The sequence below is a fragment of the Muntiacus reevesi genome, chromosome 18, assembly GCF_963930625.1.
Source record: "Muntiacus reevesi chromosome 18, mMunRee1.1, whole genome shotgun sequence".
Taxonomy (NCBI): Eukaryota; Metazoa; Chordata; class Mammalia; order Artiodactyla; family Cervidae; genus Muntiacus; species Muntiacus reevesi.
In genome coordinates, this window is record NC_089266.1 from 6168394 (window position 1) to 6237332 (window position 68939).

The 68939-nt window shown below is 51.2% G+C and overlaps 5 protein-coding genes across 5 annotated transcripts in view; 1 reads left to right on the top strand and 4 right to left on the bottom strand.

Annotated features, from left to right (window-relative positions):
• Positions 1 to 8859, top strand: part of CD300A (CD300a molecule) — a 21117-nt gene extending 12258 nt beyond the window's left edge. Inside the window, exons 5-7 of the mRNA XM_065909882.1 lie at positions 3020 to 3057; positions 3492 to 3599; positions 6953 to 8859. Coding sequence (XP_065765954.1) covers positions 3020 to 3057; positions 3492 to 3599; positions 6953 to 7072 — 266 coding nt within the window. The 3' untranslated portion in view covers positions 7073 to 8859. The remainder of the gene's footprint in view (positions 1 to 3019; positions 3058 to 3491; positions 3600 to 6952) is intronic.
• A 19259-nt stretch (positions 8860 to 28118) lies between these two features.
• On the bottom strand, positions 28119 to 39887 carry LOC136149973 (CMRF35-like molecule 7). The gene is made up of 5 exons (XM_065910685.1): positions 39738 to 39887; positions 31529 to 31581; positions 31252 to 31426; positions 29624 to 29711; positions 28119 to 28961 (listed from the first exon to the last, which is right to left on the bottom strand). Exons 1-5 carry the CDS (start codon positions 39775 to 39777, stop codon positions 28796 to 28798), a joined length of 522 nt encoding a protein of 173 aa, XP_065766757.1. The 5' UTR covers positions 39778 to 39887; the 3' UTR covers positions 28119 to 28795.
• A 4607-nt stretch (positions 39888 to 44494) lies between these two features.
• LOC136149605 (CMRF35-like molecule 6) lies at positions 44495 to 49117 on the bottom strand. Its single transcript, XM_065910005.1, has 5 exons — positions 48831 to 49117; positions 47790 to 48223; positions 46983 to 47312; positions 45973 to 46096; positions 44495 to 44800 (listed from the first exon to the last, which is right to left on the bottom strand). The coding sequence occupies exons 2-5, from the start codon at positions 47848 to 47850 to the stop codon at positions 44680 to 44682; spliced, it is 636 nt and encodes a 211-aa protein (XP_065766077.1). The 5' UTR covers positions 47851 to 48223; positions 48831 to 49117; the 3' UTR covers positions 44495 to 44679.
• Positions 49118 to 49395: 278 nt separating this feature from the next.
• LOC136149782 (CMRF35-like molecule 6) lies at positions 49396 to 55280 on the bottom strand. The gene is made up of 4 exons (XM_065910343.1): positions 55175 to 55280; positions 54413 to 54742; positions 52569 to 52692; positions 49396 to 51264 (listed from the first exon to the last, which is right to left on the bottom strand). The coding sequence occupies exons 1-4, from the start codon at positions 55233 to 55235 to the stop codon at positions 51117 to 51119; spliced, it is 663 nt and encodes a 220-aa protein (XP_065766415.1). The 5' UTR covers positions 55236 to 55280; the 3' UTR covers positions 49396 to 51116.
• A 7549-nt stretch (positions 55281 to 62829) lies between these two features.
• LOC136149524 (protein CD300H-like) lies at positions 62830 to 67012 on the bottom strand. The gene is made up of 3 exons (XM_065909860.1): positions 66697 to 67012; positions 65057 to 65111; positions 62830 to 62962 (listed from the first exon to the last, which is right to left on the bottom strand). Exons 1-3 carry the CDS (start codon positions 67010 to 67012, stop codon positions 62830 to 62832), a joined length of 504 nt encoding a protein of 167 aa, XP_065765932.1.
• Positions 67013 to 68939: the final 1927 nt, after the last annotated feature.

A 68939-nucleotide genomic window follows, 5' to 3' on the forward strand; every position in this document is an offset into this window, starting at 1 on the left:
AGCGCTAGACTGGGCGTTGGTTCTTCCTGGGAGCAAAAGGGGGGACCCCGCCTGACTCGTTCACCTCCAGCATCCCCGTGGGGCCCAGCCCCTCCCTCCAGCACATCTCCGGCCTTTAGCCGCGAAATCAGCCTCAACATATGTATGCTTGATGGATGGAAAGAAAACCACTTCCTCTTCCCCATCTGCTGTTCCCATATCGCTTCTGGGAACCATCTCCTGAAACTTTAGCCCATACTGCTTACCACATGGGCGTTTTCCCAGCCTGGGTTGCCTCAGATCTGTGGGTCCCAGCAGTCTCCAGGGTGCCCTTTCACCTAAAAAGCGCCCCTCCCCTTTAAAAACGGGGTGTGTGATTGCTGTAGAAAATGGGAAAAAGAAGTAAAACACAGAGAAGGAAAGAAATTCACCCTAATAAATAAAAAGAAGAACTTGCACCGCCCAGAGAAAACCAGCCACAGACGGCTGAGTCACATCCTTATGGTCTCTTGCAAATCTGACTCCTTAAAATGTTTGCTCCATATGTAATTTCACTTTCATTTTTTAACTAAAAATATGTTTTTTGTTGACTTGTTTTTGGTTGTGCTGGGTCTTCGTTGCTGCGTGCGGGCTTTCTCTCGCGGCGGTGCATGGGCTTCTCGCTGTGGCGGTTTCTCTGGTTGGAGAACGCGGGCTCAGTAGCTGTGGCAGGTCAGCTCGGTTGCCCAGCGACGTGTGGGATCTTCCAGGGCCAGGGTCGAACCCGTCTGTGTCCCCTGCATTGGCAGTTGGATTCCTAACCACTGGACCACCAGGGAAGTCCCGTAATTCCACTTTTCAACCTTATGATTTTCCCTGCTAATAATCTTCTCCAAATCCCTTGCGTGCAGAGTTGACTTGTGTGGGTGGGTTATACCTCGTCAAGGGATCTTTGTTTAATGGGAGAAAGTCTTTGTGTTCATGTAGCCTCTGTCTCTCCCCTGCTTGGCATCTCAGCGCCTGTCTCCCGGCTGCCTCTGGGGTTAAGGTTAGGGTTAGTGACCCCTGCTGGCCCTGCTGGCCCCAGCCAGACCCCTGCTCTGTGATCACTCATGGCTCCTCCCCTGAGCCCACTCTCGTCCTTCCCTTATTCATTCACTAGATCACAGTGAAGTTGTCCTGAGCACCTAGTGAGCGCCAGGCCCTGTGCTGGGCTCTTGAGGACCCCGTCGTGGCCAGGGTAGACTGGGTCCGCCTTCAGCGGGCTCCCTGTTCAGCTGTCTGCCACCCAACTCCCTCCATGTCACCTGCCTTCCCGGGGTGGACTCCCATCTCTTCCTCACCAGCCTTTTCCCTCCTTCCCATCAAATCTGTCTGAGTCGAGGAGATGGAGGATGGTAGGGAGCTGGCCCACAGCATCTGAAAATATGTCCATATCTCAAGTGGCACTAGCGGTAAAGAATCCGCCTGCCAATTCAGGAGACATGAGATGCGAGTGGGATCCCTGGGTCGGGAAGATCCCCTGGAGAAGGGAATGGCAACCCACTCCAGTATTCTTGCCTGGAAAATTCCATGGACAGAGGAGCCTGGTGGGCTACAGTCTAAGGGTCACACGGAGTCGGACACGACTGAAGTGACTTAGCACACACGCACGTGTTCATACCTCAGAGCCCCTGGCTGCACAGCCTGTCGAGCCAACCGGTGAGGTTCAGCAGACGCCTCTGTCGTCCATGACCTCGTGTCTCCTGACTCGGGGAATCTCACCGCTGACTTTGGGACTCTGTCCCTGAGGCTGGACAGCGTCTCTCCCTGCAGCATCCAGCGGGCCCTGGAGCTGCCTGGCGGAGATCCTAGATCAAGGGCGCTCTGGTGCGTGGGCATCACCTCCCCCACCCTCAGTTCCCGGGGCCCGGGTGAAAGCACCAGGGAAGCGCAGAGCCGCGCTCGGAGGCGGGACCTGGACGCCGCTTTGCAGGTGCCAGAAACAAGCGTCTGTGCGACCTGAGCTGGGATTCCTCAGGGTGGACAGGGCTTCCTGTCTGGGAGGGGCTGACCCCAGGCCAGGGGGTCACAGCAGATGAACCTGGTGACTTTGCGTGGTTTGATGCTCTAGGTCTCTGCAAGGTCACTTCCTTTTTATGATTTTATTTTTAAAAATTTTAGGGTTTGTTAAAACACAGCTGGACTTCATCCCCAATGTTGATAATTCAGTACGGTTGCAGTGGGGCCTGCAAAACTGCATTTTTTTAATTGGTAAAAAAAGAAATACTTATCAAATTTGTCATTTTTTTTTTTTTTTTTTGCAAAGAACAATTTTATCTAAAAGGATTGAAAAGTGTTAAATACAAGGTCTTTTAATTTACATGACAAGCAATAAATACGCTGTATTGAAACTCATCCTGCACACGGCTACCCTTGTACATGTAATGTACTGAAAATTAGCTGTCACGCATGTAATTGTACTTTCAAATTTGTCATCTTAACCATTTTTTTCTTATCTTTTGTGATCAGTAAAATTTCTTTTTTTTTCCATTAATTTTTATTAGTTGGAAGCTAATTACTTTACAATATTGTAGTGGTTTTTGCCATACATTGACATGAATCAGCCATGGATTTCATCTTAACCATTTCTAAGTTTACAGTTCGGTAGTGTCAAGTGTGTTTATACTGTTGAAAAAGAGATCTCCAGGTCTTGTTCATCACGCAGACATTTCCTGTTAAATGGGTGCCCTTCCTTTCTCATCTCCCTCACCTGGGAGCGTGGAGCCTTAACCACTGGATCACCGGGGAAATCCCTGAGGAGCATTTTTATGAGTGGCTGTTTTGGGAACCACCTTTGTTTGATCCCCTCTACCCTAGCTGGAGCCTTCCTGCTTCTTCATTCATTCATTTCCTCATTCACTAATTCACCCACTCAACACACCCTTGAGTTCCCACCGTGCTGCTGGCCTGAAGCGATAGGTCCCCGGGGCTGAGGTCTCTAGGGAAAGGCTCTCCTCCATGATCTGCATTCTGCCTCGTTCTAGGGCTCAGTCTCCTTCCTCTTCTCTTGCCTCTTTAGCTGGAGAGAAACCAGAGCTGCCCCAGAGCCGCAATCAGGTAAGGAGGGTTCCCGCAGGGGGCGCGTCCGGGTGGCTGCGAGGCACACAGGAGATGCTGGGGACCCGATCTGTCCCGTTAGCCGGTGGAGGTCCGCGTGGATCCCACATGGATAGAGCGAGGTGCTCACCTAGAGCCAGAAGAATAACGCCTGGGAGGCCTGGTCGCTGGGTCATCATGAGCTCTGACCAGTCTGTTCCCTCCCAGGGGAGGAGGAGGGAGGGAGGGTCCTCCAGCCCAGCTGTTGACCTGACCATTCTAACACGCCCCAGAGAGGACCTGAGTGGGGGAGGCGGAAGGCAGGATGGGAAGGCTGGGGCATCCAGAGCACAGAGCGGGAGGGGAGATGCTTGCAGGGGCACGGGCCTCTCTAGGCTGGGCTGCGGAGGGGCCTGTGGACACCCATCCAAACCCTGCACTCCTGTCCACCCCAGGCTGCTGGGCAGGCTGAGCCCTGCTATGCGAATCTGGAGCTGCAGACGAGGCCCCTTTCCGGAAAGCCCATTCAACCTACACGGGTGGAGGTGGAATACAGCACAGTGGTGAGTGCAAGGGCCCAGCTCCCATCCTGGGGGCTGCGGGCCGTGGCAGAGGCATCGCCATGTGGGGTCCGGCAGGCAGGGAGGAGAGAGAGGCTTGATTGGTCACCTTGTGCTTCTGCAGAACGAGGATACACAGAAAACCAGCCAAGTGTTGGGGACACCTCTGGCGGTCCAGTGGCTAAGACTTGGCCTTCCAATGCAGGGGGTGCAGGTTTGATCCCTGGTTGGGGAGCTAGGATCCCACATGCCTCTTGACCAGAAAACCAAAACGTGTAACAGAAGCAATACTGTAATAAATTCAATAAGGATTGTAAAAAAGGTCCACATCAAAAAAAATCTTAAAAAAGAAAAGAAAATGAAGAAAGTGTAGATTTCGCCAGACCTTGGTGTCCTTGTGGCTGAGGGGTCGGGTGGGAGATGAAGGGGCTTTTGGAATGGCCAGTGGATAATCAAGAGTCAATAAAGTACAGCATTTATTAAGCACCTACTATGAGAAACCTGTATGCAGGTCAGGAAGCAACAGTTAGAACTGGACATGGAACAACAGACTGGTTCCAAATAGGAAAAGGCGTACGTCAAGGCTGTATATTGTCACCCTGCTTATTTAACTTATATGCAGAGTACATCATGAGAAACGCTGGGCTGGAAGAAGCACGAGCTGGAATCAAGGTTGCCGGGAGAAATATAAATAACCTCAGATATGCAGATGACACCAACCTTATGGCAGAAAGTGAAGAGGAACTAAAAAGCCTCTTGATGAAAGTGAAAGAGGAAAGTGAAAAAATTGGCTTAAAGCTCAACGTTCAGAAAACTAAGATCATGGCATCTGGTTCCGTCACCTCATGGGAAATAGATGGAGAGACAGTAGAAACAGTATCAGACTTTATTTTCTTGGGCTCCAAAATCACTGCAGATGGTGATTGCAGTCATGAAATTAAAAGATGCTTACTCCTTGGAAGGAAAGTTATGACCAACCTAGATAGCATATTAAAAAGCAGAGACATTACTTTGCCAACAAAAGTCCGTCTAGTCAAGGCTATGGTTTTTCCAGTGGTCATGTATGAATGTGAGAGTTGGACTGTGAAGAAAGCTGAGCGCTGAAAAAGTGATGCTTTTGAACTGTGGTATTGGAGAAGACTCTTGAGAGTCCCTTGGACTGCAAGGAGATCCAACCAGTCCATCCTAAGGCAGATCAGTCCTGGGTGCTCATTGGAAGGACTGATGCTGAAGCTGAAACTCCAATACTTTGGCCACCTCATGCCAAGAGCTGACTCATTGGAAAAGACCCTGATGCTGGGAGGGATTGGGGGCAGGAGGAGAAGGGGACGACAGAGGATGAGATGGCTGGATGGCATCACCGACTCATGGACATGTGTTTGAGTAAACTCTGGGAGTTGGTGATGGACAGGGAGGCCTGGTGTGCTGCAATTCATGGGTTCACAAAGAGTCGGACTCGACTGAGCGACTGAACTGAATTGAATGTACCATATGGACTTCCCTGGTGGCTCAGATGATAAAAGAATCTGCCTATAATGCGGGAGACCTGGGTTTGATCCCTGAGTTGGGAAGATCCCCTGGAGGAGGAAATGGCAACCCACTCCAGTACTCTTGCCTGGAAAATCCCATGGATGGACGGAGGAGCCTGGTGGGCTACAGCCCATGGGGTTGCAAAGAGTCGGACACGACTGAGCGACTTCATTTCACTTTCATGTACTGTATGGGCTTCCCAGGTGGCGCTAGTGGTAAAGAACCCACCTGCCAATGCTGGAGACATAAGAGACACAGGTTCCATCCCTGGGTGGGGAAGATCCCCTGGAGGAGGGCATGGCAACCTACTCCAGTGTCTTGCCTGCAGAATCCCATGGACAGAGGAGCCTGGAGGGCTACAGTCCATGTCACACAGAGTTGGACACAGCTGAAGCAACTTAACAGGCACGCACACCCATGTTCCATACACCCAACTTAGCAGGCACGCACACCCATGTTCCATACACCCAACTTAGAAGGCACGCACACGCATGTACCATACACCCAATGTTAAAGCCAATGGTTTTTCCACTGTTTCAGTATGAACGCTTTGGTATGAACGCTGCTTTTTAGATTTTTACCAATGAGCCCTTGTGTGTCAAGCCGTAGGCACAGCATTGAAAAGTGGAATAATGGAAGAGGTTGCCTCCCATCCCCACCCCATGCAGGGTCATAACTCACCCTTAAGTGGAAGAATTTAGGCAGAAGTTGAGGGACTGGTTGTCAGAGAAGATGAGATGGAGCTTTAAGCATCAGACACATGGCCCTGGGACCAGCAACACCCTAGCTTTTCTAACTTGGTGACTAATGACCTCAGAGCAGATCCCAGGCACTCCCCCAGCTCTGATGCTTGGACTTTGTCCTGTGTCTTTGATAGTGATCAGGGCTCCTGGCCTTCCCCAATCAACAGAAATTGATCAGAGGCCAGACAAGACATTCAGGCAAGGCTCTGCTGGGGCCGCTGCTGCAGCAGGAGGGAGCAGGAGGGAGCGAGAACAAGCAGCAGTTTTCCTTGCTTGCTCCCCAAGGGGTGTGGGGGCCTGTGGTTCCTCAGATGGAGTGAGGGTAGGGGTGTGTCCAGGGGTGGGGCTAGAGAGGTGGCTTAGGTGTTTTGCCCACCTCTTGGGTGGTGTTCTATGCAGGGGGCATGTGCAGTACCCCGCTTTTGCTCCTCAAAAGCAGCAGTTGGGGTTCTTGGTCTCTTTGTATCTCTAGTCCAGAATATGCCCCAACTGTACATGCATGCAGGAGCAGGCAATGGCAATCCACTCCAGTGCTCTTGCCTGGAAAATCCCATGGATGGAGGAACCTGGTGGGCTGCAGTCCATGGGGTCGCTGAGAGTCGGACACGACTGAGTGACTTCACTTTCACTTTTCACTTTCATGCATTGGAGAAGGAAACGGCAACTCACTCCAGTCTTCTTGCCTGGAGAATCCCAGGGACGGGGGAGCCTGGTGGGCTGCCGTCTATGGGGTCGCACAGAGTCGGACACGACTGAAGTGACTTCGCAGCAGCAGCAGCAGTGCACGCACGCAGTTGTGTTTAGTCCCTTAGAGTTTCTTTGGATTTTGTTGCTCAAGGAGATGTTTGTCCAGGTGCAAGCCCTGCAGCAAAGGGTCCAGGGCTGGCATGTCTCATCTCCATCAGGCGGGGGCGGAGCAGGTGGGTGGGCAGGATTTTGGAGACCCGCCTTTGCGAGAGAAAGTGGCCAGGACAGTGGGGAATGGTGGAGCCTCCCTCAGGTCGCCCCTCTGATGTCTCCTCCCGAATCTGGGGTTCCCACTTCCCCGGCCTCCCCCTGAGCCTCTGGACTCTGTCTCCGCAGGGCCCGCCCAGCGACAACCTTCATTACACCTCGGTGGTGTTTGACTCCCAGAGCCAGGCTTCCAAGGCCTGCAGGACTCCCTCCGAGACGCCAGTGTACAGCGTGATTAAGAAGACATAAGTTCGTGTTCCCAGCCTTACCAACTGGAGGACTCTGCGGGTCACAGGAGGCCCAGGGCTCGGCCTTCACCCACGAACCTCCCTCCACCTGCTTCCCTTGATGGTGACTGGCAAGGCAGCTGGGCTCCCCAAGGTTGCCCATCTTGCGCCATCAGCAAGGCTGACTTCACTGAGGATGTCCGGGAATGCGGTTCTGGATGGTCCCAAAGGAAACCTTCCATCCCACTGGCTCTCGACATCTCTTTCCTCTCTTCCCTGCTTCATGCCAGCTCCACGTGGCTCCAGGCAAAGCTGTGATTCCTGTAGCATGGTGCCTACAAATAGCTTTGTAAACCGCAGCCCCACGGAAATGTCTGGGGATGCTGGGAAGTGGGAACTGGTGAAGAGCCAGGAGAACACAAAGGCATTGAAGACTGAGTCCTTCTCTTCTTACAGACAAGGAGACCAAGACCCAGAGAAAGGAGAGGCTTGCCCACAGCTCCAGAACGAGTGGCTCACTTCTCTGGACTCTTGGGATTATTGTTAATCTTAGAGGTATTAATAACATGGAAATTATCTTAAGAGAGAAGAAAGAAATTATTTAAACTTTGCAGCTGTACGTCTGCAAAATTGTATTAAAAGTCCTTTCTTTTGAAGTTGAATAATATTTCATTGATGTATATATCATATCATGCTTATCCATCCATTCACCTGTCAATAGAATGCTTCTATATTTTAGCTCTTGTGAAAAATCCAAGTTATGAACTTGGTGTACAAGTATCTCTTGGAGACTCTGCCTTCAATTCTTTTGGGTGTACACCCAGAAGAGGAATTTCTGAATCACATGATAACCTATTTTTAATTTTTGAGGAACTGCTCTACTGTTACTGGCAGTAGCTGTACCATGCTACATTCCCACCACGGGTCTGCAGTTTCTTCACATCCTTTCCAACACTTTTTCTTTGTTTTTTTTTTCAGTAGTGAACCTAACGCATGTGAGGTGGTATCTCATCGCGATGTTGCATTTCCCCAGTGATTAGTGATGCTGAGCACTTTTCACGTGCTTATTGGCCATTTGTCTATCTTCACTGAAGACATGTCTATTCAGTCCTTTTGCCCATTTTCAAATTGATTTCTTTGTTGTTGTTGAGTTGTCTATGTATTCTGGAAATTCAGTCTTATCAGATATATAATTTGCAAATATTTTCTCTCATTTTGTGGGTCAAATTTTTACTCTGTTGAAGATGTCTTTTGAGGACAAAGATTTCGACATTTCATGAAGTTTAATTTGTCCATTTTGTTGTTGCTGCTGGTTATGCCGTTTAGGTCATTCTCAAGAAATCACTGTCAAATCTGAGGTTCTGAAGATTTTGTGCTATGCTTTATTCTAAGAGTTTAATAGCTTTAGGTCTGACTAGCTAACTTTTAGCTAAGAAAGGCAACCCCAAAGAATGCTCAAACTACCGCACAATTGCACTCATCTCACACACTAGTAAAGTAATGCTCAAAATTCTCCAAGCCAGGCTTCAGCAATACGTGAACCAAAAACTTCCAGATGTTCAAGCTGGCTTTAGAAAAGGCAGAGGAACCAGAGATCAAATTGCCAATATCCGCTGGGTCATTGAAAAAGCAAGAGAGTTCCAGAAGAACATCTATTTCTGCTTTATCGACTATGCCAAAGCCTTCGACTGTGTGGATCACAATAAACTGTGGAAAATTCTGAAAGAGATGGGAATACCAGACCACCTGACCTGCCTCTTGAGAAACCTGTATGCAGGTCAGGAAGCAACAGTTAGAACTGGACATGGGACGACAGACTGGTTCCAAATAGGAAAAGGAGTACGTCAAGGCTGTATATTGTCACCCTGCTTATTTAACTTATATGCAGAGTACATCATGAGAAATGCTGGGCTGGAAGAAGCACAAGCTGGAATCAAGATTGCCAGGAGAAATATCAATAAACTCAGATATGCAGATGACACCACCCTTATGGCAGAAAGCGAAGAACTAAAGAACCTCTTGATGAAAGTGAAAGAGGAGAGTGAAAAAGTTGGCTTAAAGCTTAACATTCAAGAAACTAAGATCATGGCATCTGGTCCCATCACCTCATGGGAAATAGATGGGGAGATAGTAGAAACAGTGTCAGGCTTTATTTTTTTTTCTTGGGCTCCAAAATCACTGCAGATGGTGACTGCAGCCATGAAATTAAAAGACGCTTACTCCTTAGAAGGAAAGTTATGACCAACCTAGACAGCATATCAAAAAACAGAGACATTACTTTGCCAACAAAGGTCCGTCTGGTCAAGGCTATGGTTTTTCCAGCGGTCATGTATGAATGTGAGAGTTGGACTGTGAAGAAAGCTGAGTGCTGAAAAAGTGATGCTTTTGAACTGTGGTATTGGAGAAGACTCTTGAGAGTCCCCCAGACTGCAAGGAGATCCAACTAGTCCATCCTAAAGATCAGTCCTGGGTGTTCATTGGAAGGACTGATGCTGAAGCTGAAACTCCAATACTTTGGCTACCTCATGCAAAGAGTAGACTCATTGGAAAAGACCCTGATGCTGGGAGGGATTGGGGGCAGGAGGAGAAGGGGACGACAGAGGATGAGATGGCTGGATGGCATCACCGACTCGATGGGCATGAGTTTGAGTAAACTCCGGGGGTTGGTGATGGACAGGGAGGCCTGGTGTGCTGCGATTCATGGGGTCGCAAAAGAGTCAGACACGACTGAGCAACTGAACTGGACTGAACTGAAGCTAACTTTTTAGGCTAGCTTTGGGTTTATCCTTCTTTTTCTAACTCCTAAAGTTGTAAAGTTAGATTTTCTTATTTGAGATCTTTGCCCTTATTTTTAATGTAAGCATTTAAATATCCCACTTAACGCTGTTTCCGTTGTGTTCCATAAGTTTTTGTAGATGGTGTTTATGCCTCCATTCATCTTAAGTGTTTTCTAGTTCCCTTTATGATTTCTTCTTTGATCCATTGGTTGTGTATGAGTGTGCTGTTTCATTTCCACAAGTTTGTGAATTTTCCACTTTTACTTTTTTCCCTTTTCGAGTATTTATTGAAAGATGAATAAACTCAAATTGATTGGTTACATAATCAGTGTCAATTAGTTTTTTAAATTCCATCTTATAATACCACGTAATATCTTGTAAGAAAAAGAAACTTTTTAAGACTTGAGTAATGCCTTTACAATATGAACTGGGCCAACCAACAGACATGGCTCCTCCCATCTCAATGTGAATAAAATGCTATTAAAAAACAATGAAGAGAATCCAGTTTAACTTTTGTTATTTATTTCTAGTGTCAACCTGTTCTGGTCAGAGAAGAAACTTGGTATGATGTCTATCTTTTAAAATCTATTAAGACCTAGTTTGTGGCCTCATATTTGGTCTATCCTGGAAAATGTCACATGTGCACTTGAGAAGAATATGTGTGTTGGGTTGAAGGTTTTTGCTTATGTCTGTGAGATCTAGTTAATTTACTGTGTTGTTAAGCTCTCTATTTCCTTACTTATCTTCTGTCTGGTTGTTCTGTCCATACTGAGAGTGGGATATTGAAGGCTCCAGCTATTATTGTAGAACACTATATCTCCCTTCGATTCCATGTGTTGTCGCTTTGTGTATCTTGATGGTCTCTTGTGAGGTGCCGAATGGTACCCACGTTTATGTTGTATGAGACAGATAAACCTGAAGGTCTTTAGGTTTGTTGGAGTTTCTGCTACTTACAGGAAGCTACATTTCAAACTGACATAGCGCTCTAGCTCACAATCTTTTCCCATTTTGCCAGGGATGTTTGCTAAAACTTCACCATTCTCGCAGATGGAGGGGATGTTGGTTTGGAAGTCCTCCAACATGTTCTGATCAAGTCCGTATACATCCAGCTAGTCACTGGCTCAACAAAAGTTATCTGGACACTCATGAAAGTCACAGTGTTAGTCGCTCAGTCATGTCCAACTCTTTGCAACCCCATGGACTGTAATCCGGCAGGCTCCTCTGTCTTTGGAATTATCCAGGAAAGAATATTGGAGTGGGTCACCATTCCCTTCTCCAGGGAATCTTCCCGCCTCAGGGATTGAACCTGGGTCTCCTGCATGGCAGGCAGATTCTTTACCGTCTGAGCCACCAGGGAAGCCCTTGATTACTCGTTGATACTACTAAATGCAGCAGTGAAAATATAGCAACAAACACAGTAGTGAAAAAGATGCATCATACCTGTTCTCAGAGAGCTTGCAGTCTAGTAGGAGTGATATTAAATTATGAAACGATCAGAGGAATAGCCAGATGGCCTCATGCAGCTGTGAAGCCTGGTCACGGCACACGGTAGTTGGAACCCTTCATAGACAACACGGTGTTGAGTGCGTTCCCTGAAGCTGGGCGACGTGGAGTCCTGGCAACGAGACTTGAAAGGTGGACGTGAAGGAAGCTGTACCAGTCCTCAGGTGCCCAGACGCTCAGTCGTGTCTGACTCTGCAACCCCGTGGACTGTACCCACCAGGCTCCTCTGTCCGTGGGACTTCCCAGGCAAGAACACTGGAGTGGGTGCCATTTCCTCCTCTAAAAAATCGTCTCAACCCAGGGATGGAACCCGAGTCTCCTGCATCTCCCGCATTGGTAGGCGGATTCTTTGCCCCTGAGGCACCTGGGAAGCCCCGAAGGGTATCGAGAGACCCCATAATGTGAACAGGGGCTCAGTCACGGACTGTGCAGAGTAAGCACTCAGAAACATTTGTTGACATGAACTGAATGCAGTTCAGTCATATTCCAAGTCTGATCTAAAATAACCCTTAGAGACATTCTGTTTCTAATCACAGAGTGACCCCTGCAGGGTGGTTTAAGACACAGAAGGACATGGTAGAAGATAGAATCAAAGATCCAGGAGATTATCTGCAAGACTGTTTCTCCCCAAGTGGGCTTCCCTGGGGGCTCAGACAGTGAAGAATCTGTGTGCTATGCACGAGACCTGGGTTCGACCCCTGGGTCGGGAAGCTCCCCGGGAGAAGGAAATGGCTACCCACCCCAGTATTCTTACCTGGAGAATCCCATTGACAGAGGAAGCTGGCAGACTACAGTCCATGGATCACACAAAGTTGGACATGACTGAGCGACTTTCACTTCTCCTCAAATGGAGTGAATTTAAATTATTTATTTAGTCTGAGTTTTCACCAATTAGAAATCTTCTGTAGGAGGCAAATCTCTGAGTGTCAGTCAAAAGAAGTGATGCTAGCTGCTGTAACAGCCACAAAAGTGAAATTCGCTCAGTCATGTCTGACTTTTTGCGACCTCATGGACTATACAGTATCTTTATCCATCAGAGGGCAGACAGAATGGAAACCATAATCACAGAAAACTAAACAAACTGATCACATGGATCACAGCCTTGTCTAACTCAATGAAACTATGAGCCACACTGAAGGGCCACCCAAGATAGACGGGTCATGGTGGAGAGTTCTGACAAAACGTGGTCCACTGGGGAAGGGAATGGCAAACCACTTCAGTATTCTTGCTTTGAGAACCCCATGAACAGTATGAAAAGACAAAAAGATAGGACACTGAAAGATGAACTCCCCAGGCCAGTAGGTGCCCAATGAGGTGGTTGGATGGCATCACCAACTCCATGGACGTGAGTCTGAGCAAGCTCCAGGAGTTGGTGGTAGACAAGGAAGCCTGGCGTGCTGCAGTCCATGGGGTCGCAAAGAGTTGGACACGACTGAGTTACTGAACTGAACTGGACTATACAATCCATGGAATTCTCCAGGCCAGAAAACTGGAGTGGGTAGCTATTCCCTTCTCCAGGGCATCTTCCCAACCCAGGGATCGAACCCAAGTCTCTCACATTGCAGGAGGATTCTTTACCAGCTGAACCACCAGGGAAGCCCAAGAATACTGGAGTGGATAGCCTATCCCTTTTCCAGCGGATCTTCCGGACCCAGGAATAGAACTGGGGTCTCCTGGATTGCCAGCGGATCCTTTCCAGCTGAGCTACCAACCACAACCACAGCAGTAAAACTGCGCGGCGTGGCCAGGGGGGTAGGTCAAGATGGTATCTGCCGGAGCCACACGCTGTCCCCCCTCCCTGCCCCCACCCCGTGACTCTCTAAGGGGTGCTTTTCCCAGTATAGACTCCCCATTGGGGTGGCGACCCCCCGGGAGCCCTTAATATCATTTCCTGACAGTGAGTCTCAGCCGAGACCATCCGAGAGGGTCTAACAGCGTGAGGGAAGGGGCTGGCTCTCCACATCTTCCCCCAGGAGTCTCGTTAATCTACACACATTTGCCCAACTTCCTTCCAGGAAGCTCTGCATACCAAAGGACATTGGGAAAGGCAATTTCTGCAAGACAGATATGTTTCTAATTTCCTTTATGGCTTTCCTCCAGGGACCCCGCGGGTACATTCCTCATAATTGCATCAGGAAGAGTGGCAACCTGGTGACTTGACTGAACAAAGATCTGCTCGAGGGTGATATGTCCAGAAATGCCTCAACCTACATTTGACTGGACTTCATATTTTAAGTTGTACTAATAAAAAATTAGGCAATGTATTACACAATCGAAAACTCAAAATTTACAAGAGAACATGCAGTGAAAATCAGGGTCCTTATTCTTCCTGTCTCTAGTCATCCAGAAGTAACGTTAGTATTTCTTACATTTCTTCCCTTTTGATTATATAACACACATCCGAAGTGGTAAAGAATCCACCTGCAGTGAATCAGTGGGACTTATGATGTAACAACATATCAATATTTGATGATATTGGTACTTGATATCCTGTTAAGGAAAGTTTGCTCCAAATTTTAAGCTGGAAAGTCACTGGAATAACTGTGAAGAATCACAACTACATGATATTTTAGATTTCTGGTACATATGTGAAGAATTGTGTACAAATTGAAATGTCTGTGTAGTGATCCTCAAAACAACCAATAAAATCTCAGTTAGGAAAAAAAAAAAAGAAGAATCCACCCGCAGTGCAGAGACACAGGTTTGATCCCTGGGTCGGGAAGATCCCCTGGAGAAGGAAATGCAACCCACTCCAGGATTCTTGCCTGGGAAATGCCATGGACAGAGGAGTCTGGTGGGCTGTAGTCCATGAGGTCACAAAAGAGTCGGCTACAATTGAGCAACTAAACAACAATATGTATACAGATGATATAGACGATGATGTATGACATACATATACATATACGTATGTATGACATGATTATATGTGTCTGAGCTTCAATTCAGTTTTCTTATCTGTGAAATGGGGAAATAGCCCTAGAAAGCTTTGTTTGTGGTGAAGATAAAATGAAATGGCAGGGTACCTAAAGGACGTAACACAGTAATAATCAATGCAGCTGATATGAAACCCTTCCCCTGCCCACAGAGAGTTAGTCCCGTTACCTTTTTCTCCCTAGTCCTCCAGGACAAACCGTCATCCCCTAAACCGGCCTCTGCTCATCCTTCTTACTTTCAAGCAAGTGATGCCGAAGATGCTGAAGATTCAGAGCCTTGACCTGAAAGGAGGACTCTGTTGACCCTGAGTCATCACCTCCTGGTGGAACTGGAAGAGTCTGGGGGGAATCCTTTATCCACAAGGGAGCCAACCATGACACAGAGAAAACAAAATTTACAAAAAAGAATACTGTCCTGTGGGAAAATAGCTTTGAAATGCTAATCGATGCGGTCTTGTAGTTCCTGGCAGTTCCTTCTAGTCCATTAGATCCACTGGGTTTACTGCCCTTAGGGAAGACAGGGCAACGCAAAAAAGGCAGAGGCTAAATGTTACTTGCCTTTGTGGTTCCAAAACAGTCAAGGCTCTGTTGAAAGAGGAAGAAAGGTGCCCAGGCCTTAGATCTGAGGGAAGAGAGAGGAGGGAGGGAAAGCTTTCCAGCCTCAGACCAGAAAAGGGAGGCCTGGATGGGGGTGGGAGAAGGAGGATTTGGCAGGGGCGAGGGCGGGACCCCGATTTGGGGCTGTCCAGAGAACCAGCAGCTCTGCAGTTCAAACTGAGGCAGCCAAGGACCCACGAGGCAGGGAGGTACGAGCTCTTGAAACGTGCTCGTTCTAAATTGAATTGGGCTGTGAGTCCAAGAAGACTTGATGCAAATAAGAGGATGTATTTAGAATATCTCATTAATAACACAATGATTACATTTTGAAATGATAATATTTGGGGTATATTGTGTTTAAACATATTGCTAAAATCAATTTCACTGGCTTCTTGCTTCTTTTCCTTCCATCTTTCCTTCTAGAGGAACGGGTGAGCTGAGGATTACTCACACAGTGGAACGTTTTACAGAAGTGAAAGCAAATTGGTTTCTTTGTTTTAGAGAAGAGGGTTAGCAGGCCAGAGAGGTAAACCTGAAATGACGAATGCCACTCGGATAAACAAGAGAAAATCTGAATCTTGCATCCAGGACTCCTGGGATCTTAGTGCTTAGAAAACAAAACCCTATATTATTTTAAAACAATTTCAAATTTACAGAAAAATTCTGAAAACAGTACATAGTATTCCTATATATCGTTTATCCAGATTCACCCTTAAAAAAACCATTTTGCCACATTCATTTTGTTCTTCCGTTTACACATAACTTTTTCCTGAATAATCTGTGTGTAGGTTGCTTACATGATCTCTCTTGGACTAAGCCTGCTACAGCCAGATGCCCTTCTCGCGTCTTGGGATCCCAGCGGTGTCCGATCAAGGCCCTCCGCAGTTGTGTCTTGCCTTCGTTTTACAGTTCAGATTCCCCTTCAAAATACAGCACTGTGTGTGGCACGGGCTACCTGCATGGTAAATATCTGCAGTATTAAATGTGAGTGAAAGTGTTCAGTTGTGTCTGATTTTTTGCAACTCTATGGACCTTGGCCCACCAGGCTCTTCTGTCCATGGAATTCTCCAGGCAAGAATACTGGAGTGGGCTGCCATTCCCTTCTCCAGAGGATCTTCCTGACCCAGAGATTGAACCTGGGTCCCCTGCATTGCAGGCAGATTCTTTACTGTCTGAACCGCCAGGGAAGGGGAAGGGAAGCAGTTTTAATCATGTTAGGTTAATCATCTATTCAGGCTTCCCAGGTGGCGCCGGTGGTAAAGGGCCCGCCCGCCAATGCAGGAAACAAGAGAGACCAATCCCTGTTCTTGCCCGGAGGATCCCAAGGACAGAGGAGCCTGGCGGGCCGCAGTCCAGAGAGTCACGAGCAATCAGACATGCCTGGAGGCTCTTTAGCACACGCAGCACACAATCATATATTCACAACTGGTTTAAGGGGTTGAAAGGTATTTCTAAATTAGCCAGAGTCCTTTAGAAAGATGACCCAGGGCTGACTCACTCAGGCTTAAGAAAACAACTTTAAAACCGTTTCCCTACCCCACCCCCGCCCCCAAACCGCGTGTTTTTGAATCTCTCTCCCCAGCAGATTGGTTGCTTAAACCTGAGGGCAAGGAAAGAGGACTGACAGCCCTGTGTCTCCACCTTGTGGCCATATTTGGGGTCACACATTCTGCACACCAAGCCCATTTTCATCGCTCCAGCCAGTCGGTCAAGGCAGAAGAAATGCTGTGTTTTCCGGATCAGTGCAGCTGAGAAGGGGAAGGGCTTGAAGGAGGAGACAGGACAGGACAAGTCCCACTCAGCTCTGCAATGCCTCCTTTGCCACTCCCATCCCCCCGATGTCACTTGCTGAAAGCAAAGTCTGCTCCTCCTCAACTCCGGCTTCTCTTGTTTGGTACCCAACCGCCTTTTCCTAGTCCCTGGATCGTCCCCAGCCTGACTTCAGCAGGTCAAAGGGAAGGGCGGTCACACCTCCTGTGGCTGATACAATGGATCTGGGGTCAGACGGAGCAGGTCTTAGGTCTCACCTCTGCCCAGACCCACTCCAGGGTCTGGGACAGTCACTCAAGGTCGCTGAGACTCTGTTTCCTCATCCAACGACGGCCCAGCGGCCCTTCAGTGCTTTCAGCCTCACCAGGCTCAGACGCAAGCTCTTCTTCTTTTTTTTAATAATAATAATAACTGTTTACTTATGGCTATGTCGAGTCTTCACTGTAGTTTGCGGGATTTTAGTCCCCAGACCAGAGATCCATCCTGGGTCTCCTGGATCGGAAGGTGGAGTCTTAGCCACTGGACAGCCAGGAAGTCCCGGCAAGCTCTTCTTAAAGGTTCATTCCACCCTGCCCGTCTGCCATCCACTTTGTTTAGCTGCCTCTGAGACTCCCTCCAGGTGGCCTTGACCTGGATTCTCAGTGTCTGAAATTTGTTGTTGTTCAGTTGCCCAGTCGTGTCCAATTCTTTGCAACCCCATGGACCGCAGCATGCCAGGCCGCCCCGTCCCTCACCATCTCCCGGAGTTTGCCCAGGTTCATTTCCATTGCATGGGGGATGCCATCCAGCCATCTCACCCTCTGACGCCCTCTTCTCCTTCCGCCCTCAATCTTTTCCACATCAGGGACTTTTCCAATGAGTCATCTGTTCACATCAGATGCCCCAAATACTGGAGCTTCAGCTTCAGCATCAGTCCTTCCAGTGAGTATTCAGGGTAAGGTTGACTGGCTTGATCTCCTTGCTGTCCAAGGACTTTCAGGAGTATTCTCAGCGCCACAGCTGGAAGACATCAATTCTTTGGTGTTCTGCCTTCTTTCCGGTCTAGCTCTCACAACCGTACGTGACCACGGGGAAGACCACAGCCTTGCCTAAGTTACTTGTCTGAAAGTTACTGGCTGCCATTCCTTTGCTATGACTCTCTTCCCAGAGCCTTTGAATTTGACCCTCAGGACTCTTGCCCTCTCTTTACAGGCTGTGAATCCAGGCCACATGGGGCAAATGAGTCACAACACACCCTGAAGCCTAAGCCAGGGGCAAACCCTGGGTTCCCGCGTGTCTGGAGGAAAAGTGTAAAAAGCGAATGACAGTGCTCCCAGGGTTGCTGAGGGCCGCCACGTGGACCCACCGAACAGAGGCCTGAGCCAAAGAGCGTTCTCCCCGTGAGAGCGTTACCTTCCTCCCTCTGCCTGTCCTCCCTTCCTTTCCTGCTGTCTTCCTCTCTCTCTCTCTTTCTTCCTCCTTCCCCCCCTCCCTCCCCTTCCTTTCTCTTTATCAGTAATTCTTAAGCAAATCTGCAAGGCACCAAGACCTTTATTTTAATAGTTACAGGTGGGAGGATAGCTAGTCGCCCTTCAAAGGTAAAACCCAACAGCCCAGATTGGTTGACTTCTATGATGAAACAGCCCAGTCAACCTCAGCTGCCTTATGCAAGCTGTAATAACAAGTTGTGTATTTACAATACATTAAAACAAGCTGTAAGGATGCTGGCTGCACCAGCCAGACACGTAACTGTTCACCTATTAGTGACGTGAAGTGAAGTGAGCTGTTTAATGAATGATGTTGGCGTCGGTTTGTTAGCGTGTTGGTTCAGTTCAGTTCAGTCGCTCAGTCGTGTCCGACTCTGCGACCCCATGGACCGCAGCACGCCAGGCCTCCCTGTCCATCACCAACTCCCGGAGCTTACTCAAACACGTGTCCATCGAGTCAGTTATGCCTCCAGCCATCTCAACCTCTGTCATCCCCTTCTCCTCCCAACTTCAATCTTTCCCAGCATCAGGGTCTTTTCCAGTGACTCAGTTCTTTGCATCAGGTGGCCAAAGTATTGGAGTTTCAGCTTCAGCATCAGTCCTTACAATGAACACCCAGGACTGATCTCCTTTAGGATGGACTGGTTGGATCTCCTTGCAGTCCAAGGGACTCTCAAGAGTCTTCTCCAACACCACAGTTCAAAAGCATCAATTCTTCGGGGCTCAGCTTCCTTTATAGTCCAGCTCTGACATCCATACAAGACCACTGGAAGAACCATAGCCTTGACTAGACGAACTTTTTCATCAAAGTAACGTCTCTGCTTTTTAGTATGCTGTCTAGGTTGGTCATAGCTTTCTTTCAAGAAGCAAGCATTTTTTAATTTCATGGCTTTAGTCACCATATGTAGTGATGTTTGGAACCCCCCAAAATAAAATCCCTCACTGTTTCCATTGTTCCCCCGTCTGTTTGTCATCCTTAGTGTGTGCAGGCGGCTAAATCTGGAAGCAAGTGCAAAGGAGACATGACGGTTGTAAAGGAGCTGGGAGCTTGGGCTGACGAGGGCCTCCAAGCATCTAACACTCAGTAAACTGAACTCAAGGTGGAAGGCACCATCAGGACTCACAGACGCAGAGAACAAACAAGTGGTTGCCAGTGGGGAGAGCGGAGGGGGGAGGAAGAGATACAAACATCTACGTGTAAAATAAATAAGCTACAGAGATGCATTGTACAGCCCAGAGAGCAGAGCCCCCACTTTATAATAACTATGAATGGAGTGTAACCTGTAAAACTCGTGAGGCACGGGTCTCGCTGGTGGCTCGGCGGTGAAGAACCTGCCTCCCAATGCAGGAGACACGGGCTCGATCCCCGATCCGGGAAGTCCCGGGCTCTGCTGCGTGAGCGGCCGCCGCCACGAGAAGCCCGCACACCGCGAGGGGAGAGTGGCCCCCGCTCGCCGCCACCAGAGAAAAAGGCCCGCACTGAGGCAAAGACCCAGCACAGCGAAAGATAAATAAATGAATTTTGAAAAGAAAACTTGGGAATCACTATATGACACACCCACAACCTATAATATTGTACATCAACTCGACTCCCTAAAGAGGAAGTCACTTGCGGATGGTCAGTTGACTAAGCAGCGCTTCACTTCCGCAGAAGCAGAACCACCCTCACAGAGTGTGGGGCGGGTCAGACACGGGCCACACTCCCCAGATCATCAAACTCGGGGGCTGTCAGCTGACCCAAGTGAGGTCAGGAGAAAGGGCTGCCTAAAGTTCTCTACAGATGTCAGGGAAAGAGCTCTCCAGCTTTCTGTCCTTGTCACAGATGAAGCTGAAACAGTATCATCCTCACCAAGGCCAGAGCTGGCCACTCAGCATCTCAGGAGCAATTTGGTGGATGTGTGTGTGGGGGGGGGTGTGTGAGAGAGAGAGACAGACAGACGGAGAGAAAGACAGACAGACAGACAGAGACACACACACACAGAGGTTCAAGACGGGAGAGATCAAAAATCCAAACATCTGTCCTTGGCCATCGCAGACCACGTTTGTGTACTCGCATATAAAATATATCTGTGACTGCAGCTGTTGGGAAAAAAATCCCATCAGTGGAACTTTTTTTAAGTCTTTACTGAATATGCTACAATACTGCCTCTGTTTTATACTTTGGTTTTTTGGCCGTGAGGTACATGGGGTCTTAGCTCCTAGACCAGGGATCCAACCTGCACACCCTGCATTGGAAGGCCAAGCCTTAATTACTGGACCGCCAGGGAAGTCCCTGGGAACTGTTTATTTCAATAGATGTTGACAGGTAGAGCTTCAAAAGGCCTTGCCCTCTGACTTTCCCATTAAGAATACCCAGCAGAGCCCATTTCCCTTCCCTCTTGCCAATATCTTAGATATTTTCAAATGTCTATTTTAATTTTACTGTGATTGGAGATAATACTATCAATTTGCCTGGATAGTACTATCACTGTTTGCCTGGAGCTTGGATTCTGGACCAGGCTCTAAAGAGACCTGAGTCTATTCTTTTTTTTTTCCTTTACTTGAAATACGGTTGATTTACAATGTTGTGTTAGTTTGCGGTGTACGGTATACTGAATTCCTTCATGTATGAAGTGGGGCGGAGACTGGCCTTGCCCAGCAGCCAGAGTTACTGAGAAAAATGGGGCAGTGGACGTTGTAAAATGGGGTTTGCACTGTTTGCACACGCAGTGCATGTCTGTGCCTGTGTGTGTGTGTGACAAAACGCTATCACTGACCTGTGATGTAAGTTCCCTTCCCACCCCTGATCAGTGGGGTGGCTGTTCTCTGACCTACCTCCTTGAACTTTTCTCCTTGCTGCTGAATTTTAGTCTCAGCACAGCAATTTAGGTCCATCTAGTCAAAGGTCTGTCTGGTCAAGGCTGTGGTTTTTCCAGTGGTCATGTATGGATGTGAGAGTTGGACTATAAAGAAATCTGAGCACTGAAGAATTGATGTTTTTGAATTGTGGTGTTGAAGACTCTTGAGAGTCCCTTGGACTGCAAGGAGAGCCAACCAGTCCATCCTAAAGGAAATTGATCCTGAATGTTCGTTGGAAGGACTGATGCTGAAGCTAAAGCTCCAATACTTTGGCCACCTGATTCGAAGAACTGACTCACTGGAAAAGACCCTGATGCTGGGAAAGATTGGGAGGTGGGACGAGAAGGGGACAACAGAGCATGAGATGGTTGGATGGCATCACCGACTCAATGGACATGAGTTTGAGTAAACTCCGGAGGTTAGTGATGGACAGGGAAGCCTGGCGTGCTGCAGTCCATGGGGTCGCAAAGAGTCAGACACAACTGAGCAACTGAACTGAACTGACAGCAGGTTAACCGGGAAGTGTGGGCGTGATGCTGAGATGAGACTGAGGAGAATGCATGTGAGCAGCTTGAGGATTCAGATCCCAGCAGATAGAAGGACGCACCAGTCCGCTTGGGATCGCTCCACCTCATGAAGTGGGCCACGGGGACCCTGAGGTTTCGTCTGGTTGGACCAATCTCCCCACGTGCGTCTGAAGAGGATGGATGTAGGAGACAGTGAGGAGGCCTCCTCGTGTTACATCCCTTGGGTGAATTTACCCAGGCCTGGTCCTCATCCTTGCAAATCTAGAACCCAAACTCCAGCCAGACAAGCAGAGATGCTCAGACTCCACCATGACTCAGCTCAAAGGATTCATTTTAGGGATAGTCCCTTCCAGAACCTGAATGTCTTGACCCCACGTCTCCAGGCAGGCTTCAGGGCCCCTCTCCAGTTTTCTGGTCTCAGTTACCTGGGGGGTTGCCTAAATCATGAAATAGGCAGAAGGTAGTTCATAAGCTTGGGTTAGAACTGGTGTCACTCCTCTGGGGCATCTCCTTCTGCAGCCAGGCTGGCCTCAAGTGGCCCTCATCGTCTCTATCTTTCTTTGTATTCCAAATATTCTGCAGTTGGCATCATGTTCTTTGTTCAAATAGTTTCTCAACCTTGGCTCTGTTTATTTCCTTTGAGTGACTCATTTTTTATCTGTCTCCCAGGGTTAGGGTTTCTTAGCTAAATTTTTATTATTTTTCTTTTGTTTTTCCCTACTTTTATTATCACGAATTCTTTCTTCTTCTTCACCTTCTTCTTCATATTCTCCCATCTCTTCCCCTCCCCCTTTTCTTCCTTCCTTTTTTTTTTTTTTTTGCCACACCCTGCAGCATGCGGGATCTTAGTTCTCTGACCAGGGATTGAACCCTCGCTCCTTGCACTGGAAGTGTGGATTCTTAACCACTTTGGTTTTCATGACAACCAAAAGCATCTCAGACATTGACAAATGTCCCCTCATTGTCTCCAGTTGAAAACTTCTGGTTTAAGGGGTTTACTTGATTTATTAAAGTTTGAGGTTGAGACTTCCCTGGGAGTCCAATGGTTAAGACTCCGTGCTTCCACTGCAGGGGGCCTGGGTTCGATCCCTGGTCAGGGAACTAAGAGCCCCACAAGCCGTGTGGTTTCTTCAGGAAACAAAGTGAAGTCAGATCATGACATTGGTCCTTTGAGCCTGGCAAACATTCCATGTGTCTTCCTAAACTCCTCCTCCCTGCCGCCCAACACTGAGTCTTATTTTAAATGAACTCCTCCCCACAGGGGCAGGCCCCCTCTCTCGTACTGACACCCCCTCATTGTCTGTCGTTTCCTCATTTATTGACTATTTACTAGATACCAGGGGGTGTCCACACTGGGGATGGAGAAACAGATGAGATAAGCACGGTTCCTGCTTCACGGCTTCACTCTTTCTGCTCATCAGCGCGGAGAACAAGCACGTGTGGGTGCCCGCCGTGCAGAGAGAAGGCTCAGGCTTTCTCGGAGTTTACAATGAAAAAGCTGTTAGGAGACGCTGCGTCTGTATCTCCACTGCACACAGGACGTTAGGAGGAGAGCGGCGTGAAACCAGAGGCAAGAGGTCACAGCCGCACAAGGAGCGCAGTCCGCACATCCTGATCCTGCTGCGACGCCCTCTCCTTTAAAAATATTTGTTTAGTTTTGACACTGTCAAGTCTTGCTTGCCACACGCGGGATCCTCGCTTCAGCGCTTGAGCTTCTCTCTAGTTGTGACTCGTGGACTCAGGAATTGTGACTCACGGACTCAGTGGTCGTGGTTCGTGGACTCAGCCGCTGTGGCGAGTGGGTTTGGTTACCCCGAGACGTGTGGGATCTTAGCTGCCTGACCAGGGATCAAATGCATCTCCCCTGCATTGGCAGGCAGATTCTTAACCACTGGACCACCAGGGAAATTGCTCCCATGTTTTTTGGCCCCCATTATTCAGGATTGGATGTATTTGTCCCTATGAGATCAACTCCCAGGCTTTCTCAGGGCACCTTAGGAAGCCAGGCTTATCAAATGATGTGCAAATCCAAGGTATTTTTTTTTTTTTAAGTCTAAAATCTTTACTTTTTAATCTGAAAGGGCCCAAAAGGGTTACCCAGGAGAGGAAAGACTAGAAAATCCTTACAGGATCCATCCTGATTTATCCTCAGAAATTCTTGGCTTCTGAGTACGATGTCTGATCATCTTAACTCTCTGACCCAACCCTGTCCCCTTAGTCTCATGGCCCCTCCTCCCGCCCTCCTGAAGCCCAGCCCTCTCCATTTCCCCAAGTAGGGCTGGGGGCAGCCTCAGAATACTCTGTTTCCAGCTCTTGCGTGTCTTGATATAAAAACAGCAGCAAATCCCAATCTTATGTGGATTTTACCCCAGTGCTATTAAAATTTTTCTATTGGCCACCTTAAAACACTTTTAAAAAGTTGAAATTAATTTTAGTAGTATTACTCGATACACTGGAGAAGACTCTTGAGAGTCCCTTGGACTGCAAGGAGATCCAACCAGTCCATCCTAAAGGAGATCAGTCCTGAGTGTTCATTGGAAGGACTGATGCTGAAGCTGAAACTCCAATACTTTGGCCACCTGATGCAAAGAACTGACTCATTGGAAAAGACCCTGATGCTGGGAAAGATTGAGGGCAGGAGAAGGGACGACAAAGGATAAGATGGCTCGATGGCATCATCGACTTGATGGACATGGGTGTGGGTGCACTCTGGGAGTTGGTGATGGACAGGGAGGCCTGGCGTGCTGCGATTCATGGGGTTGCAAAGAGTCGGACACGACTGAGCAACTGAACTGAACTGAACTGACTCGATACACTCAAAATATCATTTCAGTGATATTGGAGATATTTTAAATTCTTTTTTCCATAGCAAGTCTCCAACACCTAGTGTGTATTTGACACTTGCAGCACACCTCAAGGCAGACCATTCACAACGTCACGAGCTCGGCAGCCACATGTGTCCTGTGGCCGCTGTATTGGTCTAGATACTGGTTACCCAGCTCCCAAACCTCCAGCCCAGATCTCCTCCGTGTTTCTCTTTCCTCTACTTTCTTCTCCCACCTCCTCCAGCTGTGTCTTAATTTCAAGCATTAAAAGAAGCAGCAGTGGCAGAAAACTCCGAGTTGTACTTAAACTACAGAAAGTGTCAGTTCTCCCGACTCCTCATCACGGCCCCTGCCTGCCTCTGGCCAGCTGCCCTTCCCCTCTAAGATTCTCCCTTTTTCTCTTTGTGATCAGGGCAATGTCCTAAATAAAAGTCTTCAAAGTGAAGATTCTACCCATCTTTCTGGTTTGACGACTAGGGTATGATTAGTGTCGGATTTTTCTTTTTCTTCCCACATTCCCTTTATCGAGATTAGTTTGGGACTTCCCTGATGGTCCAGTGGTTAAGAATCGCCTTGTAATGCAAGGACATGCAGGTTCGATCTCTGGTCCGGGAACTAAGAGCCCACTTGTGGAGCAACAGAGATGACTGGCAGAGGAGGGGCAGGGGGGAGGGTAGTGCGCAGCAGCAAGGGGATGGGAGAGGGCTGCCCAGAGGGACCCAGGCTCCAGGGCCCCTCCCTGCTAACTCTCCCAGCATGAGTGTCGGGGGAACTCAGGAAAGCCCCCAGAGGTGCATCTGCATGCCCCTTCTGGGAGGAAACTTGACTCCCAGCTTCGCAGGAGGCAGGGTCCACAGATAAGGACAGAAACAAAGCCAGCCATGAGGATCTAGGAAGTTTAGGGCAAGTGGAACAAAGCCAGGCGGGCAAGCCAGCTGTGGAGAACGAAGCTCCAGAGAATAGGTGAGGGAAGTGCTGAAAACTTACTCTTTTCGCTTCATTTATTAAGAAAACAGGGCTTCCCAGGTGGCTCAGATGGTAAAGAAGCTACCTGCAATGCCGGAGACCCGAGTTCCCTCCCTGGGTCAGGAAGATCCCCTGCAGACAGGCATGGCTACCCGCTCCAGTGTTCTTGCCTAGAGAATCCCACGGACAGAGGACCTGGTGGGCTACAGTCCATAGGGTCGCACAGAGTCAGACACGCCTGAAGCGACTTAGCACGCACTCATTAGGAAAACATGATTCGGGGAGCATCCATCATCAAGAAGAAAGCTCCCGGAGTCCTGGCTTGGGCTCCTGTTGCTTCTCCCGCCCCTGACTCGCTTCTCTCTGCTCTGGGTGAACTTCCTCTGTGGTTGCACAGAAGCTCAGAAGGAAAGGCCCGTGAATAGAAGTTCACAGGGAAGGAGAAGTGCTTCCCTCTAAAAATAGCAATCCGCATTACAGAGCCCGCTAAAACCACACGCGAGGAACCATCTGAGTCTCCAGCTACTGGAGGACACGAGGGCTTGGTTACCAGGCTCCTGCTAGAAACACATTGGCTGAGAAATACCATCCCAGCTGCAGTGCTGACCTGCTTCGTTTCTGTCTCTCTTCCTGCCCTGGAGAGTGGGCGTGTTAGTCAAGTGTTGCCTGACAGCTTTTGTTGGAACCCAGGATGCAATTCCCAGAAGTATGAGTGTGTGTGTGATTTTATGTGTGTGTGTGTGTGCATGAGTGGGTGAGTGAGTGTGTGTGTGGCAGAGATGGGGTTCAGGACAGACAGGGGATGCCTACTCCAGTGGATTTTCTTTGATGACATTGTGTGAGTAACAACCCACCCACAGTTTCTCCATAGAGATCAGGGGCTAAGTGAATATCAGCTGCAAAGAACGGTGGGAAAATCACTGTCACCAGTGACTGGCGGTTGGCGACCGCCAATGGCCCCTCAGCCACCTGAGCTGACGAGGCAGCTGGACTCCGGCTTTGCCTCCTGCAGCGCAGAGCTGCTATGTCACCTGAAGCTATCTGGCCGGGTCTTTTGGAAGGCTGGACCCAGGAGGTATCCACAGAGGAGGGGTCTTGGGAGCTGGAAGACTGCGGGTTCCCAGCAGGGTGACTTGGAGAGTCTTCAGTCAGTTCAGTTCAGTCGCTCAGTCGTGTCCCCCTCTTTTCGACCCCATGGACTGCAGCATGCCAGGCCTCCCTGTCCATCACCAAATCTGGCTCAAATTCTGTCCTTTCTGAAAATGTGCAGGCCCATCACTGGCCAGAACGCTAAACCAAGTGTAAAGTGGGAGAAGGTTTCTCATTGACCAAAGGACGAAGAGAGGGGATTACAGTACCCCAGGGAGGTGGGGGAGGGGGGTCCCAGCCACCTTACTGGGGACGGGGAAGATTCCCTTCTCCTTTCCCCCCAGGTGAGGCATCTTCCGGTGGCCTCTCCAGGTGAGAACCAGGGCCCACCTATTAGGACAAAGGGCAAGATGGACGGGTCTTCACAGGTATTCAAAGAGAAACATTCTGCATAGAACTTGGGAGTGGAATGTGGTTGGTGGGGGAATGGGGAATGTCAGGGCCGGTGGGAGGGAACTGGGTGGGGTACAGCGGGGAGGAATGGAGAGGCTGACCAGAGGGGACAGGCTTCCGGGTCTGAGATGAGTAAATCTGGGCTCTAAGAGTACGGGGACTTCAACTCATCAGTCTGCTGTATGCTGGGGATTTGTAAGAGGGTAGATCTCATGTTCTCACTGCACAAAAAATATTAAAACTGATTAAAACAATAAGTGTGTAAAGTGACTGTTAACTTACTGGGGTGCTCACTTCACAATGTATATGTACATTAAATTATCGCATTATGCACATTTTAAAATCACATTTACACCTTAAATATACACAGTTTTTATTTGTTGCTGATGAGTCACTTGGTCGTGTCCAACTCTTCGGGACCCAGTGGACTGTAGCCCACCAGGCTCCTCTGTCCATGGGATTCTCCAGGCAAGAATATCGGAGCGGGTTGGCATTTCCTTCTCCAGAGGATCTTCCCGACCCAGGGATTGAACCTGCGTCTCCTGCGTTGGCAGGCGGGTTCTTTACCACTGAGCCACCGGGGAAGCCCAGTAAAGCTGGGGAAACTTTCCCAGGGTGTCTCTACCCGCAGGCTTGCCCGTGTAGGTGTGGAGGCACACATCTCAGGGGGAGCTGTTTCTCCTCAGTGAAGTGAGGCCGCCGCTGGTGTGCGGACTGTGACCCGAGTGACAGAGAGAGGCCGAGTCCCAGGGCGTCCTCGACGCACGTGAGGCGCTTCAGAGAGGCGACTTTCCCTCAGACATTTTAAATTATTATGATGATTTTAAAGAATATAACTTTTTTTTTAACTTTTGAGCCACACAGCATGTGGGATCCTAGTTTCCCAACTGGGCATCGAACCCACGGCCCCTGCAGTGGAAGCTCAGTTCTAACCACTGAGCCAGCAGGGAAGTCCCCAAAGGACATCACTTCAGAGAGGCAGCAAGATTTCCCTCAGACAACTTTAATTAACCTGACGCACACGTTATTTAAAAGAGACACCACCCCTTCCCTCAAACAGCTTTGACATCACCCTCCCTGACCTTGAGGTACTTTCTGAGGCTCCCCCACCCCCACGCCCCGGCCCCATGGAGACCCTGCAGGCTTACTGCCGGAGGAAGTGAAGGGCGGGCTCCCAAGTCTCAGCCCCCGGGGAGCCCAGCCCCCGAGAGGTGGGGAGCAGGGAGCTTGGGGAGCCAGAGCAGAGCTGGGTGGGGAGGATGAAGGGGGAAGAGAAAGGCCAGCCCCAGGGCCCCAACTCAGCCCCCTGGACACAGAGCGGTGTCCTCCCTGGGCAGAGGGGACGTCAACCTGTCATGGTCCAGAACCAGCACTCTCCCCAGAATCACCCTCCTTAGGGTGTGCGTGTGTGTGTGTGTGCGCGCGCGCACGCGCCCACGAGTACATCAAGTCGAGTGACGGTCATGAGCCTTCAAAACCCAGCTTGAGATTCATGTTGATGTTTGACAGAAAACAACAAAATTCTGTAAAGCAATTATCCTTCAATTAAAAAATAAATAAATTTTAAAAAAGCACCCAGCTTAAGGAAAAAAGACTACAAAATCCCATATGTCGGAAGCCCAGTCAGGGAGCGCGCTGAGCCAGTCTCAGCAAGGAGGCCCCCCACGTCCTCTCCCCTGCACCCCTGTGGCTTCTCTCTGGACTTCGGCCCCCGGGCCTGCTCCCAAGCTCTCCCAGCAGTGGGGACACGATGGTCTGAACCGGGGCTCCAGCCCAGCAGCTCCCAACTGTGAGCCCTGAACCCCGACTGTGGGTCCAGGCAGGGCACTTGCGACCCAGAGGAGCAGGAACAAGATGCTGGCCCTCCAGGTGGGGACCACACATCGGGAGCGGGGGCCCTGAGCCGGGCGGGACGGCTATGACTCCGCGGTGTTTCTTTCCACAGCCGAGTTTCCTCTGGAAACGGGGTGCAGTGTTGGAAGGCTCCGCTCATCCGTCCGTCTAAACGGGGGTGTCTCTGGTCAGAAGCTCAGAGGACAAGTTCGCATAGATGGGCTGACCCTGTGACTCCACAGGGTCCCTCCGACGTTCCTCCAACCAGAGCACAGCGCCGACCAAGCCGAGCAAGAAGGGCACCTTCAGGAACACCAGGAGCACGTAGTGGGTCCTGGGAGGGGGTGGGCAGAGCAGTCAGAGCCCCGGGCCCCTCCATGTCCACTCCCCAGAACTCGAACACCGGGGAGCCTTGCGGGGAGCAAAACCTGTGACGCTGGGCTTGGCAGCCCCATCTGAAGACTCCCAGGGACCTGCTTAAAGGCTCAGTCCTGAGGGCCCTAGGAATATGCTCAGCTTTGCGACTTTGCTCTATATCATGCCCACTTCTCTCTCCAATTTCACCTTTGAGTGCATCTCAGCGCAGGAGACGCACCTGCAGGTCACCCATGGCAGGCTGGCTCTGCGTGTTCACCGCTCCCACGGCCGCCAGCTCCAGGCTGCTAAACCACCCTCCCTGAAGCCTGGAGGTTTGTGTCTCCCTCGGCATCCACTTGGTCATCCGTGCTGTTTTGTTGATTGGGCAGAGGACCCACGAGCTCCTCTCCAGTAGGAATGCTTACAGAGGAGGAATCTGCAGAGCAGACATCTGGCTGGGGCTCCAACAGGAAGATAGAGGATGAGGAGGGGCCTGGGCGGAGGGGCACGGAGGGTGGGCTTGGGGCCTTGGCTCTGACCAAGGTGGGCTCCAGGGTCAAGTGACTGACTGCATGAGGGTCGACAGCCCCACAGGAGAGGCTCCAGGTCAGGGCAGGAGAAAGGACCACATCTACTCACCTGCTGTGGGGGCGGAAGGACGCAGCTGGACGGCTGGTGGTCCTCATCCTGGAGGCCTGGCTTCCTAGTACGGTCAGGGCAGCTTCCCCTACACACAGGCGAAGTCGGCCCAGGTCATCAGCACAGACCCGGGGTGCGTGCTCCCCTCACAGTGCCCCACTGCGCTCAGCCCTCGCAGGAGACCCCCTTCCCCTGGTCCAGGGGGCTTCCACTCTAGCTACAGCCCCTCTGGTTTCTCCCCTTTCTGCCAAGTCATCTGAACCACAGTACACAGTCATCTCCCCCCCGCCATCATTTCCAGGTGTGGCCAAAAGGAGTAAAATTAAATATATCAATCCCAGTCTCCCAGTTCGGGCCATCCTCCACGTGTAAAGCAGATAGCTAGTGGGAAGCCGCTGGATAGCACCGGGAGCTCAGCTGGGTGCTCTGTGATGACCTAGTGGGGTGGGATGGGGGGGTGATGGGAAGGAGGTTCAGAAGGGAGGGGATACTTGTATGCATATGGTTGATTTACTTCACTGTACAGAAGAAACAAATGCAACATTATAAAGCAATTATTCTCCAATTTTAAAAAAGAAAAAGAATGTATATATATTAATATATGACTATATATTAATGACCTATGAATCCCTTTGCTGTATAGTGGAAATTAACACAGCATTGTAAATCAACTATGGAGTTGGATCCCTGGGTTGGGAAGATCCCCTGGAGGAGGGCAGGGCTATCCACTCCCATATTCTTGCCTGCTGAATCCCATGGGCAGAGGAGCCTGGCGGGCTACAGTCCATGGGGTTGCAGAGTCAGGCATGACTGAATAACTAACGCTTCCACAAATCAACTGTACATCAAAAAAATAAATTTTTAAGATGAAAAAAAATTACATTCCCATTAAAAAAGATATTCAAAGTAAAATGAAATAAAAGTAAGCACTGCATTTTATTCTGGGGAGAGAGAAAAATCACACCGCAAATGGAACTTTTTGGTTGAAGGCGGTGGGAACCCCTGGTCCTTTCTGCTCAAACAGTGCCCTAGCAGAGAGAGCTCAAGAACAGACGTTCAGGAAACAGGGCGTCTAGTTACTGGGGTGGGAATGAGCAAGGGGGATTCCGGAACACTGGTGGATAAGAGGACCCCTTCTGGTGAAATAGTGAACAGTGACAGTGATGAAGGAGATATACATCTCATTAAGAGAAACTATGGAGACGATTTATGAGCAGCCTGGTCTCCAGAGAGCAGAGGCCCCAGAGCACCCTGGGTTGGCCGGGGTCCTGGGGTTCAGCGCTGGGACGCACTGGGTTACCCCAGATGTCCCTCTATGCCCCTCTGCGTAATGACAGGTCCCGGGTGTGACGACCGGAGGTTGGCCACTTCCTAGAGTGATGCTCTGGGACATCACCGCAGGGGCCTCGGAGAGACCTCGGGGACGCGGTGGGCAGCCGGGCTGGGAAGTGATGCTTTGCCTTGGTCTCTCCCCCTTCCTCCCCATCCGTCTGTCCCTTGCTCTCACTCACGCTCGCTCTCAGACACCCCGACCTTTCTCTCCTGCACTCGGGGAGGTGTGGGGAGGGGACATCAGTCTTCCAGTCCTGAGCACCAGGGCCCCATAGTGTAGACAAGTAAGCTCTTACTTGGACCAACAGTCACTTTGATTTGCGTCCCCAGGTCGGTTCCAGGCCTCTCAATCCCGCACCAGTAAGTGTCTGCGTCGTCCTGCCTGAGCTCCTGCAAGGTCACTGTGAACGAGTGGTTGCTCTGGTCGTCCTTGATGGACACGCGGTCTCCTTTCTCTTCTCGCCCCGATCCCTGGGTTTGCACGAGGATCCGGCATGAAGCCCACCGTGCCCCCCGACACCACCACTTCTTATGGCTCTCCCATTTGGAGTCGTAGAGACACTGCACACTCACCGACTCCCGCTCCCGGCCCCACACGGACTCTGGGCCTCGGATGGACAAACAGCCTGGAAAAGAGAATCCAGAATCCAGCTCCTGCCACTCCGAGCTGGGCCAGACTGATGTCCGAGATTGCACCAGTGTCCCCGGCCTTCCCCGAAACCCCCAGCTGACGCCTCAAGTCCACCTTCTCCTCCATCCTTCTCCTCCCCACCAGCTGCCTTGTTCTCCTCGGTCCTGGTGTCCCTACACCTGCTCACCGCATCTGCTTTTCTGGCACTTTCTTTCCGTGTCCTCTCAACCCTGTTCTCAACTGGTTCTTCCTCTGCTCCTACTACTCGGTCCCCAAGGCCTCTACGGATTCTCTTCTCTCTCTTTCTCTTTAAATCTTGGTGTAAACAGTGGTGCTGTGTTGGTAAATACCTAACAACCCGTCCTCGGGGGTAAAAACAATCTCAGGTTTGGAGTGCTTTCCAAATTCTGGTGTGTAAATATTCCCACCACGGCTGACTTCAGGCTATCCACGTGACATCACTGGGCACCGAGGTGGGAAGAGGTGTCTGAGCCAGCTCTCCCGAGGAGGAGCCAGGGTCCCCCCTCCAGCCTTTATCTTATCTCACTGTATTACACCCCCAAAGAGTGACTCTCCATTCCTATGGTTTCTTGTCTACATGATGATGATTCCCAAATCCATGTCTGTAGCCCCAATTTTCCCCTTGGCCCCAGCCTGTGTGCGTGCTGTCACTTAAGTTGTGTCCGAATCTTTGCGACCCCACAGACTGTAGCCCGCCAGCCTCCTCTGTCCATGGGATTCTCCAGACAAGAATACTGGAGTGGGTTGCCATGCCTGCCTCCAGGGGATCGTCCCGACCCAAGGATGGGAGCTACACCTCTTAGGTCTCCTGTATTGCAGGCAGCTTCTTTACCACTCGTGCCAGCTGGGAAGCCCTGGCCCCAGTCTACCGCTTACAAATACACACTGGATGTCTGTTCCCAGAGTCAATAGTTACAGAGGTTTGACGCTTTTGAGGGGAGCTGGGTTGCACAGCTTTAGGGATCTCAGTTCCCCAACCAGGGACTGAACCTGGACCACAGTAGTGAAAGCGCAGAGTCCCCATGCCTGGACCACAAGGGACGTCCCGACAGTCACAGAACTGAATACATCGCTTCTTCCATCCAGACTCACTCTCCTTCAACACTTCCTCTCTCTCGTGGAGAGTTGGCATGGACAAACCAGCAAGGGTCTGCTGGGAGGGGCATTAGGTATTCTGCTTTTCTGTGGACTGAATGGTTAAATTCACTGTGTTCAGATACACAGATACTCTGTCTTGGGCCAGGACCATTTGTGCATTGACCACGGGGCAATACACCAAGAGAAGCTCACAGGAAGCCTCTCTTGACCATCTCATGGCCCCAGAGCGCCAGGGCCAGGACAAGGGCTGGGGTCTGTGCAGGACGGAGGGAGTCAGGTTCGTTGCCCCAGGTGTCACCTCTCACACCTCAGACCTTCTCCCTGAAACTGTTTTAGTTACTTGGGGTTTGCACTTATGGCAGCAGAATAACTCCCTCCCAACTTGCTCACGTCCTGGGCTTCCCCTGTGGTTCTGTGGCAAAGAATCTGCCTGCACTGCAGGCGGTATCAGCGACGCGAGTTCGATTCCTGGGCCAGGAAGATCCCCTGGAGAAGGAAATGGCAACCTACTTCAATAATCTTGCCTGGAAAATCCCACGGACAGAGGAACCTGTTGGGCTGCAGTCCATGGGGTCACAAAGAGTCAGATACAACTAAGCAACTAAGCACAGATCCTAATTCCCAAGAATTCACAGATGTGACTGAAATAAGGCTCTCAAGACGGCAAGCTTATCCTGGGTTATCCAGCTGGGTCCAATGTAATCACAAGGGTCCTTAAAAGGGAAAGCAGAAGGGACTTCCCGGGCAGTCCAGTGGTCAGGACTCCACACTTCCACTGCAGCCCTGGGTTCAATCCCTGGTCAGGGAACACAGATTCCCACAAGCCATGTGGCCAAAAAAGAAAAAAAAAGCGAAAGAGCTGAAGGAGAGTTAGTATCAGCATCAGAGATTTGAAGGCAGAGAAAGGGCTCTCGAGCCAAGGACTGTGGGCGGCTTCTGGAAACTAGGAAAGGTGAGCAGAAAGCTCTTCTGTAGGGCATCTAGGAGGAATGAAACCTTGCTGACCGCCCAAGTGTAAGCCAGTGAGACCACTTTGGACCTCTGACCTTCAGAACTGTAAGAAAATAAATGTGTGTCATTTCAAGCCCGAGGCTTGTGGTAATGTGTTACAGCAGCCACAGTGAAACGGAGCAGAACGCTATGATGCCTGCCCCGATGTCCTCTGCCTGCCTTTCCTCTGTGGAAAAACGGTAGCCCATGAACAAGTTTCATTAGAGAAGTGAAAACACGCAGAAGCCGAGAAAAACAGTCAGAAGAGACCAAATGATAGCGATGCCATCCGTCCTTAAGCCTTTAGTTCTGCCCCACGGGCTACAGATAGTATTCTGAGCCCTGCTCTCTGAGCAGTCTTACAGAGATGAGCCCCTCGCCAGGTGGAAAAGTGAATTACAGACGACCAGATTATAGCCGTGACATAAGCTACCACAATTCCAAGAACTGGCCTCAGGGAAGTGGGAACAAGCTCACCCTGGAACTGAAGACTAACTGTACTTAAAATAAAACGATGACGCTGCTCAGACCGCTGATGACCAACTTCAGGATGACTGTCGGATGCTGTTTCTGCCTGGAGCCCCCCACCCCCGCAGCCTGTAAAAGCTCTGGCATCTTGACTGTCAGTGGGAGGGGAGTCAGCCTTTCGACAGGCATCCGTGCCCAGCACCCACCCCGCCCTGTTGCTGGCATCCAGCTTAAGCAAACTTCCCACCAACCCGCTGTCTTTAACGGCTTTTGAGCTGCGAGCAGCCTGACCGTGCTTTCGGTTACGATAAGAAAGGAGTGTGGATTTCAATCAGCAGATCTAATGCTACTCTCCTCAAACCAGCACCGCCACGAGCACATCTAACTGGAGACCTGGCATCCTCACTGCCCTGTTCTCTCCCTCCTCCTCCACAACTAACGGGTAACCAATCAGACAACTCTCCCTCAAAAATGCGGGCTTCCCTGGTGGCTCAGCGAGAAAGAATCTGCCTGCCAATGCAGGAGACTCAGGTTTGATCCCTGGGCCAGGAAGACCACTGGAGAAGAAATTGGCAACCCACTCCAGTAGTCTTGCCTGGGAAATCCCATGGACAGAGGAGCCTGGCGGGCTACAATTCATAGGGTTGCAAAGAGTCATATAGGATTGAGTGACTGAGCATAGCACACCTCAAAAATGCTTGTCCAGATGATTGTCTTGTTTCCTCTGCCATCAAGGTCCACGGGGACAGCCTGACATGCTAGAAAGAGCCTGAGCTCTGGACACAGAAAGACCTGTCGGCCACAGAGCAGTTGGGAAACTTTAAGTTGCTTCCTCTGTGAGCCTTGCTTCTGTGTTTGTAAACTGGCTAGCTACTTTCCACCTTGCAGTTTCTTCTTGGGGATGTGTGCAAACCTCAGCATTCAGGAGTTGCCCCATCAGCGGTAGCCCAGCCACACCCCTGCTCTGCTGCCTGGGTCACAGCAGCAGCGCGAGGCGGGGTTCCCCAGCCCCCACTGCACCCCTCCTCCTGTCTCCTCTGCACATCGCCACGGGAGTTTTGTACCAAAATTGTCCCCAGATCGTCCTCAATGACACTTGACACGAGCACTTAAAATCTTTGAGGACCTCTCCTGCAGATGCTTCCCACTGCCTTGGAATGATGTTAGATGCCTGAGTTTGCTCTACTTAAAATGGGTAAGCGAAGACCCACTGTACAGCACAATGAACTCTGCTCCATGTTGCTGGCAGCCTGGGCGGGAGGAGAGTTTGGGGCAGAATGGATCCATTGTGTGTACGGCTGAGTACGTACGGCTGAGTCCCTTCTCGGTTCACGTGAAACTGTCACAACACGGCCAACCTGCTCTGCTCCAATACAAAATGAAGTTTTTAAAAGATGTCTTAGTTTGGTAGTTAGGTCTTTTACAATCTTGATCCAGTTCTCTGTCCAGTGTTACTTCCTGTGGTTCCCCGCCTCCCACTCTGCCCACCCCCTCTTTCCTCTTTCCCTGACTCAGACGCTGCCTCCCAAGCGGCTGTGTCACTGCCCTTCTCCCTCCTTCCAGCTAGAAACCCCTGCTCCCAGCCTGCCTGTCTCCTGGTCATTCTCCAGGTCTCTTTCAAGGTTCCGCCTTCTCTGCAGCCTTCCTCCCCTTCCCCCCACTGCTCCACAGCCCCTTATAGGAACCTGAAAGCTGCACTAGTGTCTTATCATCCTCAGCAGTCTTCCTCTCTGCCTCCCTTGCTAGGATGCTCTGTTCCAAGGAGCAGAGATCTTGTGTTTGTTTTTTTCTCTCTCTTCCCATCCCCAGCCCCTGTGACTTACACACTGTCTGGATCCTGGTTGGGACCCTTGAAGTATATGATTTATTTTGAAAAGAAGCTAGTTGTTATGATCTCAGACAGAATCATCCAAGTCTACGATCAATTATAGTTTCCACACCGATGAGAAATGAAGTGTAAGGGTGCTAGCTGCATTGGTAGCCAAACAGTGAACACTGGAAACAAATCCAAATGCCACCAGTGGGAGACTGGGCTAATAGATTGTGATCTGTCCGACACATGGTTAGAAGAAAAAGACAAGGACTTCGCTGGTGGTCCAGTGGCTGATTCCCACTCCCAATGCAGGTGACCCAGGTTCGATCCTGGGTCAGGGAACTAGATCCCACATGCTGCAGCTAATACTAAGTGCAACCAAATAACTAAATACATGTCAAGAGAAAAGACAAATCATAATGATGGGAAAGACGTCCCAGATATATTACCATTAGGTTAAAACAAGTTGCCTGACAGAGTGTATGTGATTCCTCTTCCTTAGTTTTTCGATAGCACATGTGTAGGGGAAAAATAAGTGGTTCGGGTTGAGTTTGAGGATTTTGAGAGGAAATTTCACTTTCTAAGTCACACATTTCTATTTTGTCAAAATCTTCAAAAATATAATTAACTGATGAAACAACAGCTTTTTTCATTAAAAAGGAGTCAATTAGAAGAATTGCTAAAAAGACAGGAATTGATGTAAATTAAAATCTAATGTAAGAGTCAGCAGAAAGAGTCATGTTTTTGCCCATTAAAAATAAATAAGCTATAGTAGGAAGCAAAAGCACAATCAAAACATATTCTATCTGCTGGTGATCATAAACAGCAGAAAACAGGTGTGGATACTTGAAAACAGAAATGCCATCCACCCCAGCCTTGGTAATTTAACAGAATGGTCAAGCACTCATAATGTGATGGGGCTTGGTTTTTAAAAATACATGGGGGTTTTTTATAAACAGAGATTATGATGGATGATAAACTGTTCATTAGACCTATGTATTTTCATAATGAACCTATGTTCATTAGACCTATGTATTTTCAATTAATAGACCTATGTATTTCAAGATTTTTGTCATTGTTGTTTTTAGTTTTTGCTTTTTGGCCATACCACTGCAGTTTTCAGGATCTTAGTTCCTGACCAGGGATTGAACCCCGGGGTCCCAGCAGTGAAAGCGAGAAGTCCCAACTACCGAACCTCCAGGGAATTGCCCCAAGAATTGGTCTAAAGGAAGAGAGAAAAATGATACGACACTGCTGACCTGGGAGCAGAACTCTGGGAAACATAACTGATAGGTTTTAAAAGCCTAAGCCTGTTTGGGGCTTCCCCGATGGTTCAGATGGTAAATAATCTGCCTGCAATGCGGGGGACCCAGGTTTGATCCGTACATCTATCAAGAAGATCCCCCGGAGAAGGGAATGGCTACCCAATCCGGTATTCTTGTCTGGAGAACTTCATGGAAGAGGAGACTGGTTGTTTGAATTTCAATTTTTTTCTTTTTTGCTTTCATTAATTTGAGATATAAACTTTCTTTTTCATGTCAATCATTCAGGGAAGTTTGCCCTCTGTGCAAAATTCTTGGGTGAATGGTCTTGTCTCAAAATCGAGAGCGTGGTCAATCTCCACATCTAGGCTGAGAGCGAGTAACAAATGACTCATAAAAATGAGGCAAATTCACCCAAGGGGGGCTCAGAGCAGAGGTCCCGGGGAACACGTGTTGTGCAGTGGGATTTGATCCTGTCTTAGTTTGCACTTATAGGGCCAGGAGTCTGGGCTGGTGTTCGCCAGACATCATGGCAGCCCAAGTTAAGAGAAACAGTTTCTGGGGTGCAGATCTGGGCCCCTGATTATTCTTGCAACACTTTGCTCTTTGGGGAACAGGGATCTCTTCTTCCATTCTTGGGGTTGGTGGTGGTCTGGTAATCAAGCAGATGAATATCCAACCAGAAGCTGGGTCATTGTGACTTCACCATGTCCACCTCTCTCCTGCTTTTCACAGGGGAAACCCAGGGTGGCTGATGGTGTCTAGAGGTGAAAACTTGACCGGCTGCCTTCTTTTTTTCATCCTTGACTAACTTCATGCCCAAGTTCATTCAGAATTGGAAGAGGAGGGACCCATCTGCTCTCTCAAGGCCAACCCTCCCCCAAAGCCACCTATCAGCCTGTGTGTGTGTGTGGCTGTGCAAGTGTGTGGTTATTCTGTGTCCCTGTGAGTGAGTATATATGTGTGTCGGTGTGTCTATACACGTGTGTGTGTATTATGAGAGTGTGAGAATATAGACGTGAACTGGCATGTGATTCCATAGGTATGTGTGTTCAACTCCATCGGGTGAGTGTGTTGTATACATGCGTCTAAGAGCATGTGATCCCAACACGGTCCACCTACACCCTTATCCTTGGCCTCCCGGCGAGCTGGACATTGAGGTTAAGAGAGGGAGGAGATGGAGGGGTGGTCTTGGAACTCAGATGGAAAGCTGGAGCCCAGGGGGAGATGCAGACATTCTGAGCGATCATCCTTTGGGGGTCTGGGTCACCTGGGGTCGCTGTTAGTGAACACAGCCATCACAGACAAGCTAGTCCCACAACCCGTCCACAGGTATCATCAGAAGGCTTCTTCAGCATCAGTACCATCAACAGCGGCAGTGAAAATTCAGGGACGCCCATCTGAATGGTAGAGTCCTACATCTCTAGAGCTGGAAAGGGCTCAAGGACTCCCATCCCCCTGGAAATCCAACAAGGGACCGGGACTCAGCTCTCTGGACTCCTTGGCCATGCTCTTTCCTGCGGCCCCTCTACGGAGTGGTCTGTGAGTGTCACAGGGTCAGTCCCCAGGCCTGGAGAGAGAGGACTGTGTGACCCACACCTACTGCCTATGTTGTGCAAGCTTCCACACTGTTTCCTGGATGCTAGGGCAGTGGTTTTCCATAAAAGAGAAGCCCCTCTCATCACCCAGCAGTTTCCTCCTTGAAAGCCTCAGTTCCTGGGCAGGGTATCCCAGGCCCTTCAGAGTCCTGTCTGTGGCGCTCCCAGCCTCAATTCCAACCAGACACCCCAAGGCTCTCTGAGAATTCAAAGCTCCCTCTGCATGAACCCAGCATCCTTTCTCAAGCCTCCAACCCTTGGCATGCAGTTCCCTCTCCGAGGAACACTGGTCCCTCTTCTCCACGTGGAGAGCTGATCCTCCCGTTCTCCCAGGCTCATCAGATGGACGGTTGCCACGAGCCTGTTCTGTTAGGCTCGTGGGAACTTAGTTTTCTGACCAGGGATTGAACCCAGGCCCTCAGCCAGTGACATTGCTGAGTCCTAACCGCTGGACCACCAGGGAACTCCCAGCTCCTCTTTTTAAAGGTCGGTCCTATTTCTCTTTCCCTTCCTCAGGGCCAGATGCCTGCCTGGTACAAAGAGGAACCCAGTGCACTTTCGTCGGATGAATTAACAAAGTCATCTCTCATTTCCCCCAAGATATTCTTCCTTGTACCTGGGACAAGGGCTTCTCAGGTGGCACAGTGGTAAAGAACCCACCTGCCAAGGCAGGAAATGCAAGAGATGTGGATTCGAATCCTGGGTCGGGAAGATCCTCTGGAGGAGGGCATGGCAACCCACTCCAGTATTCTTGCCTGGAGAATCCCATGGACAGAGGAGTGTGGTGGGATAGTCCATGGGGGTAGCAAAGAGCTGGACATGACTTAGCGACTTAGCACACACACATATCTGGGACAGACCCTCCGCTCCCTCGCCCCCTGCAGCGCCCCAGCCCGCTCACCTGGGATGCTGAGAAGCAGCAGAGCTGGGGGCAGCCACATGGTCCTGCCTCCGGAGCTCCTCTCTCCACGAACTTACAAAATGGGAAGCACGCCCAGGTGCCAGCTGACTCTCAGAGCTCTGAGAACAGGCAGGCTGGTGCCCTCCGCCCGTCCAGACCGCCTTTACGTTTCTTACTCATTCGCTTCCTTTTATGGAGTGAGTGTTTCCTGCTTTTAATTATTTAGCATAAGCAGTGCTGTTTCTTGGCAGGGCTGGGTCACAGGGTATGAGACCTGCACTAGGTCAGAAAGAGGAAGCTAGGGAGCTCTGCAGGGGAGAAGGGGGCCTGTGTGTGCCGAAGGGTCAGAGGAGCGGGTTTCTGACCTACCAGGCCTTGGGTGGGTGTCAGCTCCAGAAATGATTCTCCATGACAGCAGCGGGTCCCAGCAGCAGGAAACTCTGCAACTCGCGGGCCAGGTGTCCGTGCTGGGCACACCTGCTGATGCCTCTGTCCAGGTGTTACAGCCAAGCACGTAAACGTGCTGGCTATGAAATGAGACAAACCCAGGCTCTAACCCCATGAGCACCATATACGAACCGTATAACTGGACAACTTACTTAATCTTTCTGAGCCTCAGTGTTTATATCTGTAAAATGGACTAATAAGAGCCCTTATGAGAATTTAATGAGGAAATGTACGAGAAGTTCCAAAAACAGAGTTCTGGGATGTGGTTAGCACAGTGTGTCCTTATTAATATCCTGGGCAAGACTCCAGACACTAGATGAAGAGTAGGATTAAATAAGCCCAGGATAGGGGCTTCCCTGGCGGTCCAGGGGTTAAGATTCTGTGCTCCCACTGCAGGGGGCTTCGGTTCCATCCCTGCTCCGGGAACGAAGGTCCTGCATGCCACAGGGTGTAGCCAAAAAAGAGAAAAGCCCAAGACAGGGGGCTGAGAAGAAGCCAGTGGACTGGGTTTCCTCACTAATAATAGGACAAATTCTAATCTTAACCAGCCAGCATTTAATTCAGATCACAATACATATATAACCCAGGAGTAAAACTCTTCAAGAGCAGTTCTGGGAGGCAGGTGAGGGTGTTTCTTCCCCGGAGTCCGGAGCCAAACTGGAGGGGGGAGCCGTCCCTGGAAGTCCTGTGTTTTGGTGGCTCAGCACACATTCAGAAGGGCTGGAGGAGTAAGAGGACCTTAGTCACGTATCTGGGTGCTGTGGGCACCAAGGAAGGGATGGACGGGAAGTAGGAAAAGGTGTGGAGTATAAGTCTCCTCCAGGTTTCCTCAGAATCAGGCCAGTTCACTGCCCCACCATCTACACTTCTTTGGGAAGGTGGAGCAAGTCTGTTGCTAGTATAAAAAATTTAGGGAGTTCCCTCAGATATGCAGATGACGCCACACTTAATGGCAGAAAGAGAAGAAGAACTAAAGCGCCTCTTTATGGAACTGAAAGAGGAGAGTGGAAAAAGTTGGCTTCAAACCCAACATTCAGAAAACTAAGATCATGGCATGTGGTCCCATCACATCGTGGCAAATAGATGGGGAAACAATGGAAACAGTGAGAGACTTTATTTTGGGGGGCTCCAAAATCACTGCAGATAGTGATTGCAGCCATGAAATTAAAAAACACTTGCTACTTGGAAGAAAAGTTATGACCAACCTAGACAGTGTATAAAAGAAGAGACATTACTTTGCCAACAAAGGTTCATCTAGTCAAATCTTTGGTTTTTCCAGTAGTCATGTTTGGATGTGACAGTTGGACTATAAAGAAAGCTTAACACTAAGGAATTGATGGTTTTGAACTGTGATGTTGGAGAAGACCCTTGAGAGTCCCTTGGACTGCAAGGAGATCCAACCAGTCCATCCTAAAGGAGATCAGTCCTGGGTGTTCATTGGAAGGACTGATGCTGAAGCTGAAACTCCAATCATTTGGCCACCTGATGTGAAGAGCTGACTCATTTGAAAAGACCCTGATGCTGGGAAAGATTGAAGGCGGGAGGAGAAGGGGACAACAGAGGATGAGATGGTTGAATGACATCACCAATTCAATGGACTTGGGTTTGGGTAAACTCTGGGAGTTGGTGATAGACAGGGAGGCCTGGTGTGCTGTGATTCATGGGGTTGCAAAGAGTCGGACACGACTGAGGGACTGAGCTGAACTGAACTGAATGTAATAAAGGAGAGAAACCACATTACCCTGAATATTCATAGGAAGGACTGATGCTGAAACTGAAGCTCTAATACTCTGGCAACCTGATGCAAAGAGCTGACTCTTTGGAAAAGACCTTGATGCTGGGACAGGTTGAGGGCAGGAAGAGAAGCGGGTGACAGAGGATGAGATGGTTGGATGGCATCACCAATTTAGTGGACATGAACTTGGGCGAACTCTGGGAGGTGGTGAGGGACAAGAAGGCCTGGTGTACTGCAGTCCACGGAGTCATAAAGAGTTGGACATGATTGGATGACTAAACAACAACATGCAAAGCATTATATAAAAATCCAGTACTTTTCATGATAAGCTAGGAATGGAAAGATATCTATCAGGAAACATTCTGCAAACATTAAAACCAGTGTTAGGGTCTTCTCTGGGGATCCAGTGGGTAGTACTCCATGATTTCAATGCCAAAAGTAAAAGTCGCTCAGTCATGTCTGACTCTTTGTGACCCCATGGACTATACAGTTCATGGAATGCTCCAGGCCAGAATACTGGAGTGGGTAGCCATTCCCTCCTCCAGGGGATCTTCCCAACCCAGAGATAAAACCCAGGTCTCCCACATTGCAGGCGGAATCTTTACCAGCTGAGCCATGAGGGAAGTCCCACAAGCCTCAGGGCACAGCCAAAGGAAAAAAAGGCAAATCATGAAAATGCCTCCCTTTAAAAGCAGGAGAAAGATCAGGATGTTCATAAAGATGACTTCGACTCAAGGCTTTCATTGGCTTATGGAATAAACAAGAAAGAGAAACGAAAGAAATGAGAACTGGAAACGAAGAAACAAAATTCTAAATAATTATCGGTGATTTGATTGTCTACACAGAAAGCTAGAAGGAGTGAGTCAGGTTTTAGCAGGGTTGCTATATATTGTAGTTTCTCTTTTTATTTCTAGTTTCTTGAGTGGTTTTTATGATGAAAAGATGTTAAATTTTATCAAAATTTTTTTGGTTCAATTAAAATGATCTTGTGGGTTTTTTTCTCAACATAGTTTGTTCTTCCTTTTAAGTTTGATTAATTGTACAATTTATATGGAAGAGGGAACGGCCAATATTTGCAAAGACTCCCAATGTCAGACAACAATGTGCAGTGATGTCCTATCAGGTAAGACTTTTCATAAAGCTGTAACAGCGCTGTATCGGTTTCCAGAGTCAAACAATTAGACAAATAAAACAGGATAAAGAGTCTAGGGAAAAAGTCCAAGAATACACAGAAATTAAATGTAGGGAAAAAGCTCTGTAACATTGGTCTTAGCAGTGATTTTTTTAATATAACACCCAAAGCGTAATCAATAAAAGCAAAAGTTAATAAGTGGGACTGCATCAAATTTTAAAGCTTATGCACAGTAAAAGAAGCAATCAACAAAAATGTAAAGGAAGCTTACAGAATGGGAGAAAAAATTTGCAAACCATACTTCGGGATAAGGGGTTAATATCTCAAATATATAAAGAAATCATACAACTCAACACACACAAAAAAATCCAATTTAAAAACTGCAGTGAGGAATTCCATCTCTGCAGCCCAGTGATGAGGACTCCACACGTTCACTGCCTAGGGCATGGGTTCAATTCCTGGTTGGGGAACTAAGATCCCACAAGCCAAGAGGTGTGGCCAAAAAGAAAAAGTAGACAGTTTTCCAAAGTGTCTATTTCATGGCCGACAGGTCCATGAAAAGATAGCCAACATCTCTAACCATCACGGAAATGCAAATCGCTTCAGGCCTGTAGAACGGCAATCACCAAGAAGACTGCAGTTAACAAGTGCTGGCGAGAAGGTGGAGGGAAGGGAATAGTATGGAGGCTCCTGCGGACCTGAAGAGGACGACCGTATCACCTGGTCATCCCACTTCTAGGTGCGTATCAAAAGGAAGTGAGAACAGGGTCTCAAAGAACAACCACACACCCACGTTCACTGCAATAACCGAGATATGGAAACAAACCGAAATGTCTAACAGCAGATGAAGAGATGAGGAAGACATGGTGTACACACGGTGAAATTGATGCCATACATCAGTTATATCTAAAAATACCCGGAAAAAAATGAAAATAAAGTTATCTTGGGGACTGCTAAAAATATATGAATGCTCTGAGGGGAGGATAAACTAGGAGTTTGAGGTTAACATATACATACTACTATACATATTGAATAAAATAGCTAATCGACAAAGACCTACAGTTTAGCACAGGGGCCTCTAGTCAACACTCTGGAACAACCTCTACGGGAGAAGAATCTAAAAAATGGATATATGTGTACGTATGTACAACAGAATCATTTTACTGTACATATAAAACTAACACAACTTTGCAACTCAACTCTATTCCATTACAAAACAAACATTAAATTGAGAAAGAAGATGCTGGGTTGACAAACCTATATGTGTATATACATACACACTCTGGAAAATCATATGCGTATATATGGTAAAACCATGAAGAAAGGAGATGATGAATGTAAAATCCAGTTAAAGGAGGAACTTAGGGCTTCAAAAGTTTTAACGATGTCCGTTACTTAAACTGCAAGATACACACTCAAGAGTTATATAGAGTATTTCTGGTTTAAAGAACAGGCATTTATTAGGTATATTCTTTTGTTTGCATGATACATTGCAAGAAAGTTTCCCAAAAGTTCCCCGAGTGTTCTGAGAGCAACACTGGCAGAGTTCATAGGTCAGAAGTCATTTCCATCCAGCAGAGGACAGTCATAGCAACAGATGTGACCCTGGGCAGTCATAGCAACAGATGTCACCGGTTCTCGGAGCTGCTCAAGGGCCTGTGGACCCAGAGGACGGCGCCGAGCAGGCCCAGGAGCAGCGGCACCTTCAGGAAGACCAGCAGCAGGAAGTGGGCGCTGCCCAGCCGGGACCTGTGGGGGCCCGGGGACAGACAGGCAGCAGCATCCTCAGGGGAGCCCTGGGCTCTCCACCCCCGCCCCCCAGAGCGGAGGCCACGACCACCCACATGAAGATCACCCCCGGACAGGGCAGCCCCTCCCTAAGGGCCCCTGCTCCCCTTCTCTCTGCTGAACAATTCCCCGCGAGAATTACTCTTGTGAGCAGGAGGGTGGACGTGGCCGTGAGAATCTCATGAGGGAGACCAGGGATCCCGGCGGGAGCTGGGCAGGAGGAGGGTTCCTTCCGAGGCCCTCCGCAGGTGGGGTTACCCTATCTGGGGTACAGTAATCAGCCGTGGGGTTATTTTTTTGTTGTCTCCTCTCCTATAAACAGCATTTTCCATGAAGGAAGGAACTGTTTGTTTTATTCACAAGGAGAAACTCGTACCAGGCTGATACCTCTGAAGATCAGCAGTTAAACATCTGCCGTATACTCTAATAGGAAATAAAAACTAAATTTAAAAAAAGTCATATGGTGAACATTAAAAAAAGTGATGGTAGTAGTTGACGGATGAATGAATGACTCCCTGAGCTCTCTCTGCCCTTGGAGGCTGGGGTTCTTCGATAGGATGACACGTCTGACCAAGGTTCAAGGTGGGGAGGGGCCACAGTGATGCCCAGAGCTCCTGCCACCTGTTCTACCCTGGACCAGGTCCCGAAGCCTCCTTTTATGGGACATTTACACTCACTTTTCTCTCTACCTGGAGCCTTATTTCTGCAGAAACCTGAATGCCAGGCTCCCCAGATCCTGCAGGTCTCCCCTCAAAGGATTCAGCCAAGCATCCCTGATTATCATGTATTAAATAGCAAATCTAATCATCTTCCCACACACACTCTCACCAAACCCCAGTGACTGGTATTGCTCCATAGTACTCATCACAAACCACCACATTTACATAGGAACTCTGTGTGGACTGGCCCAGGGCGTGACTTCCCCCTTAGAGCACAGTTCTCATCAGAGTAGGATCCTGTCTGGGTGGTCTTACCTGCGTCCACAGCAGAGCACCAGGCACGTAGTGGGACCTTCACAATCAGGTGTGGGAATAAAGGAGGGGCCCGGAGACGGAAGACCAAATCCCCCATCTGTCCCCTCACCCAGAGGAGAAACCACCCGGGTGACCTGTCCTGGGACGTGGGCCCCTTACCGAGGAGGGTGGCCTGGATCGGGGGTCTCCTGACCAGATGCGGTGCTCCAGGTGGGCCCTGGCAGGGTCGTGGGAGAGCCTGGGGAGCCTGTGGGCCTCTCGGGGCTGGTGGCTGCAGCAGGGGCTGAGAGAGAAGCGCAAGGCGGGCCCCGTCTCCTTCCCCTGGTCCCCACATGCCGGCCCGGTGTGGCTGTGACTCACACGGTCAGGGTCACTCAGGCCACCTGGTCAGATGTGCTGCGTCCACCGCTCCCCATGGTCTCACCCAGGGCTGACCAGCACCCTGGGCCCCCCTCCCCCCACCTCCAATGCACCTTGGCCAGGTGGGCATGGTCAGGTGCAGAGTGGAGAAAAAGAGGGAGAAACAGGCTCAGCCCGGCAGGCCGGAGGAAGTCCCCCAGAGCAACAGAGGGAGCCCCGCTCAGGTCGGGGCATATTTTGCACTTTCCTTGGGGTTACAAGAGAAGCCCCAGAACCCCGGGAGGTCCTTCCAGAACACTATAGGGTCATTGGTGGCCTCTGGGCCAGCACAAGGGCAGAGTGTATATTGGATCGTGGTGGAGAAGCCCACCGCAGGCGCGGGCTCTGGAGCAGGTCCCACCCCTGGGCTCAGCAGGCGGGCCCATCTCACGTCTTCAGGGCCCCGGGGTCAAGGCCGGCCTGTATGCAGTGGGGCCTTGTGAGAATGCGCCCCCCGTAGGCGGGACCCTGCACAGGCCAGAAAGAGACACGGGCCTCTTGAGAGTGGATGTGCCCTTGTGAGGAGAGCAGGCAGCCTGGACCCCAGAGCGGGATGCCTGCCAGCCTCTGAAGCAGGAATGTGCATGAATGTCTCCACCTGGAGACAGAGATGTGCATGTGTGCAAACACACGTGTCCCAAGACACCACCCAGAGCCAGGCTCACTGCCCACCCGCTCTGTGTCATCCTGGCCCAGCTTTTCTGTCCCACTTCCTTCATGAGGGTCTGGGTGACCAGCCTGGTGCTGGAGTGAGGGTGGAGGATGCTCACCTGGGGTCACAGACACCTCCACCTGGAAGGTGAGATCCAATGAAATTGGCACATCGATCCCACATCCATACGTTCCCGCATCCTCCTCTCTGAGGCTCTCCAAGGTCACTGTGAAGGTGAGGTTTGCAGGACGGTCTCTGATGGACACGCGGCCCCTCCTCACTTCTCTCTCTGGCTCTGTGGTCTCCAGCATCTTCCTCAATAACACACACGGGAATTTGCACCAGTATTTGGAATTGTTTATGAATTCCTCCCGGTAATGACACTCCACGCTCAGCGATCCCCCCACGATGCCCGTCACTCTGCTCGGGCCGCTCAGGGACAAACAGCCTGGAAAACACAGTCGGGTCCGGCTTTCATCAGCTGGACCTGGGTCAGAAGAGCCCCGGATGCAGGTCCCTCAGCTGCCCATGGGGTCTGGAGGAGGCCAAGGCAGAAAGGGAGCCTTCCTCAGACCCAGGGGAGGAAGACGGGGAGGAGCTCCCTTCTCACCGAGGAAGTGTGTCCTCAGAGACAGAAGAGTCCAGGGAGGGAACACCTCCGTGTGTGTGTGTGTGTGTGTGTGTGTGTGTGTGTGTGAGGGGTGCCCCAGGAGGTCATCTCTGACTGTGACCATTGAGGTGTGACCATCACACGCGCCCCCTCCCACCAGCACAGTGGACCAGCCTCACCTGCTTCACACCCTGAACCCTCCTGCTCGCTGCTGAGACAGGCGGCGGCCCCTCCTGGGACCTTCGCCCCCCTCCCCTCCTCACCCATATCCAGCCCTGCCCCCTCCCCTCCCCCAGGAAGGGCTCAGCCGCTCACCTGGGACCTGGAGCAGCAGCAGAGCTGAAGGCAGCCACCCGGCCCTGCCCCTCGGGGTCATTTCCCCAGCAGGGACGGCACCTGCAGCAGCGCCTGGCCCCGGGCAGGGACAGGGTCAGGCCTCCTCAGAGCAGTCCCTCCCCATCCCCACTTCTGCTCCTCTGGGCCTCTCTGCTTCCTGGTTCCATCCCGGGTCGGGTCAGATGGTCCAGGGGGCAGCGGGCAGGAAGGTTAGGGGGAGGGGCACACGCCTGGTCCCGGGCAAGGACCCGCTGCCTCAGCTCCGCTCAGCCCAGCGACTAGACACGAGCGGGGCCCCTCGATTGGGGAGGCTGCCCCCTCCTCACCCGACCCACAGTAGGTCCTCTTTCGGTCTCACACGCCTATCCACAGCAGGGGCAAGCGGGTTCCTCTTCCTGGAACATCCCCGCCCTCTGCGATACGCCATTTCGTTCTGGTCAGGATGGGAAGTCTGAGGGTGGATGTCATGCTCATCCACCCTCCCCAGTCCTGGTGGTGGCCAAGCGGTCACTGTCTCCCATCTGCAGCTCCAGGCGACCACAAGACTCTGCCCCTCCAGGACCCAAAGTCCTCTTCCTACCCTGCAAATCTGCCCCGTGATCCCAGACAACCTCCTACGTCCCATCCTGGCTCTGGTTCCCGCCAGGGTACACATTCCTCAGGCTGTGGCTCCCCCTGTCTTGGGCACCCTCGCTGCCCACAAGACACAGATCAGTGGTTCCCAGCCTTCCTTGACCCCTTCTTCACGCTCCGCCTCTGGGCAGAGGCTACTCCCCGTTGAGAAGCAGAGAGACACTGAGGACGGACAGGAGACAGAGGAGAAGACGCTGGGTGGAGGAACGAGGAGCTGAGAGGAGCCTCCTCCCCCGTCAGTGGCACACAGGGGGCGATTGTACAACAGGGGCCCAGGGCAGACTGCCGGGCCTCTCCTGGATCCACGATGAGCAGGGGCCTCTTCACGGTGCAGAGATGAGGGAGGGCCCTGCCCACAGAGAGGAGACACCACCCCTCCTCACTCACCGTGGCATGCTCACATGACGTGCAGGGCCATCGAGTCACATCTTCCTGGGCAGTGGGATGGGGGTAACAGGGGGCTGCAGCCCTTCCCTCGGGTAGGTTTTCTCAGCTTCTCAAGGTTGTCTGCAGAAACCAGGGTGTCCCATCCCTCTCATGTGGGTCTTAACTCTCCCCACTTCCCGGGCATGGGCAGTGGACCTCGGTCCCAGGGCACAGCTGGAGAGATGCAGTAGAGATGGCCAGTCTGCTTGACTGATCACTGACCACCCCAGCGACTCCTGCCCTTCTCCAGATGAAGCCCCGTGTTCTGACCAGGCCTCTCCCACAGCTCGTGGCAGCATGCAGAGGCCCAGAACTCAGCCACCTCACCCTGACTCCAGATCCACCCCCAGGCTGCCCCTCTCCCCACACTGGGCCTCATCCAGACCCTCGGACCCCTATTCCTCCTCCTGACCCACAGCCAACACCCTTGACTGTACAACTTCTGACCCTCCCAGCTGAGTTTGGTTCTCTTGCTGTGTGTCCCGTTGGACCATTGGACACCTCCACTGGGATTGATCTCCTGGGATTTGTGGCTCCCTGTGTGTCTCCATCTGGGCTGTGGCCCCGTGAGCTGATGTCACCTTCTTGCCTGAAGCCCAGTGTCTTTCCAGCATAGCCTGTGGCAATTCAGCTAAGGGATCAATGACTGAATTCATCTCTCAGGACTCCCCTGCTTTCAGGAAACTAACTTCTCCAACCCTGGTTTTCCTTTTTCTACTCAGGCTGGTGAACACGACTGGACCATGATTCTTGGAGGACTGGGCACCCGTGGACCCTGCAAGCATCTGTCCTCTGCTCTCCCCTGGATCCGCATCTAAGATGCTCCCAAGGCCGGACGTTTGCACCTGCAGTTCCGTTTGCCTGAGTGCTCTTCCTCCAGGTGCCCACAGGGCTCACTGCATTGCTTCCTTCTGGACTTGGTTAACTATCACCCTCTTCACCAGGATCATAGGACTCATCCCTTACTGTCTCACCAATAGCACCTCCTCTTAACTTATGCTACTACAAGATACTCTTCAATGTGGACTTGGACATTTCTGCATGTCTGCATACCTGTACTATTGTGTCTGTTATTTCTCTCTGTCCACCAACTGGAATGTGAGCACCAAAAGCTGAGCTCTTTCTTCTGTGTAATGGTCGGAAGCAATGCCTAGGTTGGTGGTTACTACTTTGGTCCTCTCCCCATATTATTGCTGCATGACAAGTGGGTGCAATTCCCCAGGTCCTGGCTGCTTCAGATAGATGAGTCAGGATGATAACCTGCCTCTCAGACATTTTTGGTGCAGGCAAGTTCATCACGATGCAATTTGAACTGAAACTGTGGGAAGCCTACCCAGGTCTTTGCCTCTACAAGTCCTGGAGACTAAGCTATTGAATAGAAGACTCACTCATGGCCCCTCAATCGATTTAAAAACTTGAACCAGGTTTGTAACCACGGACCTTGAATGATGGGGTGACAGTGGGGCTTGAGTTACCTTTGAACAGGAGAAAGGAAGGTTTCTGTGATAGTTGCATAAATTTCATACTGTTATTTTCTACCAGCCATCCACAAAGGACATAAACATACTAACCAGTTTGACTGGGTATGGGGAAGGGAATAATCTGATTTTCCATGCAATGCTGGATTCTGTTCTGAATTGACACCAATTGGAGAATCCCACATGGCCCTTCAGTCCATTGGACAGAACAGTGGGGTGTGAAGGTTCGTGCAGAATGGAGTCTTGATTCAGGTCCCATGCATGCTGGCCCTGTGGACCATCAACTCTCTGCATTGCTGTTTCCTGAGCTTTAGAATGCCTAATTAAACAGACACATTCAGCAACTGGAGGGTTCCCCACAGTGGATCTGAGACCTGTGAAGGGTGGGTGATTATGGTAGCACGGATCATGTGGGAAACCACGGAACTGCCTGGATCCATCAAAACAGATCCAAAAGCAAGGTTCCCACACTCCTGGGGTTTGAAGCCTGCAGAGAGGGCCCCTGAGAGTTCAGTGCTTGACTGATGCTCTGCGGATGAGCTGGAAGCTCTGAACTCAATATTGATCTGTGGTCACAGTTCAGAAGCACCTGTTGAGGAGGTATGCTTTTGGTTTCAGAGAATCATGGGCAAGGAAAGAAAGCTACAAGGAAATCCACAAACAGAGTATTCTAGAGAGAGTGGTAGAGTGTGATACAGGACAGATGGACAGGAGTTCATTTCCATCCAGTGGTCCGACTGCATCATCGAAGAGGACACGAACATGGGGGCTACTGGTTCTCATAAATGGACCGACTCCGCCTGTCTGCAGAGCTCCTCAGAGACCTGTTGACCCATAGAACGGCACCGAGCATGCCCAGGAGCAGGGGCACCTTCAGGAAGACCAGCAGCAGGAAGTGGATGCTGCCCAGCAGGGGCCTGTGGGGGACACGGGGACAGACAGTGAGCAGCATCCTCAGGGAGGCCCTGGGCTCTCCACCTTGCTTGCCCCGTGTCCAGGTTCTGTGGCTACAAGAATCTAAACAAGGATCAACCCAACACAGAGAAGCCCCACTTGAATGACTTCTGGACCCTGAACTTCAAGAATTGCCCCTGAGACTTAGGACTGTGGACATAAGGGTGGATGTGGCTATGAGAATTATGTGAGGGAGACCAGAGATCCAAGGGGGACCTGGGCCTTAGGAGGGTATCCATCTGAGCCGTCCTCATGGGGGCTTCCCCAGAGGCCCAGAGGGTAAAGAATCTGCCTGCGATGCAGGAGACACCAGGGTTGGATTCAGGGTCAGGAAGACCCCCTCAAGATGAGCATGGCTACCCACTCCAGTATTCCTGCCTGGAGAATCCCAAGGCCAGAGGAGCCTGGTGGGCTAGAGTCCGTGGGGGTCACAGAGTCAGACACGACGGAAACATCTAAGACACTCCTCATGTGGGGGATTTGCGGTCGAGGGTATAGAACCCAATACTGGGAGACTTGGTTGATGTCTGCTAGCCAGTAGAGCATCACCACCTGGAGCACAGGGACTGTTCCATCTTATTTAGTGAGTAGCCGGTACCTGCCCAGGGTCTCCAAAGCTCCAGTCCTTAAAAGCCCTTGGCTGGTGAAAGAGTGACCCCCTCAGCTCTGCACCCTCAGAGGCCAGGTCTCTTCAGCAAGATGATACTGATGAGCAGGCTCCAAGGGACAGAAGGACCACCCACGACCAGAGCATCTGCTTCCTGCGCTGCTCCTGGCTGGGGGCCTTTGGTTCACCCTATTCCTCCGTGTGCCTATTTGCCTTATTTCTGAGGATCCCGGCATACCTGGCCCCCCAGATCCTGCAGGCCTCCACTCAAGTGTCTGGAATCAGTTAGGTGCCCTCTCATCATTGTGTGTTAACTAGCAAACTCTACCACCCTCCCACACATGCTGGCCCATCACCCAGGTGACAGTGTCCTCCAAGCAATCATCAGTAGGTGGTGTATTTATACCACCGACGTGTCGATCTGTTCTTTATGTGAGTCCCCTCTTAGAGCACGACTCTGTCAGGGCAGGACTGGGTCTGTGCGCTTTGCGGCTGCATCCCAAGTCAACGAGAATTCTAGGCATTTAGTAGGACCCTTACTGCTTGTTACAGAATTTGTTGAATAAATTAGGGTCTTTGGTGAAGGTAGACTGGCCTATTACTCCCTGGGCTCACCGAGAAATCACCCAGGTGAGATGTCTTGGGATGGGGGTCCCTTACCGATGAACCTGGCCGGGATCAGTGGCCTCCGGCCCAGACACAGAGCTCCAGGTGGGCGCTGGCAAGGTCGTGGGGGACTCCGGGGTGCTTGTGGACCTCTCGGGGCTGGTGGTTGTCATAGTGACTGAGGGAGAAACACAAGTCAGGCCCCGTTTCGTCCCCTGGGTCCCCCCTCCGCTCTAGTGTGACTCTGACTCACAGTCAAGGTCACTCACGCCATCTGGATGGACATGCTGTTCCACCACCCCCGTGGCCGCACCCAGGCCTGGCCAACACCCTGGGCCCCCCTCCCTGCCCCTCTCCAGATGCCCCCAGGCCAGATGGGTACTGGCAGAGGCATATGGCCCTGCTCCCCTGGGGATCTCAGAGTGTAGAGAGGGCACTTGGCTCCAGGTCACCCCAGTCACAGCCTCACCTCTGTCCTGCCAGGGGACAAACAGGGTGACCCATATTCTTTAGGGATTAACACAGAGAGACAGGGTGGACAGTGACGGGCAAGCGGAGAGGCTAGAGCGGAGCTCAGATGAAAAGTCCTGCAGCTGAGTCTGAGCTGAATCAGGAAACCCCGTGTCCCTGTCAGCCAGCCCCAGGGCCCCAGGCGGTCCTCTCCGTGGGAGGGCATGAGCAGAAAGATCTAGAGAGATACCAGCCTGGTGGACCCCATGAAATGTGGCCTCTCCTGAGGTTAGTGGACAAAGCCCTTCCCCGACACACCCCGCGGAACCAGTAAACTTTCGCTTCCGTTCTTGTAAAGAGAAACACACAAAGGAAACCTTCCTCGTGAGAGAGAAGCAGCGGCCAGCAGGAAGGAGCTCGGGGAGCCGGGGGCGACGTCAGAACAAGCAGTCAGGGGAGGAAGCGTGTGTATGGACAGAGGATCGTGGCTGGCTTCCTAGGAAACCAGAGCAGCTTTCTGTTAAAGAAGACTTGTTGGGGCTTCCCTGGTGGTCCAGTGGCAAAGAATCTGCCTCCCAGTGCAGGGGACGGGGGTTCGATCCTTGGTCTGGGAAGATCCCACACGCCACTAGGCGTGCACAATGCCCGAGCATGTGTTCTAGAGCCCACGCTCCGCAGCAGGAGACGCCACCGAGCAAGAAGCCCGAGCGCCACAGCAAAGAGCATCCCATGCTCACTGCAGCCGGAGAAGGCCAGCGTGCAGCAGCCAAGACCCAGCATGGCCAAAGAGAAAGAAAGGAAAGTTTAAGGATGCATTTTCGGCACGTGGCGGTCTACTGAGAGCCATAACACCTCCTAAGAGCCCTCTTCCTCATCCTTCTTTGCCTAACGGGCCCCTCTGGGTTTCCTCCTGGGGTACCAGGTGCTAGAGGAAGAGAGAGAGGCAAGGTCATGCTGGAGCGGGGAGGGGTCTCCAAAGCATCCAGAGCCCCATGTGGGCTCCGAGACTCTGCCTCCCCCCTCTCGCGGCTGCTGCAGATCCCCAGGACCACCAGGGTGAGGCTGGGGCCCCAGGAGCCCTCCATGGCACTGCAATGTCCTCCGCTGGCCCTGCTGGTCCCCGTCCCCTAGGGCTGGCCAGAGAGGTCCAGGAAGAGACACAGGGTCACCTTCAGAGTGGACCTGACCCTTGTGAGGTCAGAAAGGCTGCAGGATTCCAGATCCAGGGCATCTCCCCCTCCCCTTCCACCCAAGAGAGCTTCAGGTTGAGGGTGTGTCAGGGCTGGACACAGAGGAGGTCTCGAGGACCAGAGGTGGACATGTGCCTGACGGCCACTCAGAGCCGGGTCCTGACCACCGATCCCAGGACACCCTCCACTCCAGGTCCTCCCTGAGGGTCAGGGTCCCAGGTACGGTCAGCATCCCTAGAGCTGACGTCACAGGCTCACCTGGGATCACAGACACCTCCACCTGGAAGGTGGGGTCCACTGAAAATGGTACATAGATCCCACATCCGTACATTCCCGCATCCTCCTCTCTGAGGCTCTTCAAGGTCACTGTGAAGGTGAGGCTGGCAGGACGGTCTCTGATGGACACGCGGCCCCTCCTCACTTCTCTCTCTGACTCTCTGGTCTCCACGATCTTCCATGGCGACACACACGGCTGTTTGCACCAGTATTTGATGTTGTCTACCAATGCCTCCTGGTACCGACACTCCACGCTCAGGGATCCCCCCACGATGCCTGTCACACTTCGGGGACCACTCAGGGACAAACAGCCTGGAAAACACAAACGAGTCCAACTCCATCAGGTGAGTTGGGTCTGGGGAGCCCTGGATGTGGGTCCTTCGAGGGCCCGTGGGGTCTGGAGGAGGCCAAGGCAGGAGGCAGGCCCTTCCTCAGACCTAGGGGAGGAAGATGGGGGAAGGAGGTCCCTCCTCACAGAGGAGAGGGATCCATGGAGACAGGATGGGAAAAACTGTGTGTGAGGCCCCAAGAGGTCATCTCTGACTGTGACTGTTGAGGTGTGACCATCACAGGCGCCCCCGCCCACCAGCACAGTGGACCAGCCTCACCTGCTTCACGGCCTGAACCCTTCTGCTCGCTGCTGGGACAGGCGGCGGCCCCTCCTGGAAACTTCTCCCCCTCCCCTGGCTCACCCAGCTCCAGCCCTGCCCCCTCCCCTCCCCCAGGAAGGGCTCAGCCGCTCACCTGGGACCTGGAGCAGCAGCAGAGCTGAAGGCAGCCACCCGGCCCTGCCCCTCGGGGTCATTTCCCCAGCAGGGACGGCAGCTGCAGCAGCGCCTGGCCCCGGGCAGGGACAGGGTCAGGCCTCCTCAGGGGATTCCCTCTCGGTGCCCACTTCTCCTCTGCGCCTCTCCGCTCCTGGTCCAGCCCTGTCCCTGGTCCCCAGAGTCCTCCTGGCGGCCGGCGCTGAGCCGCGCGCAGAAAGCTCGGGGTAAGGAGCAGAAGGATGTGCAACGCCCGCCGGTGACCCCCGGCTCCGCTCCGTCTGGTGACTGGACGTCCGCGGTAGCCTTCCGAGGATGAGTGGCCCACTCGGCTCAGCCCACAGCTGCCCTCTGCGGGCCTCACATGCGCCCCCAACACCTGGGTCATGCTGGGCTGTCTCCGAGGCGCGTCCCCACCCTTGGTGATGCATCATTTCCTCTGTGGTCAGGGTGGACGGCTCCGGGGGCAGGTGCCAGGTTCCTCCATCCTCTGTGGCCTGGGTGGTGACCACAGCAGGTCTGTGTCCCGCCGACCTGCAGATCCAGGCACCCATGAGAGCACCGCCCCGTGGAGCCTCAGGCTCCTCTTCAGTCAACCTCAGATGCTTCCAGAAGGTCCTGTTGGGTCCGAGCACAAATCCCACAGCCCAGGCCTTCCCTCCGGGTGTGCATCCTGAATCCTCGACACAGATGGGGAGCCGCTGACCCCGCCCCTGCACGTTCCTCACTGTTTACTCTTCTTTTGAGAGGGGACTGAATCATGAGCCTCAGGACAGAGAGCTGAGTGTGAGCGAGGGCAGTTCAGTGGTGAAAGATGCTCAGGGGGAAGCTGGAACCCCAGGAATCACGGGCCCTTTACCCTCCACCCAGGGGCGTGGAGGGGGCGGCTGTACATCACACGGGCGGTCTCCCCGAAGACACCGGAGCTGGCCTCTCCTTTGAGCTCGCAGTGATGAGCAGAGATGCCGACAGCGGGGGTGGTCCTTCCCAGGAGGTGGGCAGGCAGGTCTGTCCTCACTCAGAGTGACTCATCCTCATGACGTGCTGATTTAGGGTCAGTTACCCCTGGGATTGACAGGGAGGTCGGTCCAGGCGCTGAGTCATCTCACCCACATTATGTGTTTCTCGACCTTGTCCTGCACAAGCCAGGTCTACTGATTTCCTCCTAAACACTCTCTTCCCAGATCTGTTCCTCTTCTAGACTCTCTTAGCAAGATCAGAGGCCACAATATTCCTGGAACCCAAATCCTGTTTCTCTAACCCTCTCTCTTTCTCCCTCCTTCGTCCCTGGTATTACAGTAGCCTTCTCTCCCTACAACTCTGTGATTACAGCTGTCTCCATCTCAATCCTCCTCAAGCCCTTTCTGTTTGTATGTTATACCTCGATAAAAGAATTTAAGCACCAATTTAGAAAGAATAAAATAGAGCCGTGTGCAGCAATACGAATGGACCTATAGAATGTCATACTGAGTGAAGTAAGTCAGACAGGGAAAGACAAATATCATATGATATCATACATGGAGTCCAGTTTTTTAAAAATGATATAAAGACACTATTAACGAAACAGAAACAGACTCGCAGATTTCAGGAAAAAATTATGGTTTACCAAAGGAAAAATGTGGGTGGGGATAGGGATATGTTAGGAGTTTGGGCTTAACAAATACATAGTACTGTACATAAAATGGATAGCCAACAAGGATTTACTGTGAAAAATAGGGAACTCTGCTCAGCATTCTATAATAACCTATATGGGAAAAGGATCTGAAAATGAATACATGTATGTGTGTAACTGAATCACGTTGCTATACACTTGAAACTAACACGACATTGTGAATCAAATAAACTCTAATAAATCTTTTAAAAAAGAATTTAAAAACCAAAACATGGAAATAAAAAATTAAGTAATGAACATACATGCAAAATCAAAATGTGAAATTATACTTCAGAACGTTTGCTTGATTTTTTTTGGGGGGAGGGAGAGAACTTTTCATTTACTGGTCTTTTTCATGTAGTAAAGAGTGTATCGCTAAACCTCACCTCTCCCAGCCAGCTTTCCCACGAATCAGAAGGTAAACAAACTGCATGTGTACGTGTTCAGTCGCTCAGTCGTGTCTGACTCTTCACAACCCGCTGAATTGCAGCCCACCGGGCCCCCCTTTCCATGGGATTTCCCAGGCAAGAACACTGGAGTGGGTTGCCATTTTCTTCTCCAGGGGGTCTTCCTGACCCAGGGATCAAAGCCGCATCTCCTGCACTGGCAGGCGGATTCTTTACCCCTGTGCTACCTGGGAAGCCCAAACAAACTGACCAGAAGCATATCATAAGTGATGGTGTCAAGGCCCGAACCCAGGTTTCCCTGGCACAGCGGCCCAAGTGTCCCCTCACCATCGGGTGACTCTGAAGGGGAAAGAGCCAGGGGCCAGCAAGAGGGAGAAGCGCAGTCATCAGACCCAGGAAGCAGAGCGGGAGGTTTGTTGGTCACCACGGTAACCTCAGTTGAGAAACCTGATCTGGACTGTTTCCGACGCCTTCTCCACCCACCAAGATCTCTCCCTTCTCGCTAACTTCCCCTGGGTATCTCCCTTTCCAGAAAAACACTTCTTGAGCTGAAAGCAGTTTCTATCGGCTCCTGGCTGTGCTGATTGGTGGGAAGAATCAACATGGGCAATGACAACAGTAATTCAAGAAACGCATCTGGTTTTCTGTAGGGGTTCCTGTCGTGATGGGTAATTTTATGCATCTACCCGACTGGACACAGAGTGCCCGGATTGAACAGTGCTGGAGGCGTGTGCGAGGACATTTCCCGGGAAGATCAGCGTGGGAAGGGGCGGACTCAGTGAAGCAGGTTGCTCCTGACCAATGTAGGTTGCTGTTGTTCCGTCCCTAAGTTGTGTCCAACTCTTTGCAACCCCATGGACTGCAGCACGCCAGGCTCCTCTGTCCATCACTGTCTCCCAGAGTTTGCTCAGATTCATGGCCACTGCCTTGGTCAGGCCATCCAACCATCTCATCCTCTGCCGCGTCCTTCTCCTTTTGCCTCCAATCTTTCCCAGCATCAGGATCTTTCCCAATGAGTAGGCTCTCCACATCAGGTGGCCAAAGTATTGGAGCTTCAGCGTCAGCATCTGTTCTTCCAGTGAATATTCAGGGTTGACTTCCTTTAGGAAGGACTGCTTGTATCTCATCTGATCTCCCAGTGTAGGCGGGCATCCTTTAGTTGGTCCAATGAAGTTAGCGTGACGGGTGGAGGAACAAGGTCTTCAGCCCTTCCTGCCTGGTTGCTTCCTATCCTTGGCACTTCTGCTTCTCAAACTTTTGAACTTGGCGTGAATCATACAGACAGCAGACAGTGGTGTTACCAGGTGAGCCAATTCCTTATAATACATCTCTTCATATGCAAACATCTCCTATTGTTCCCTTTTTCTAAAGGGTTGACCAACATACGTGTGTATCTGGCCCTGTGGGAATTTCCTTCTTCAACTCTCAAGTCTGCACATGAAGACCTAACTCAGAAAGATTTCCTGCGAGGAACTGATACAGAGATCCCAAACCTCTATGAGGTAAATAAAGCTGATACTCCTGATCCACTCCCCTCCAAAGAAAGGCAATTACTTGGCTTTAAGCTCAGGCGGTAAAGAATCTGCCTGCACTGCGGGAGACCTGGGTTTGATCCCTGGGTTGGGAAGATCCCCTGGAGGAGGCCATGGCAACCCTCCTACGGAGTGACACCCCCAACACACAGACATCCCCCGGAGGTGATGAGCTGTTTGTGTTTCAGAGGGCTGCTAGAGAGGCATGTAGAGCAAAAAGCCTAAAATGTCAAATGGAGCATTAAATAGCATGGGAATCAACCAGAGTGATCTTGATCGGGACAGAATAAAGGGACAAAAGGTGATTAAATAGTTACCCCACTAGAGGTTGGAAGTAGAAAATAAATGGGTGGTGGGTGCGTGAAACCAAAAGTCACTCAGTCATTGCAAAGTTGCAAAGTCAGACTCTTTGCGACCCCATGGGCTATACAGTCCATGGAATTCTCCAGGCCAGAACACTGGAGTGGGTAGCCTTTCCCTTCTCCAGGGGATCTTCCCAACCCAGGGGTCAAACTTAAGTCTCCCACATTGCAGGTGGATTCTTTACCAGCTGGGCTGCAAGTCTTGTAAGTTGATGATTACTCATGAAAGCAGGTTTGCTTAACCACAAAATCAAGCAGGCTTGCTCAGCAACAAAACCATGCAACAGAAGCACAAGACATGCCTCCCCAAAATAAAACGATGGTGGCATGAGCCCCACATCCTGTCCAGTGAGCTCAGTAATTAATGCTTTCTGCACACATAAAAAACAATAATTTGTGGACCTAGCTTGACTGTGTGGGGACAAGAAAACTCCACTACTCAATCTGGAGGAGGAGCTGATGATGGAAACACTACATTTACTCGAGAAAAGCAAAGTTCTTCTCCTTCTCCCCACTTTTCCTTTGATTATAAAACTGTAACCCAGTAAGTTCTCGGGCGTGATATCTCTCAGCCACCCTTTTGTAAGCCTCACAAGCATCCTATTCTAATAAATCATTTCTTATCTATCACTTTGTTGTCACTGAATTCTTTGCATTGAGACATAAAGGACTGTGGTACCAGAGCTCTTCAGAGCCCCCTGGACGGCACCTAACGGTTTCATATTGGGTCTCTCTTTCGCCATGGAAAAACAGAATTAAACTAATAAAGTTCTGTGCTTAGTCACTCAGTTATGTCCGCCTCTTTGAGACCCCATGGACTGCAGCCCGTCAGGCTCCTCTGTCCATGGCGATTCTCCAGGCAAGAACACTAGAGTGGGTTGCTATACCCGCCTTCAGGGGATCTTCCCAGCCCAGGGATTGAACCCAGATCTCCCGAATTACAGGCAGATTCTTTACCGCCTGAGCTTAAAGCCAAGTCATTGCCTTTCTTCGAAGGGGAGTGGATCAGGAGTATCAGCTTTATTTCCTTCTGGGTTTCAGGGTCTCTCCAAGCTCCACAGAAACCTGGGGAATAAGATAGATACTTTATAAAATAAAGCCTTTTATTTTTTGAAGCTCTTAGAGTCACAAATAGGAGAGAAGCCAAAAGAAGATTATAAAAATTGCAGTGTATTTTAAATGTGCCAAGTTCACAAACTGACTTTCTGTTACACAAATGGTCATAAAGTGGAATTAATTGGCTATAAAGTGACTTCTGGATTAAAACTTAATTTGTTGATGCAAGTTCGCGTGCCTGAGGCACAGTGAGGCCAAACAAACTGAAACGTCGGAGGAAAGGAAGTTTCACTGCAAGAAGAGGAGGCTCACACCCTAGAAAGCCTTGAACTCCCTGAAAGACTTCAGCAAAGCATTTTTAAAAGCCAGCTTGAGGAGGGTGGGTCGCAGGGTCCCCCATGATCCTCTGATTGGCTGATGAGAAGGAGCAGGGGGTGTCACAGGGGTTCCGTCTACCAGTCCTGAGGCTCCAGGAGGCCTGGGGCCAGGTGCTCATGGTCATCAAGTAGTCAACATCTTCCCTTTGGTGGGGGGTTTTCACCCCTGCAAAACAGCTCAGGAACGGTGCATCAAATACTGTTACGTAGGTACTTCAGAGAGGAGCTAAAGCAGAGGATAAGGGGGAAGGCCTGACCACCCCGCACACCCCAACCCCGGGAAGGCCCCGTGGGGTCCTGCTCACCCACACGTCTGCCGGTGGTTTGATAGAACAGCAGCTTCCCTCACTCACGGGTAATACAAGGAAACTGACAGTCGTCACCACTTCGAGTTCCAAGGGAGCAGACACGTTTAGCAGGGGGCGCCGGGTCTCGCCACTCCTCCCGGAGAGGAAGACATCCAGAAGAGCAGTAGGGAGCGGCTGCTCAGGGAAGCTGAAGTCCCGGACCGGAATCAGACGCGTCCTGATCTTTCCTGCCTGGGTCTAGCCCCTCCCTGGGGAACGCGTCTTTAGGACCTTGATCAACTCCAGTCCGAACTACCCACTGGGCCCCAGAGCCCTGGCTGCCCCTTGAGGTCTGGCCCTGGAACTCCTGGATGTCTGGGTCCGTGTCTGGTGGGTCCCAGGGTGGGAAGGTGACCCCTACTCAGGCAGCTCAGGCTGACGAGAGGGGAGGGGCGGTAGGACTCAGTCTGGAGAGGAAAGGCTGTCAGGATGCAACGGGTCTTGTTCTGATGCTCAGGGTGGCCAGGATCAGATTCAGCAGCTGAGAGGCAATCCGGTTGGAGTAGAATTGTTCCTATGTCCTTGAAGGAGTGACGCTCTGCAAGAGGCCACTAGCACCACCTGGTGGTGGGCTGAAGAACTGCCCCAAGTGTGCCCTGGTGTGTGCAGACTTGCCTCAGTCGTGTCTGAGCCCACCAGGCTCCTCTGTCCATGGGATTCTCCAGGCAAGAATACTGGACTGGATTGCTGTGCCCTCCTCCAGGGGGTCTTCCCAGCCCAGGGATCAAACCTGCATCTCTTATGTCTCCTGCATTGCAGGCGGTCTTTACCACTAGCACCACCTGGGAAGCCCGAGTGGTTACCTTCCACTTATGCCAGTGGTTACCTTCCACTTATGCCCTGGAGGTCAGGAAATACGGATGCCACATCCACCCAGCAAGGCTTCCGACTGACCTGGGGCTCAGACACGAGGGATGGGCCCCAACAAGGTAAACTACACCTCTACCCAAGCTCCCACCTCCCAGAGAGCAAGAGGCTCTATTTTATGGAGACTGTTTTTGATGCTGGCTGACTTAGAGGGGATCACCCGGCTGGAGAGAGAGGGTGGTCCCAGCCCCTGCTCCTTCTTGACCCAGGCCTTTGCCTCTGTCCAGCCCGTCCGCCTCCCCCACCAGCCAGAGGCTCTCATCGAGAGGTCGTCTCTGCCCTCCTGTCGCCCCACCCTCTGAATTCTGGTCTGGTTTTTTTTTTCTTCTCTATAAGACTTTTTTTTAATGTGAACCATTTTTAAAGTGCTTATTAAATTTGTTACAACATTGCTTCTGTTGTTTATGTTTTGGTTTTTTGGCCATGAGGCATGTGGAATCTTAGTTCCCTGACCAGGGATCAAACCCACACTCCCTGTATTGAAAGGCGGAGTCTTAACCACTGGACCACCAGAGAAGTCCCCACAACGCTTATTATAAACCAGTGTTATATCTTTATTTTTTAAAAAAAAAACTCCCATTAGAATATAAACCCATGTTTTAATGATTGCTCTCTCCCTGACACCTAGGAACATGCCAGACTCTTTGTATTTGGTGAGTGAATGAAGAAATGAAGAGTTGAGAATCTATGCCTGGGGGAAAGAAACGCAGGTGGGTGAGATGGCAGAAAATCAGGCCCTGGGGTCCCCTGACGAGCGGTGCTGTGCCTCGGGCTCCCTCCTAGGGAATGAGGGGTCCTGGGTGCCCTTGTGAAATGCTCTTCCCGGTTCTCCCCAGCCAAGCACCAGGCAGGTAAACATCATATAGACACTTGTGTATGTGATATATTTCATTAAGCTTTTTTAAGTTTTTTTTTTTTAATCAAATCTCTGGCTATAAGGTGAAAAGCGACATGAAGTTCAAGGTCAGAAGTTCTTCTCTAGTCTGCTCTGGACAGGATACTGATGGCGAGGGGGCAAGGCTGCAGATTGTCTTGGTCAGACTGGTTCTGTCTCCCCACAAATTGCCCGCTGAGTCCTGTTGACCCAGAGGAGGGCACCGAGCAGGCCCAGGAGCAGGGGCACCTCCAGGGAGACCAGGAGCAGGAAGTGGGCACTGCCCAGCCGGGGCCTGTGGGGGGATGTGGCGACCCGTGGTGAGTTTCTGCTTCAACGGGAGGCCCAGGCCCCTCCCCCATCTTCCTCTGTGCTCAGGTCCCGTGGCCTCAAAGCTCAAAATCAAGGTCAAGTCTGGTTGGTATTGAGGCTGCACTGGGTCTTAGTAGTGGTAAGCGGGATCTTTAGTTGTGGCAAGTAGAATCCTACTTCCCTGACCAGGGGTTGAACCTGGGCTGCCTGCGTTGGGAGTGTGGAGTCTTAGCCACTGGCCCTCCGGGGAAGTCCCCACTCACCCTTAACAATCGCATGGGAGAGCATCTCTTCTGTGTAAATGGTTCCGCAGTCTCGACCACAACAATCTCAACTCCTAGCTCAGCTCACGGCCAGTTCTCTCACCTCCGGGTCCCAGGACCTGCCCTCACTCCAGCTCCTCACAAACGCCGCGTCCTCTTCCCATCCTGAGCCTCTGCTTAATCTCTCCACCTCCCCGGCCCTCCGCCTGGCTCCCAGCCTAAGGCGGCCCTCCAGGGTCACCTCCGAGATTACCCTGGGCTCCTGGGGTTGACCCTGCTGGTCCCCGCCTCGTACCCTCTTGGCCCCCGTGAGCTCCTGGCCGCCTGGACAGTACTGAGACCAGCAGTGGTCTCCCACATCCCTGGCCTGAGGGCGATCTCTGGTTTTGGGGTGTATGTGGCTTCCTGCACCAAGCAGGCCACATGTGCTACAGAGCCCTCTGCCTGGACACTCCTCCAGGCTCCGCGGTGAGCTCTCCCACTTCCTTCAGCTTTCTGCTCACACGTCACTTTTTCTGAGAGGCCGTCCCTCATCGCTCTGTATGAAAACCGCCAGCCTCTCCATCTTCTCCCACCACGAGGACCAGTGCGCGTGGACCCCCACCCCGGCTTCCTCACCACGCTGTGGGACCGTCCCGGGGATGCCCCACGGAGTCTCTGAGAGGGAGTGAGCCCCGTTGCTACGGCGACACCTCTTTCGCTGGTGTCTACTTCACTGGCGTTCCCTGCTTCCCCATTCCCCATTCCCTCACCATTATTCCTGGGATCAACTTGCCAAAACGTGTCTTAGGGTCGAGTTTGAACAAACCTAAACTAAGACAATCTCTTGGTTATTTGTTTTCACTGAGCATCTTGGTCGCCTTCATCACACCCCGTCATCTTCCCACACACCTCTCACCCTATCCTTACACACCTGCTTCATTTTCCTCACAGTGATTGCCGTTAACTGACCTTTCCTCTATTATCTATCATCTATCCAAGTATCCACCTCCCCATCTACCTCTGTTATCTATCATATGTCTATCCATCCTGTCACATATATCTGTCTCTACCAACTATCCTCTGTATGTATGTATCTATCAACCATCCATCCATATCTATCTATATTCATCTATGTACGTATCATCCATCTACCCATCCATCCATCCATCCATCCATCCATCTATCCATCCATCCATTCATCCATCCATCCATCCGTCCGTCCATCCATCCATCTATCCACCCATCCATCTGTCCATCCATCCGTCCATCCATCCATCCATCCACCCGTCCATCCACCCGTCCATCCACCTGTTCATCCATCCATCCATCCATCCATCTATCCGTCCATCCATCCATCCATCCATCCATCCATCCATCCATCCGTCCACCCATCCATCCACCCATCCATCCATCCATCCATCCGTCCGTCATCCGTCTGTCCGTCCGTCCGTCCATCCATCCATCCGTCCATCCGTCCATCCAGCCATATCTAGCTATCCTTCCTTTCACACATCTCTATCAACTGTCCTCTATCTATTCCTGTGTGTGTATGTATCTTTGTATCTATCGATCATCCATATCTATCTATCTATCTATCATCTATCTATCTTCTTATCCATCTTGCCATTGCCTAAAATCTACCCATTTGAAAGAAACTTCCATGAAAACACAACTTTGCCCATTAGTTCACAGTCATATTTCTAGCCTTTGGATCAGTTCCTGGCACACAGCAAGTAAATGAAATGCTTGTTGAGTGGTGACTCATTAAGGAAGCCCTGCCCTTGGGAAGAAGCGTGAAGATGACAGAGGACACGACGAGGCATGCACCTTACCCTTGCTGCTGGCTGAGCGATCCAGAAGTCCACACAGAGCTGTTGCTACTGGAGGCTGTGATGGAAGGTGGAGTGGAGAACAGTGGAGGGTGAAGAACGGTGTCCTGTCCACGACTCTGCCCAGCCAGTTGCCTGTCACCTGCACGGCTCCCAGTCCACAGAGGACAGGGAACTCACAGAATGGGCTGGACAGGTGTTCTGGGACCATCACCTCCCCATGCTCAGACCCAGGCCTGACCAGTATATAGGAGTATCTCCACCCAGCTCCATCCCAACCTGTTCTGTGTCCAGGTGGACACAACCAGGACCAGCGTCATTGCCTCTAGCATTAAGCATTTTCCTTTTCCTCACCTTGTTGAAAACAGGAGTGCGTGAAGGTCAGCACAAGAGTTGGACCTCAGGCCCCACCCCCTAGCCAGGGCATCCACATGCCACCCCACCCTCACCCTGTCCACGCTGGCAGAAGACAGCAGAGCGGAAGCTACTGAAGCCTGAGCATCCTAGAGCCTGTGCTCAGCAACCGGAGAAGCCCCTGCCAGGAGAAGCCTGTGGCCCAGAGCTGGAGGGCTGCGGCTGCTTGCCACACTGGGGAAAAGCCTGTGGGCAGCGATGAAGATCCAGCACACCCATAAATAAGTAAGGAAATATTTTTAAAATATTCTGCTAGTGGTCATCCAGCCCCCTTCCACCTTGTCCGGTCCAGGGGTTTGTGGGCTCCCTCCTGCCCACCACTCTGAACCTTCTGGTTCAGAGTCCAGAAGGGAAGGGAGCAGAAGCAGAGGGAGGCTGAGGAGACAGAGAGGATGCCAGACAGACAGAGACACAGCACTTACGCACAATATGCACAGCATACTGAGTGCAGCCCTTTCACAGCATCATCTTTCAGGGTTTGAAATAGCTCAACTGGAATTCCATCACCTCCACCAGTTTTGTTCGTAGTGATGCTTCCTAAGGCCCAGACAGGGGCCAGAGGCTTGGGGGCTCCCTCTCGGGTTTTCCCATGCCTACAAACCACTCCCTTGGCCCCCAGCCCAGTTGCTGGTGCCTCCGGGGAATGGGTTTTCCCTGGGTCAGCACAGCGGTCAGAGGCCAAGGAAAGGCCCAGGAGAGGAGCTGGGGCTGGGGCTTGCCCTTCGGGATCACGCGCTCAGAGGGATGAGCCTGGACCACTCAGGGCCCCTGGATGAGGATCTGGGTTGCTGAGAGGCCCCAGTTCTGACAGCAGAAGCCAGGGGAGAGTGAGAAGAGGTTCTTCTGGAGTGGCCCCCACCCCCCCACACACACCCTGTTCCCCGTGAGCACAGGGAGATGGCAAGAGCCCTTAGTCCTGATGGATCCGGGATAACAGCCGGTCCTTCCCCCCACTACCTCCTCAGAATCCCTGAGGCCCACAGGCATTGTCAGGACCTGGGGCGGTGGCAGAACCTGGGTGTCCCCCCCTCACTCTCACACCCTCTTACACACTCACACTCACACACCGGACACACACTCACGTGCGCACGATGCACTTGGCCCTGAAGCTCTGACATGCAACCACCAGGCCCAGCTCCTCTCCCCTGGGCTGAGATTTCCTGGGACGCCCCAGCAGAGCTGAGCCCAGATTCTTTCACCACCAGTACCAGAGAAAAGGAGGGTCTTACCTGGGGAGACAATCACTTGAACCTGGAAAAAGGGATCAGGCAGGAAGCCGAGGAGTGCTTCTTCCTCCAGAATCGTCGCAGCCCCACACCTGTATTTCCCTGCATCGTCTGCAGTGAGGCTGTCCAAGGTCACTGTGAAGGCGAGGTCCTCCGGATGGTCCGTGACAGACACCCGGCCGCTCTTCACCTGCCCTTCGGACCCGCTGGTCTGCACAGCCCGCTGCCAAAGCGGGAAGCACGGCTGTCTGCACCAGTATTTGTGAAATGCCCTGTATTCCTCCTCGTAGCGACACTCCACGCTCAGGGAGGCCCCCATGGTACCCGTCACGGTGCTGAGGCCACTCAGGGACAAAGAGCCTGGAAGATGCAGTCAGTCGTGTCTTCATCCTAAAGAGCCTGGGCCAGGGGAGCCTGGGGGGTCAGGTCCTCTGGGAGCCCGGAAGTCACCCTGAGGCCAGAGGAAGGAGGGATCAGAAGCCAAGGAGGCAATGGGTTAGGTGAGAAATGGTATAAAGGTCAGATGAGAAATGGTTTTGGCAAAGTACCAAACTTCTGATAAAGGATTGTGTATGTAATACACTTGTGTGTGTGTGTGTGAGTCGCTTCAGTTGTGTCTGACTCTTTGCGACTAACAAGCTAACAAACTGAGTAACAAGCGTGTGAGGGAGGCCAGAGCTCTGTGACGATGGTTGCTATTTAGTCGCTAAGTCGTGCCCGGCTCTTTGCACCCCCGTGGACTAGATAGCCCGCCAGGCTCCTCTGTCCATGGGATTCTCCAGGCAAGGATACTGGAGCGGGTTGCCATTTCCTTCTCCAGGGGATCTTTCTGATCCAGGGATCAAACCCGGGTCTCTGTCATTGCAGGCAGGTTTTTTACCATCTGAGCCAGCAGGGAAGCCCAAATAATCTCCTTACCGATCACCTGTCTGTCTGTCTGTTCATCCAGCCATCCTTCCCTCCCTCCCTTTCTCTTCCCTTCCCTCTCCCCATCCACCCATCCAATCAACCACTGAGGCAATATACTGGCACCCACAGATTGGGAGCCTTTTGCTTTTGTTTAATCTTCAAATTAACATAAAAAATACATTTCTTGCTTCTTCATTTTCAAAAAAATTTTTGGCTGAGCTGCCCAGCTTGTGGCATCTTAGTCCCCCATCCCGCCCCAGGGATGGAAACCAGGGCCCTCAGCAGGAAAAATGCTGAGTCCTAACCACTGGACCACCAAGGAATTCCCACTTCTTCACTTTTAATATCTTGAATTTAGACACTTGATTTCCCAGCAAGTCCAAGTGGCCCACTGACCTATATTCCGCAACAGAACGCTGTCTACTGCTCCCACCAACATTCCCCAGTGCAGTGGTTCCCAAGCAACAGCGATAGTCCCGGCGGGAGAGACGTGGCAATGTCTGAAGACATTTTTGAGGGTCACCATTGCGGAGGCGGGGGAGGAGGGAGAGGGAGGGTGTGAACTGCTCCTGCCATCCAGTGGGCAGAGGCCAGGGATGCTGCTAAACATCTCTCAGTGCACCAGGAGCCCTCCACCACACAGAGCGAGGCGCCCCCAGGTCAGCAATGCTGAGGTCCAGCAACCTTGCTGGAGGGGGCGAAATGCCGCAGCCGGGAGACCTCCACGCTGAGGCCTAGGGCTCACGGCGAGAGGGGGCACCCGCGCTGAGCCTTCTCTGTGCATCTGCTGCTGGGCCCTGCAGGCGCTGTCTGTCCAATTCTGACCACGAGGATGGGAGGGAGGGGAAGGGAAGAGGGAAGGGCGGGGGGGGGGACGGGGCGCGGGAGGAGGGCGACTCCTGGCCTGGACTCTTGACATTCGACTCTTTGAGTTGCCTGGGCCCCAGCCTTCAAGATCTGGGGCCCCGCTTCCTCAGATGCGGATGGGAAACGTGAGGGACACTGGAGTTCCATCCAGAACCTCCCTGCCCTCTGATGCTCCGCCAGACCCTGACCCTGAGCCAGCATGAGTGGCTCCCCCAGCACCCCCTAGATCTAGCTCCCTGCCCCCCAGGGCCTCAAAAAGAAACCTTGACTTTTTCTCTCAGACCAGGACTGACCACGTTCCCAGCAGTCTCACTTTCCAGGGGCCCACAGAGCAGGAACACCCCCACCCAGCCCCTCGCGCCCCACCACCTGGGGCCAGCCCAGACCCCCAGAGAGGCACCGGGCCCACAGTGCATCAGGGCCCCCATACATAAAGGGACAGTCACTGGGGACTTAGACATAACTGACAT

Excerpts from the sequence above, each read along its gene's own strand:
- LOC136149973 (XM_065910685.1), bottom strand. The coding sequence starts at position 39,777 with ATGTGGCTGCCCCCAGCTCTGCTGCTTCTCAGCATCCCAG. Across the intron at positions 31,582-39,737 it reads GCTGCTTCTCAGCATCCCAG|GCTGTTTGTCCATCCGAGGC; the intron begins GTGAGCGGGCTG and ends TCTCTTTTCCAG. Across the intron at positions 28,962-29,623 it reads TCCTTCCGCCCCCACAGCAG|GACCCACTACGTGCTCCTGG; the intron begins GTGAGTAGATGT and ends ACCCCCTCCCAG.
- LOC136149605 (XM_065910005.1), bottom strand. The coding sequence starts at position 47,850 with ATGACCCCGAGGGGCAGGGCCGGGTGGCTGCCTTCAGCTCTGCTGCTG. Across the intron at positions 47,313-47,789 it reads GCTGCTGCTCCAGGTCCCAG|GCTGTTTGTCCCTGAGCGGC; the intron begins GTGAGCGGCTGA and ends TGTGTTTTCCAG. Across the intron at positions 44,801-45,972 it reads GATCCAGGCCACCCTCCTCG|GTCCCGGCTGGGCAGCGCCC; the intron begins GTAAGGGGCCCA and ends GGGCCCCCACAG.
- LOC136149782 (XM_065910343.1), bottom strand. The coding sequence starts at position 55,235 with ATGACCCCGAGGGGCAGGGCCGGGTGGCTGCCTTCAGCTCTGCTGCTG. Across the intron at positions 54,743-55,174 it reads GCTGCTGCTCCAGGTCCCAG|GCTGTTTGTCCCTGAGTGGT; the intron begins GTGAGCGGCTGA and ends TGTGTTTTCCAG. Across the intron at positions 51,265-52,568 it reads GATCCCGGCCAGGTTCATCG|GCCCCTGCTGGGCAGCATCC; the intron begins GTAAGGGACCCC and ends TGTCCCCCACAG.
- LOC136149524 (XM_065909860.1), bottom strand. The coding sequence starts at position 67,012 with ATGGGGGCCTCCCTGAGCGTGGAGTGTCGCTACGAGGAGGAATACAGG. Across the intron at positions 65,112-66,696 it reads TCAAGTGATTGTCTCCCCAG|CCTCCAGTAGCAACAGCTCT; the intron begins GTAAGACCCTCC and ends CTTCCATCACAG. Across the intron at positions 62,963-65,056 it reads TCGCTCAGCCAGCAGCAAGG|GCCCCGGCTGGGCAGTGCCC; the intron begins GTAAGGTGCATG and ends ATCCCCCCACAG.